Source organism: Vigna umbellata, chromosome 8 (genome assembly GCF_029865625.1).
Source record: "Vigna umbellata cultivar VRB3 chromosome 8, Vumbellata_1.0, whole genome shotgun sequence".
NCBI lineage: Eukaryota > Viridiplantae > Streptophyta > Magnoliopsida > Fabales > Fabaceae > Vigna > Vigna umbellata.
Genome location: NC_142172.1, coordinates 41,681,803 through 41,753,891, shown reverse-complemented (window position 1 = coordinate 41,753,891; position 72,089 = coordinate 41,681,803). Strand labels below are relative to the sequence as shown.

Genomic DNA, 72,089 nt, shown 5'->3' with positions numbered 1-72,089 from the left:
ATTTTATCAAAAGATTTATGAAAAAATTATCAAAAAATAATTTAAAAATACAATTACAAATGAACTTATTAAAAAAGATTAAAATTTTAATTACTAACCTATTTTTAAAAAAAAATTAATTACCGTACAATTAAAAATTTTTATTACACGTATTTACAAACAAATTTTATCATATAATCAAAATTTAAACAAAGTAACTAAAATATTTTATATTTTAATTTTTTATTTGATAAAACAAATTTTTATCTTAATTCAAACTCAAATTTAGTTTTATATTTGAGTTCAATTTATTTGATTTTTGATGTTTGACTATTTATCTTAACTTGTCAAATTAAATTGATTTTTGACCTTAATTGATTTAGTTTGATTTTCAGTTAAAAGTAACTCAGCGTGACCTTTTGTTGATTGACTCAACGTGATCTTTAGTCAAAACTAATTCAGCTCAACATTCGACCTCGATCTATTTTGCTTGACAATTGGCCTAGATCTAGTCGGCCTGACCTTATACTATGATCGAAGGTGTAATCAAGACAATATGATTTTATAGTTGAACTAGGTTGACTCGGATTTAATATCAAAATAGTTTTACCTGAACCAAAGATAGTTATGAATCGATTTTTTTGGACTTATAGATATTTTTCATACCAATGAAAAATTTCACAACTTTCTAAATTTCTCAATTTTAATGTTTTTTTTCAAAAAATTTCATCCAAACAAATTATTATATTTAAAAAAATTCAAATTCTCTAAATAAATAAATAAATAATTCTCTTGTCTAATTCAAACACAATAGAGAAGAAAAAAATGTTATCGTGCTAATTCTAATGCTTATGATCTAAAAGTGACTGACATAGAAGAAAATGACCATCACATTGGCATGACAACTACAAAGAAAGTACGTAATATAGAATTTAATGTGAAGCACATATAAAGTTTCCATCCGTTTTCCAATGCTATACGAAACTCTTTGTGGTACGTAGCAGACCCTCCTAATGTGCTATAACCGAAGAAACAATTAAAGGGACCTCAATAACGTGCTTTTCCCTCTCCTTTTCGAGTGTGAAGAAAAAGCAATTTCATTTTGCTTAACTTTTCGTTTTGTCCTTTTATCTGAGTCATGCCATAAATTATGGTTTCGCTGAATCATTCTTTCACGTCCTCACACTGTCAATGCTTTTACTTTGTTTGTTTGGATCCTTATATGTACCATTAATTCTACCACTTCTATCATTCAATGATTTAAATTCTAAAATTCAAATGTTGTTGGAGAATAGCTTTTTATCCAATCAACACTCACAAAGACGTCCTCTTCTTTTTCCTGAACAAAGCTAGCCCTGATATTACATTAATTTCGTCAATATATTTTTCTGCCAATTCATTACCTCTCTCTGTCAAATGTACTTTGATTAATTAAGATGTCTCTATTCACTTGGTGTTAATTAAGATACCTCAAAAATAAAAATATACATAGTTAAAAATCTTTGACATAGTTTATAACTGAGTGCAAACTTCATTCTATAAATCGGTTTTGTGGATTGAGTTAGATTTAAAATCTATTGATTTTTTTAAATTTTTTTTTATGTATATCTGAAAAATAGACTCTAAAACCAGTTGACTCCTTTGTAATGCTTTTATATATTTGTTAATGTTGGAAATTCAAATATACTAAAATTCAAATATTTGTTAATGTTTTTATCATATATCTGTTACGAGTCGAATGATTTATTTCTCCACAAGAGTTTTCTTCTACGACTAAGAGATAAGATTGAATTATTAGATAACGAAGAAATTAGTATTAATTCTGATTAATTTATTATAAAGTATAATTTTTACTAATCAAATTATAATTAGGTCTGATAAAAAATACATTTCAAAATTTATAAATATATGTAGTTTATACCTATAACCTTTCAATCTATCAAACTACAACAGAAGAGTTGAAACACGAACAAAAATCTTTATAAAATAAGAAATGTTTGATTGTATAGTATTAGTTAATTATTCTAACAAAATTTATACGCCCCAAATTACAAGTTGAGTTAAAAATCAGATACCATAATTTACTATGACTATTTATGGAGTCATTGTAGAACTATTCATAAGACCATAAAGCCTCAATAATTTGGAGAAAAAAAACACACACTCACAAAGCTTGACTGCACATGCATTTCGTATTTGACCACCCCAGATAAAGTCACACTAACATACTTTTAACAAAATGTCACCATTTGCAGCACACACTTCTCAATCATTCCCATCTTTTTTCCCACATTCTTTAATAAATGAGGGCAAATTAATTAACTTTTTCTTTGAAAAAGACAACTTTAGATTAATTATTTTGTCTAAGAAGCTCGTTAAAATCACAAACTTAAAATTTATAATAATACTTATTGTTAGAATATTTACTTAACATTTTTTTATTTAAATTAATTTTTAGAAAATATTTTAGTTTTGACGTATCTTTTCATTTTAAAATTTAATTATTATTTTGATTTCGGAAATTAAGATTGGTATTATGTAAATATTTGATTTTTTACATTTTGTTCTATATATAAATACTACAAGAAAAATTCATATTACTTCAAAATTCAATTATAATGATTAAGTTAATAAATCAAAATTTATGATGGTCTCCTTACATTTAAAAAATTTGTTGATAAAATGTGTATTGATAGATTAGAAAATTTATTGATAATTATGCGTAACAAAAAAATTTGTCGAAAAATATATGTTAGTAGGTTCTTCTTTCCCATCCTTCCTTCTTTTTCTTTTTATTTTTTCTTTTCTTTTTCTTTCTCCTCTTTTACTCCTTTTTCCTTCTCCAAAGTTGTCGCAACCACATTTGGCTTCTTCAACTCTGTCATTGCCATCGTCAACTACTCCTACTTCTCCTCCTTCACTTAATCTTTCCTTGCATCCTTTGCTACTACCACCACCTTCACGTCACTGTTCTATAGTCGTCGTTCCGTTGCAACATAACATCTAGCTCCTCTCTTTTTCTCCTCCTTCTACACTTTCTTTTATTTCTCTCACATCTTTTATTAATTTATAAACATATTTACCTAGGTTAGACAAAAGATTTGGCGCCCAATTTTCTAACGAATTTGTCAATGGATATTTTTTTTATCTATAATCAAAAGTCTATTTTATCGATGGACTTTACCAATGTATTTTAATGAATTTAATTACTAACAAGTTTACCTATGAATTTTATTACTAAATGGTCAAAGCTCAAAGTGAAAAATGTAGTATCATTTTATCTACAAATTTTATTGATAAAAAAATTTGCTAGTGATAACAATTATAGATTATCTTTAAATTTTACCAAATAAATTTTATTGACGGATATTTATTGATAAATAATTTTGTCAAAAATTTAAATTCTAACTTACCGATAGATTTTACGGATAAATATTGTTTTATCGACAAATTTATTTATGTTGGTAAGATTCTCTTAGTAATTAAAAAACTTCTTATAATGAGAGTAATGGATAAAACAAAATAATAAGTTCATCCATACAATATATATCATTTCTTCAAAATCTTTAAAAAGTTTCATCCCTTCTCTATATTAATAACATCCTGACACCTACAAATGAGACTTGAAATTATAGTATTTGATATATATGAGTTGAGGCTTTGTGAATGGTAAGAAAAATAAGTGTAAATTTAAATTTCACATTAGTTAAAAAAAAGTTAAAAAGAAAAGTTAAATAATATATAAGGATAAAGACCATGAATTCATTGGATTAAAGTTTTGAATTAAATAGGTGAAAATACCTTATGTATGGAATCGACTTTTATCTATTGATTCTGTGTTTCTCCTATGACCTTCCTTAAAAAAAAAAAAAGAATATCATTGATATCAAGAGTTGCCATGATTAACTAAGGATCGCGGTTAACTTGAGGGGGAAATATGAATATCAAGTGAGTCATATAAGGATAGAATGGTATTAATTCGTTGTATGTATTGTATTCATATCTCGTGATAATATATCATGTCTTCTCAATAAAACCCATAATCAACTAGACAATTAACTGAATTTACTATAAACATACACATATCCCTATGCATTTGGGGAATATATAAAATTTATCTTTTGATTAGTGGGGTTGCCCCACCGTTGCCACCAAGATAGACAATTTCCATCGATAAATACCGTTCTTTGTTAGCGTGTGTCCTCCACATCCACCATTACTTATCTCTTCCTCAAGCCAAAGTTCACCCTTTTCCATGGCATCTGATCACTCATCCCATAACCAGGCAAAATTCGTACTCGCAAACAATGACCTTGAGCAACAAGAAACTATGGAGGGTGAAACCAAGGACTTCGATTACTCAAAGCGATCTCAGTGGCTGCGTGCTGCTGTCCTAGGAGCCAATGACGGATTGGTCTCAACAGCATCTCTAATGATGGGTGTGGGAGCAGTGAAGCAAGACATAAAAGTTATGATCCTAACAGGGTTTGCAGGGCTAGTGGCCGGTGCATGCAGCATGGCCATAGGGGAGTTTGTGTCTGTGTACTCGCAGTTGGACATAGAAGTTGCTCAGATGAAAAGGGACAGTGAAAGGGAGAATGGCAGAGACAGAGATGAAGAGGAAGATGAGAAGGAGAAAGAGAGTTTACCAAACCCTATACATGCTGCAGCAGCCTCAGCTTTAGCATTTTCTGTTGGTGCAATTGTTCCTCTTCTTGCAGCCTCTTTCATAAGGGAGTATAAGGTGAGGATTGGTGTGGTTTTGGGAGCAGTGAGCTTCGCTCTTGTGGTGTTTGGTTGGCTTGGGGCAGTGTTGGGTAAGGCTCCAACATTGAGGTCTTGTGTGAGAGTGTTGGTTGGGGGTTGGCTAGCCATGGCCGTAACTTTTGGACTAACCAAGTTGATTGGGTCAAGTGGTCTTTAGTTATCAATATATGTCTCTTCTTCTGAAATGAGTTTTACTAACCAAATGCATCTCCTTTTATCAACTCTCCTTCAGAGTCCCTTCATTTTTGCTTTTCATATATAAAGCATGAGGCGAGACGACGTGAATGGAAGAAAGTTCGCATGGCAATAAACTAGCATGAAAAAAAAGGGTCTATCGATCAGAACCTTGTATACATATATCTACTGTTGTTTATGTATCAAAAATTCTAAAGGTTAATTCCTCTCCTTTGACTGGAATGCAGCATTGCATATTATTCTAAATCCTTATTCAAACTCGAAATTATATATCTAAGAGAGTTAAGAGTTTTGTCTATACTTCAAAGGATTTCAATTTTTTTTTCACAAAATTTGAAGGAATGCTTATATTAAAGAGAATTAGTATTTTACTATATATTATATTTTTCCATTCAATATTTAGAAAATTAATGGATTTTGTCGTTGATGGAGGTTGAAAAGTTGTAGATTCTCCGCTTAATATTTCTTCCAATCCAACCCTTTTAAATCTGGAAGGTTGTGTACCCTTCGAGGTGGTATTATATAGGAGTTAAATTGGAGCATATTCAAAATGATAACAATCCCATTTAGAGATACAATATACTCAAGGTGCCTGAGACCCTATTGAAAGTTTAAAAAAAAAAAAAGGAATTGTTTTTTTCTTTACAAGCTATTTTATCCTTGTATTCCATTTGCGTGTTGGATATGACTGACGTTTTACACCTTGAGTATTTTTACACTCTAAAGGGGCAAACAAATTGTGTTGGTTGTTTCAGTTCGGCCAATCTCATTAAAGCTTAGGGTGTTACTTTCTGCACCTTATCAATTTTCTTCTTGCACATATCAAAGTTTTTGGAAATTTTTTCCAGAATAGCAGTTGGTGAGTGTGTTCCGAAAAAGTGAGCAAAGTGCCTTTCAGAAAAAATCTTTCTGGAAGTGATTTAATACATTTCGGAAAATAAAATTCGGAATAATGGGTGCAGAACGAAAGTTTATCGGATGCAGAAAGTAATAGCTTAAAAAACTTATGGTAATTTAAGGGCAGACTCTTTTTTTACTTATATTTACAACTTCAGTCCTGACAGTATTGAACACAAGTAAGCAAAATTTATACATTCCAGTGGTTGCTTGCACATCTTAATTTAATTTAATTATATATATATATATATATATATATATATAATTGCAAAATAGTATCTTCAAGCCTAAAATGTTATTATACTAATTAGCTCATTATTAAATATAAAATGTTGCCGAACCTATAGAATGGATGGTAAAGGAACAAGAAGAATAACACACAAGTATTATCAGATAAAACTCATAACAAATAATTGATCCTCACGTGTATTTATTATTTACAGATAACAAATATTTTAATATTTAATTATATAATAAAAATGCATATACTTACAGGTATTTATAGAAGATAACAAACGTTTTAATATAAACAAATTAAATACAAGTATCTATATGTGAAACTCGTTATCTAAAAAAAATTAAGATTAAAATTTAATTTATATTTTATTAAAATAAAATTTAGTTAAAAATTAAAATTTAATTTATGTTTTATTAAAATTAATTAATTAAAAATTAAAATGTAATTTATATTTAATTTAATTTATATTATATTTTACTTTTTTGATTTTATTTAAATTTTTATTTTAAAAATTATAAAATACTTTTTTACTATCCATAGATATTTATATATCTATGAATTTTAAAAAGCTCATAATTATTTTTTAAATAAATATCTAATAGTAACGAAACAAATAATGAGTTAGATTTTTTTATTATAAAAATCATATCGCGAATAAACATATGTCTTACATAATTCGTTGTCATTCCTACGAGTAAGAAAAGAAGTTACACAGCTTTCAGATAGATGTAAATTTTAAAATTCCGTAATTTTACTTTTTCTGATAGTTAAGTTGTGATTTATGAAAGCTCTGTATATCGAGCTAATAACAGCACACATTTCTCCCTTTTTTTTTTCATATTTAAACAATTTAATAACACAAGTGCAAAAGGTTGCTTCAATACGTTATGTCCCGGTTATGTTCAAGCATCAGATAGCACTCGATAAGATCATTGGCAAAATCTCTTTACCTAATAAGTGTATAACTTTCATCTGGGTCTTTAACAGAAACTAATGGTAAATGTTGTTTTTCAATCTTGGTGATACTGATTAATTTTTCTGGTGTTTGTATTCGCCGTACAAGAATTTAACTCAGAATGAACACTGGTGGTTAATTTACGAAGGAAGAAAATATCTGGTTTGAAGCCAGGTGCCACCAGCTTAAAAGGTAGTGGAGAGGTTTCACGTTGATAGCTTGTGTGTCAAGAAAACTAAAACAGGAGTGAAGAACACCGATGGAATTAGGAACGGAAAAAATAACCGTATTCAGCAAAGAACTGACAGAAAATAACCCAAAAATGCAGGAATGAGGTTGCCAATTCCTATGGGGTAACAAGTGGTATGTACATCCTTAAACTAAATGTTACCTTGTCAATGAACAGTTTTTAATTATAATTAAGATATTATGAATAGTTCTTATATCCGAGATATTTTTTCCTCTAAAAAGACTCCTTTAGAGTTCTATTCTTAAAAGACATCTAAAAAATTAAAGAATTATCATTTATTTCGACTTTTCCTATATGAAACTATGAAACTATTGAGTATATAAAAACAAACTCAATCGAAGATTAAGAAAACAAGGATTTTTCTTTGAAACTTCGTTTTTATTCCCACATCATTGTTCTAACAAATATATTAAGATAACATAGTTAGAATCTCATTCCAATTAAGAGTCAGATAATATAAATACACCTTCCATACATAACTCTCTAAAACACCTTCTAAACCCAAAATTCCAAACTCAAAAATAGGAAATACTTTAGTAATTAATTCTAACAATTTATCTCAAGAGAATTAAAGTTAACAACTACCTTATTTTCTATTTCATGTTTCATTTTTTGTTTTCTTATTTCCTATGCCGCTACCAGCAATATCATCTTCTCCAAGCGAACGAGCGTTGCATGCCGACGTCGTTAACATCGGCAAGCAAGAGTGAGCAGATTATGAGAACGTTTATCTCCTCTCCATCACTGTTCTCTATTTCCATGATACGAATGGCAATTACATTGCCACCTGAAGCGACGACAACAACACACCATTCTACCCTTACTCCCCCTCTCCCTCTCCATGATACTTCAAGTCTTGAACAAAATGGGTAGTAAATTGGGAAAACCAGAGAAAGAGAACAAAAACAAAGACAAATTCTATATCATTGATTTGAAAATAAGTAAATCTAACGGTTCTAATATACTTTCCCTGGGTGGGAGATATGGCTGGCTATCTCATGCTATCCTTCACCCGTGTCAATATGTCTAAAAACAAATTTCAGGCTCCACGTGGCTTAGTTAATCTTTTCCCTTAATACCAATTTCCACAACCAAATGCTTGGTATATGGAACACCAAAAGGATATATAACTCACGAAAAATAAAGTGCCTATTGCTACAAATGTTAAAAATTTGTACACAACTACACTCGTAAACCAAAAGTTATCAATTTTAGTCAAATCAATGATTACTCCCGAAAAATTTTCCTTTTCCTCACTGAACTGCATTTAGAAACCTTATTTGGTTCCATGTATACCACATATATGTATATAAATATGATAGTAATTCACAAAATTTGGACCTTGCCAGTTACCCTTTCCGCACCCTTTTTATCTGAGCTTCCCACCTGACAAAGCATTGGAGTCTCGTCTGTTACATTTAGCCTCTCCATGACAGCGCCATCCACCTGAATCTTCGTATCATCTACTGGTTTTCATGGGGAATCCCACCGCATCCTCAACAATCCCTTCAAAGCTATGCATAAAGCCAAACATTCGCCAAAACCTTGCTTTTCTGAAATGAATACTTGAGTGCCCACGCATTAAGTCTACTCATTGTATCTTGAAAAGATTCTTCAATTTCACAACCAACCTCCATTCCTCCATGGATAGATCATCCTATATCAATCAACAGATGTAACTTAAAGACATGTTCAACTAAATCCATAAACAGATAAATAATTTGCTCATGATGCTTGTTATTGCAGACTTACCCGATAATTAGTTTTGAGAATGTCAATAGATCTCCGTGAAATATGGCTTACAAGTTCATCGTCGATCTCAAAATGTCTCCCAAACATTTTTTGTTGCTCTTCAGGATTGCTGCCAACAATCTGTAAAACAAAGTGGAGACTCACAGTAAGGTTGCCACAAAGAATACCCAAGGCAAATCATTCCATTTCTCTCTATCATCCACCTCTTAACTTATCTCTCACCATTTCCTCAACAGCCATAGTATCTAATTATTGATCAGACTAAATCATGTAAATGGAATATGAAATTTGTCAACGTAATAAAACTAATATGATCTTCTACTTTTAACACGGTACAACTTACAGGTAGAAGCTTCTTGGTTCTTGTTACAGGCTTTCTAATCAATATTTCGAATTCCATTTTCATTGGTAATAAATTTGGGAGTTTGGTGAGGTTCATTATAAAGCCTTTAATTTCAGTCCAAGAACATACCTTAATGGCTACTTTCTGCCCCTTCTTGGCATATTCAACAGGTTTGTGGTTATTTTCAATGGAGGCAATGCGACCAATATCAATGAACTCTCTGGAAGGAATGCAAATTGGAGTCCCAATCTGTCAAATAAACAAATATTAGATGCAATTAAGGAATGAAAACAATTATCTTTGTGCATTGCACATAACAGGCTTCACAAAATTAAACTAAATGTTGCTTGTAAAGGTCAAAAGTCACATTAAGCACATTTCCATGCTTCAAAGTGGAAAATTTGTAGGTGGAGAATAAATAAGTTCATTCCATTTTCACTTTTCCAATACTTTTGTTGTACCAACTACCGAGAATGTGTGCAACAAATTTAAAGCATAAGTTTCCATCTCACCACATTATAATTACTCAAACCACAGCTTAGATTATACATGGGACAAAGAAATACAATTAATTCCTCTGTCAAAAATAGATTTAAAACGAGAACTAAAACTGCTGGATGCACTCCAGCAAAAAAGGACCTCGTCCTTGCGTAAAGAAAACAGTTATTCGCCATATAATAGCAACCATATAAAAAAAATGCCTCAATAAAAAGTAACAATACCTTTGCAATGCCTTCAAGAATATCAACTCCCAAAACAATTGGGTCCTTCTTGTTGAAAATGCAATTTGGTAAGATTTTAAAAACGCATGGGAAGACTGCCTCATCAGCAGCTTCTTTCTTTTTCTCCTCTTTAATGTTGTCAATATACGCTTTAAATTGATCAAACAGATGATAAATGATATCAGCAATAAATATCTTCACACCCAATTCATCTGCCAGTTCCCTAGCCTCAGGTGTAACTTTGACATCAAATGCCAATATAGCTGCATACTCTCGCTTTTTTTCAAGCATTACGCTGGCCTTCATTACATCTTTTTTGTGAACAGGACCAATGCTTATACCACTAACAGGGATACTAACTTCTGGAGTTTTCAAAAACTCCAGTAATGCTTCTAAGGAACCAAGGGTAGATGCCTGTACACAAACACCTTCACCGGTCCTGTCAATCCTGCTCATAACTGATCGCATATCTTCCATTGCTGCTTCTTTGATATCTTCCAAATCATCATCAGGCTTCACCACATATAACCCAGTGCCAGCAATGGCATGCTCAAGGCCCTGAATGAAACACAGTAAAACCAAAGCTTAAGCATTCATGAGCACAAGAAAATAGAATAAAAATAGAAAAAGAACAACCAATATCACCAGGAAATACCTGGGCAGTGATTTTTATACCCATTGCAGCTTTGATTTCTTTGTGATGAAGATATGTTCCCTGAAATTATACCATTATTACTGCGTTGTAAAGTGTAAGAGATAGTAAACAATACAATCTCTGCCAGTAGATAGAATTTGCCAATATAAAACACATTACTCAAAACAAATTGCTGATGCTGACATGAAACATGAAAGGATGAGATATTGACTTGCTCAAATAGTTTTCTTGTCTAAATTAATTATCTAAGACCCATCCCTCTGGTTTTTTTGACTCGCTCCACCATGGTAAGCATAATGATTAGGATATCTTCCAACACTTTTTAAGATTATTGGAACTCGATGAAATTTTACCGCAACATTTTTCCCTCCAAAACCATACTTGCTATGAATTTAATAATTCAAGATCACATAATCTCTTGTTTACAATCGTAGTAGATGGCAATTAAATAAAGAAACAAAAAATTGTGACTATACCTTGACACGAAGTTCCTTCATTGGATGAGGAGTCAATAAAGCTCGAATTGTGGTAACAATTGGGCCCTATAATAAAATTCCATTAGCCTTAACCAGTGATCGGTTGCTAAAAGATGTAGTGAGAATTTAAGACACTTACCTGCATTCCGCAGACAACTATTTGTTCTCCTTCATGAAGAACACCATTAACTAAAACAACATCAATAGTAGTTCCATGGCCTTCAACAACCTTAACCTCTAAAACAGTACACTGGTGACCACAATAAACAACCAATTAGGTCCCTACAGTTAAACCATCGCAATGCATTCGACTAACTTTAACATTAGGTGACAGTAAAGCTAACCTGCACTTCTTCACTGTATGTAAGTTTCTCAACCATTGTTTTTTGGGTCCATTGAACCAAAAGTAATAACAAATCGGGAATTCCTTCGCCACTGAAATATGAAAAAGCAAAAATAGTGTCAATACGACAACCACATGACAAGCAATAAGTAGATTGTGTAACAATTTTAGGCAACACTAATTAAAAAGACTGTCGGTCCCAAGACAAAGTTCAGGCATATTTTACACGTGTTAGTGCCCAAAGATAAATGGAAATCTGTCCCCACTTTTCATATACCACCCTCACTTCTCCCACAAAATCACCACTTTTTAGATAATTTCAGTCAGACCTCAGACAGTTTGAAACCAATTTGAAACATTACAAAGAAGTTAAGATGTTCTGGAACACACTGAAATACTAGAATTTAGAAGCAATAGATGATACTTCCTAATAGTGGCAAAAATGTTAAAAAAGCAAATGGACTGAAATTGCTTAAAACCAACAATATGTTTGATTTAGAAATTCTGTTCTTCTAAACACTAACACATGTAGTAACATTGCAATATATTGACATCAGTATTAGTAAAATCTAGTGTATATAATGCAATACTTATCAGATATAAACTCTCACACCCACAACCCCATAAACTAAATGTTTCAAAAAAATAATACTTCAGACATCTGTTTCTCTTAGTATTATCCCATTAGGAAAGTTAGGCGTGTGCAGGAACAAAAACAGTACATCAGTCTCAAAATCAAAACCCATCCATTGTCCTTGTTCTTAATCACAAAGGAGACATCTATATTCATCAGACCAGAGAATTTGATTCAATGGAAATATTCAACGCATAAAATAGATGGTGCAACCCTAACTATTTCTACCAAACAATTCATTGTTTTAATTACAACGCCAAACTGATTTTATTTCAGACGAAGGTGAGGAGGCAGAATGTTATAATTACAAGGCTACTGCAATTACCTTATTGCACTTGTAGGCACAATACTGAATGTTTCTCCCATTTCTTTGTTTTTATAGTACAACTCGGTATTCATCCCTTGTTCTTTGAATTGAGTAACAATCTAGCAATAAAACAGAAGAAAATTAGGGTTACAAACAATAACAACTAACACAGAAATAAAATCTTGTGCCACCTGAGTGAGCCTCATATTGAACTCATTTTGAACATCCTTAGTCTGCTGCTTCAGTGCTTTGACAATTGGGGAATTGCGACATGTTTTCCATCCATAAAGCCTGTCAACCTGCAAAGTGTCAAAGAAAAGTGCAACAAGCATAAGCATCACCTATTAAAAATATTCAAGAAAGTGTTAAGGCAGAAATACTCACCTTATTTAAGGCAACAATGAATTCTGTATTCCTCATTTTTAATAGATTGAGTGACTCTATTGTTTGTTGCTCTAACCCATGCATAATGTCAACAACCAAAATTGCAATATCACATAGGCCTGAACCCCGAGACCTCAAGTTAGTAAACGACTCGTGCCCAGGGGTGTCAATAACCAGTAGACCAGGAACTTTCAACTTGGCATCAGCTTTCAGTTCCTTTGTTCTTTCACGTATGTTCTCAGCAGGAAAGTATGTTGCACCAATCTGTTGTGTGATACCTCCAGCCTCACCCTCCTGAACATTAGTACCTCGAATACAATCCAACAGCTTGGTCTTCCCAGTATCCACGTGCCCCATGATACAGCAAATTGGGGAGCGGAGGTTTTCATCATTAGGCTGAGGAGGGGCAGCAGATTTTTTTGACCTATTCAAGTCAGAATCATGCTTCTTATTTCTGTCTGTAACCACAGCATTAGCTTGCTTTCCATTTTCAGTTTCATCAGTCAAAGGCCCAGAAACAGTTGCACTAGCAGCCCCTGTTGCATAGGAGAAAAACAGATTATTTTTATATTAGAAGGAAGTAGTAATAAATAAAGAATAAAAAGGTTATACTTTATTAGGGAAATAAAAGTGTAAGTAAATATCGATTCACACAACCCCTTGCTATACCGGGGGACACACAACAGTAACAACTAACAACCAAACACATAGAACCCAGAAATCTATTAGCGTCAATCAAACACCGTGTGTTCTTGTTAAAGCAGAGCTGGATATAAAAGTACTAATTGTTATCATATACCAGAAAAACATGCATCGCAATGTAGGTTTCCAGTTTAACAACAACTCCTGTAGCAAATATAATATCTCAACAACGTATTACTTCATGAAAGCAGTGATGTTAATTTAACAAAGAAGTCACTTGAATTGGGAAGAAAAAATCCAAACCTAAGTTTTTGGTCAAAATTTTATAGAACCATAGTTTTTAATTCTTTATACCAAAACAAGTTCAAAGATGCGTTTACACTATGGCTACTATATAAGGGTACAACAATAGAGACCCGAACGCTATGTCTCCAAACTTGTAGTTTACAATCATCAAAGAGGTTTTTGGCAGTATAACAACAAGCAAAAATGCCAATAAAAATATGCAAATCTCACCGGCATTCTGAGTTGGCATGGCATTTTTAATCTCCTTTTTGATAACAGGTTTAGGTTCGGAGTCAGCCTCTTCGTCTGCAAATGCACCTTTGGCATTCAGATTAACATCATCCCAGCTTTTTGCATCCCATTCATCATCTTCATCATCTTCCACCACATCATCTTCAGCAGTGACAGGAAGTTCAACTTTGTCATCCACCTGAATCGACTCCACTTCTTCAATATTTACTGGTTCCTCAGAAACTACATCAGTAGCAGTCTCCTTCGCTTCGACAATTTCAGCTGCCTGAGCAGCAGCACCATTCTGATTTCTATTATTTGGTTTTGCCTTCTTTGTCTGGTATATGGGTTTTTTAGCTGGAGCACCAGAGTCCCCAGAAGGGAGAGTCAGACCCCCAGTGCTATTGAGAATCTGCCTCCTCATTGCCTCCAAACGACGTGCTTCTTCTTTCTGCTTACCAGTTAATAATTTACCTTCTTGCTTCTTTTTCAGGAGTTTTTCCTTTTCTCTTTCCTTCTTTCTGCGTTTAGCTTCTTCTGCCTGTCTCTCAAGTTCCTCTTGCCTCCGTCGCTCCTCTTCTTCCTTCTTTAACCTCTCTTCCTCTTCTCGTTTCTTCTTTTCTTCAGCCTCTTTTCTTCGAGCTAGTGCCTCTTGCATCTCTCTAACATGCTTTGGCACTTTCTTATCAGCTGCCTTAGCCTTTGAATCATTCTTCTTTGGTTCAATTGCCTCAGCTTTAACTTCGGCTAATTCTTTTTCTGGTGCACTTCCTGCTGCTGCTGCGGCAGCGGCAGCTGCCTTCTTCTCCTTTTCCTTTTCCTTTTTCTTCTTCTTCTTCTTTGCAGCAGCTGATTCTACCACCTCCTCTTCACCCTCCTTTTCCCCAGAAGCATCAGCAACAGCAGGACCTACTTCAGGAGTAGGCTGAACTTTATCATCCTGTGGTGCAGAAGCAGTTGGTTTTGGTACAGGAGCCTCACCGAGCTCTGCAAGAAGCTTATCCAAATCTTCCTCCTCTTGAGCAGTTCTTCCACTCTTTTTCTTATTCTTCTTCTTATTTTTGGAAGTTTCAGCAACTCCTTCACTCTTATTTACATTGCTGTTGCTAGCATCAACACTACCAATAGTGGGTGCCTCAGGCTCAACTACATCCACATTTTCCTCACTCCCTTTGGCAGCAGTGCTACTGCCCTTCTTTTTAGAGGACTTCTTTTTACCTGAAAACGAAACTAAAGAAACATCATCCTCATCCGTGTCATCACCATCCTTACCAGACTCGGGTACAGAAACATCATCCTCAACAGAAACAGCTTTGCCACCGGAACTTGCAGCTTTCTTGGAAGACTTCTTCTTCTTGCCAGAGAAAGTAATTGGTCCAATGTCATCGTCATCATCACCGCCACCATCCTCCTTCTCCTCTTCATCGTCGATTTCAGTGAGAACAGAGGCAGAAAACACAGCACCACCCTTTTTACTGCCTTTCGAAGACTTCTTCTTCCCCGTGAAAGCAATAACAGGTTCATCGTCATCAAAATCATTATTCTTATCATCTGCCACCTCACCATCCCCACCATCATCAATGGCATCAAAAGCCGAGGCAGCGAACGAACTACCACCGCTTTTCTTCGAAACCTTCGAGGACTTTTTCTTTCCAATAAAACTAACCACCGGCTCATCCTCCTCCTCCTCCTCCTCACCACCAGCATCATCGTCGATAGCATCAAAAGCTGATGCATTGAACAAACTACCGCCTCCTTTGTTCGATGCCTTCTTACTCGAAAAACTAACCGCAGGTCCATCCTCTTCAGACTTATCTTCTTCGTCACCTTCCTCATCACCAAGCAAACTAAAGCCAGATGCAGTAAACGCACTGCTCCCACCGCCTTTCTTGTTTTTCCCCTTCTTCTTCCCAGCAAACACAACTTCAGGCACATCTTCGTCATCATCAACATCATCATCGTTACTCTTACTTTTAGCATTGCCTTTCTTACTTTTCTTCTTCCCCGCCGCAGCGGGTTTCTCTTCCAGCGCCGGCTCCTCAGAGAGCTCTGTTCCAATGGAATACTCATCGTCGTCGATGACCACGGCCTTCTTCTTAGATTTCCCGCCACCGCCTTGCTGCGACGCGTTCTCCTCGTCTCTCGCAGTCGGCTTCTTCCTCCCCATGTCCGATTAGGGTTTTCTCTTCTCCCGCAAGTATGAGTGGAAACGGCGCCGCGTTAGAATCACAGAACTGCGAAATGGAAAGGAAAATCGCCTCGATGGAATAAGAATAAGATCTATTCGCAAAAACTCTACGCCAGAGAATAAATTAAAGGAAAGGAACGCACCTTCCCTAAGTGAATCTGACGGCAACGCAGAGAATCTGACGGCAACGCAGAGAATCTGCGACGCAAGGGAAAGGAAAACGCCGATTGCGATTGGGTTAAGAGTGACGAGAAAAAGTGTGATTGTTCGGAAACGATAGAGCGGCGGTGAAGGAATGGGAACAAATATTTGAGCCCTTGAAGGAACGTGAACATGAAAACAAATATTAAGGTAAATTGATGGTATTATTTATTACGATAATATATTTTTTTTACAACATTTTTTTTAAGATATTTTAATATTATTCATGTTTTATTTTATAATTAATTCAAAATTAGTTCATAATTAATAATAATAATTACAAATATAAACATAAATCAATCACATAATACATGTTAAAATATTTTCAAAGTATCATTATCTATTTATTAACCTAACTCCATCCAACTTTACAAACTTTTACTTTGGTTTTGGACAGACAAATAAATAAAAATACAAAATAAATGCATGAAAAGAAATAGATAAAAATAAAATCAAGAAAAATATTTTGAGTTGTTGATTTGTGTCACATAAATATAAATTTATTTAATTTTATCATTTTATTTGATTTAAGGTTTTAGTTTCTATATTTGAAGAGGCATTACATATTATCATATATTATCATATATTATGAAATATTATAAGATATTATTAGATATTAATAAGTTATAATTATTATTTTTAACAAAAAATATTTAAAGAGATATAATGGTTTTTTATTATTTATTTTATTTAAAAGATTTTTTTTTAATGATCAAAGAGATGTAGGGAATATACTTGTTGTGGAAATGGTTATTATACAAAATATTTGGTACTTAAAAGAAATGTTATTTATAAGATAAGACAAATAATGACATAAAATACAAATATTTGTTACAAGAATAATTTTTAAAAGATTATAAAGTGCATGGGAATTATATTTTAAGGTAAATTTTTCTTATTTTATCTCAAGGATAATACGAAAATTATCTTCAAGGTCTAGTATTTTATTTAAAATATTTAATAAGATTCTTTTCCAATAAACATAACTAGAAAGTAAAAACCATATATTTGATATTTGATATTTTATGGTTATTAAAATGATTATTTAAAAAATATTGAGAGTATCTAAGTGTGAAATTAAAGTTTATAAATTTACACATTCATTTGTATAAAAAGTAAAAATAAGATTTAACTATAGTGAAAACTTTTACTTACTCAGTCCAAATTATGAAAATAAATACTTTATATGATTGTTATATGAGTATTAATATGTATTATTATATTTTGGGTTGATAAATTTTTGATATGTTACATGTCTATCTTTATGAATGTTATAAGACTATAAGATTGAGTATGAGTATGAGTATGTGTCAATGAGTAATCATAAACACCAGAGTATGATTAGACAAGTGTGAGTTATTTCAACGAGTACTCTTATATGTTTAAGTATGATTAAATAAGTGTGAATATGTTTTTACGAATGTTATAGATATTGATTATGATTAGACGAGTATGAACATGTCTTCTTAAGTGCTTCAAGTTTTAGATTATGTTTTGAGATGAATAAAATCGATATTAAAGTATCATAATCTATGGGATGATTGAAAATGTGTTATAATGTATGTAATATTGATAATTATTTAATTACAATCTTTATTATATTAACTCATCGTTATCATGTATGTTGAAAAAAAACAAATGATGAAAAAGTTTACACGAAAAGTTGAATGTGGATTAGAAATGTTGATATTTTTATATGTTTTTCACATATTATTTTTTATTTGTTTAAGAACAGAGATGTAAGCGTTTTAAATGTTGAATATTTTTCTTTAAACAAATTTAAATATTAATTAATTTTATTTAACTTTCAATCTTTTAATTGAAATGTCTTACTTTTTCTATAGGTAAAATAATATACATTATAGAAGAATACCATTAGGAATTGTATTCCAATTATTAGACAAGACTAGTTTTTGAAAAGTTTTTCAAACAAAATTTCTTTAGTCTTTCTTTAACAACTTGTTTTGTTAAATAATGTAGTTTTGAAATATGAAAAACTAGGGATGTTACACCTTTAATGGGTAATATAAAAACAACTCTTTTTCTTTATTGTCTTTCTTCTTTAATTTTGATTTTTTTTTTGAAAAACTTTTCTCTTTAAAATAATTTTCATTATTTGAATTTGTTGTTCTCATTTGTTTTGTTGTAGTAATTTATTGTTGGAAATATGGTTCGTCTTTTGCCTTTTCATTTTAACATATTTTGCAACATGTTATTGGAATAAGAAATTACAAGAACATAAATGCGATTTATATGAACTTTCCACAAAAGCACATACTATCTTCTGAAATAGTTTTTTAAGGAAAACAAAACCATAATAACATGATGTATTCATTCATCTTTAACCAGTATCTCTATTTTTATTTTTATTTTGTATTTTCTAACACTAATGATATTTTCACCAGAAATCTTTCATTCGTCATCATCTAAAGTATTATGCAGAGATTAGATGCAACACTATATGCCACAAGAGATAAATTAATTATTAAATGTAATATTTTCAATTCAAGATAGTATTGCAATCTAAACATTATTATTCAGTTATGATTTAATTGATTTGTCCTACAATAAAAATTGATGCAGCCTAAATCACGTTCAACATAAAAGATAATATCTTAATATATGGATGCATATATTCTTTACGTTGGGTGACCAATCGGTTTGAGGGATTGATCTGCAGAAGAAATTTTGACCTTTGAGTCATAATTTTTATTTGAAAATTTAAAGTAATTCAATTATGAAAAAATATATCTTATTTCGAAATTAAATTCCTATTTATAGAGTTTATAAAAATCTGACTAATTAATTTACTCTGTTTAACTGCTGTCGTGACCGAACGGCTGTGAAGTCTTTTTTCGTATCCCAGCCTTTCGGTCTATTCTACTCAACACACAGTCATATCCGATCGGTAAGGTCTAACCGTACAGTAACACTTTATATAAAATATTTTCTTAATAACGAGAAAATAAGATAAAAAATCTTGTTAATAATAGAGTGTGTTTACACAGTTATACCTGAAAATGAAGATTATAATGTTGAACCTAATATGATAATAGTTAAAAAAAATTAACATTTTGAGATGATTATGATTTTTATTTCACTTGTGTTTGATCCAAGGCTTATGACTTATCAACGATGTTATAAGCAATGTAGCTCCAAGTAAGTTTTGATGTTTTGGGCAAACAAGTTTGAGATAACTCTTTTGAAGATACATTGAGATATTTAATACTGTTAGTTACTATAACTTTTTTCAAAAAACAAAATGTTATTTTAAACTATTCATTTTTTACCCTGTGGGAATTTCTTGAATTTTTAAAGAACCATACTACTCACAAGAGAAAGATAACACTTTGGCACCATCCTTAACTGGATAAGGATGCATGTATGTCCTATCCTTATTCGATATACATATATCAAATGCTCTCTTTTATTTGATATACATATATCGTGTGCTTATGAATATTTATAGGCTTTTCTTTTTAATTTTTAAATTTAAGCATCATGTTATTAATTTGAAATATTCACAATAAAAAATTTTAATTATTTTTTCTTAAATCACATTGTTTTTCTACATAAAATTCAAAAGCATGACTTTACTCAAGGCGTTTAGAAATATTTCTACTTATCAGCATGACTTTACTCAAGCATAGAAAATTTTTAATTTTATTTATATTTTAAGAATCTTAAGTTATACTTTAATTCACTGTCAGTTATTTATTTATTCTTATATAAACTCTAAAATTTATAAATATTTAATTTATCATTTTCTCATTTTGTTTTCTTAAAGCTATTCAAAATGACGATAAAAATGCTAGTTAATAAAACATACATTTATTCAACAAATTTTAGCAATTTAAAGGTTATCAAACTCGAGAGTTTACGTAAACTCGTGAGAGTCGAGTAAACTCGACTCATAAACTCAACTCATAAGCTTGTAAGAGTTTATTTCAGATAAAAAAATTATATAAATAATATCTTAATTCAAATAAGTCTACAAAATTATATAACTTTATATAACTTTAAATAAATAAAATTTATAGATATATTGTTCATAAAAATAAATATTATAAAACATAAATACTTGGATTACTATCATTAATTTTGATTTATTTCATTAAGGAGGTGAGGCGAGGACATGACCACGGAGAGAGATAGAGCGCGAGAAATAGTGACAATCAAGTCTTGAAACCCTAAACCCCAAATGACCTCGTTTTTAAAATTTTTCCTCCTCGCATAATCGCTCCAAACTCGCGATTCTACACGATTCTACCAATTTTACAGTCAATTTTACCGAGTTTATGCAGAAAAGAGTTTATTTCCGAGTTAACTCGGAAGCCATGTCGGGAAACGTAACAAGTTTACGAGTTAACTCGAGAGTTTGATACCCATAACTTATTTCATATGTATAGTTTCCTAACTTTCCAAATGTTGTGCAGACAAACTACTGAATCTCAGTTAAGGATTCAACAACACCCTCTCGATGTCCTTTCAGAGACATACAACGATACTTTGACAGCAATAACTATCATTTAACAATTTATTATAGGATAAAATAATTCTAATAAAAGTGAAAGAATAGTAAAGAATACTGTCAAATCGGTGTAAAAAATTTGAGTTTCAAAATATCATTGTCCTATAAATTACTCCTTTAATCAAATACATTATGGACAAGCATTCCCAAGAGAACTTTACAATTTCCTGCACAACAATCGTCAAAAGGGAGAAAAGGAGAAGAAGGATAATCTTAAAATATAAGAAACAAATACAAAGAAAACTGCATTTTTCAAATTAACAGTAAGAATAATGAGAGGAAGCAGATGAGAAGGTAGTCCACCGTCAGTTTAAACCAAGTCATAGAAGAAAACAAAACCGTGTATGCAATAACAGCATCAATTTGTAATGCGACTATAACAACTTAGAAACCAATGCAAATTCACAAGTATTTTTTCCTTACGATAGCTAATCATTGTTGGAAGTGACAGACTAACCATGCAATAGTTAATTCCCCCTCCACAAGAAAAAAGTAGTTCAAAGTTTAACATACTTGAAACATAAGCTATATTGCAGTTCACAGCTTTAAGAAAAGACAGCCTTCCTTCTAAAATCATCTAATTATTTTGGAACAGACGGATATACAAATTCTAGATCTAGATTGCTGTCAATTCATTTCTCAAGCTCAAGCCAAAGAAGCACAAAACAATTGTGAGATTAGTAAACAAACTGACTTTCCTTTCTAAATGTAAAGACATGAAACTTCAATCACAAGGGGAAAAGCTAGAAATGTACATAATAACAATGTCAAGGCTGATAGCACAACTCATTCCAACTGTATAGGCACACAAAATCGACATTGGAACTTTCCCATTCACACACAGAACAATACCTTCATTGTCCCCTCTGTTTTTAAATAGATGTCAAGACATACACACTGTTTTATATTACACAAACCTAGGTTACAAAAAGTAATGCAAGACAACGGAGAACCAAAACATAAAGAAAAAAATGAACCTACTGAGAATGAAAGAAGCATTGACAAAATGGGAACTGCAGCTTACCATTCTTTTAATGAGAATCTAGTACAGAAAGAATTCAGGTTAAGACTTGATGTATTCGGTGGATAAGTGTAGTACAGGCCTTTAACGGCTTAAACAGCTTATAACTTACATAGAGTAGGTGTTTGTAGATCATTCTGCCCCCAGTTAATTTTGGAGAATGTGGTATGCAATTATTTACTGGAAAAGAAGGTAGAATATCTAAGAGCATGATTGAATAACCATATAGAACGTACTTTAGGAAAATGTTAGCCTTTAGTATCTTGTATTCTGAATCTACTATTGGAAGGATGCAACTGTTATCCATGCAGTAAACTACGCAAATCAAACGCACAATCTATACACCAAGGTTGAATTTCAAGAAACATCATCATCAAAGAGAACTCTATAAAACCGTTTTCTTTCTTCAGGGTCAAATAACCCTCCCACCTTACTATCTCCACCATTACTATCACCATCATCATCATCAACTTCGTGACTTCTCCTTCTACCCTTTGCACCATCTACACTAATCAATGGAACCCCTAACTTCCTCCTCTTTTCCACATTGAGGAGGCGACGCCTCTGATTGTATTCATGAAGCCCCTCCTCCATCAACTCCCCAAACTTCTCCTTCATAACGACCAAAGGATCCTTATCCACAAGCTGAGACCCGACATAGGCCTCCCTAAGAAGCACAGTGTAAATCTTATACTTATTGGAAACGTAGAAAATCCCAGGGTGCTTGAGCAACAGCACATTCAACCTATCGGGCAAAAGGAACTCCCTCCTAAAATGCCCCAACTTCACAATTGAAGCCTTCTTCCAAAGAGTCAAAGACAACAACTCATGCACCAAACCAACATTCCTCTTCTCCATCTCCTTGGACCCCTCCACCAAACCTCGAGGATCCGAATACGGCGAAATGTAAGGAGTTTCGTCAAATTCGCGAAATCTCTCCCAGGATTTCACCCAACTAGACGGCAAGGAACATGAAAAATGTGACGGCGTACCGTGCTTCGCAGCGGAGGATTCGACGGCGGAGACTGCGAGGTCAGGGTCCCAATGCAGCAACTCAATGGCCATGGAGTTCCTCCTGCCGCTCTCGTTGACGATACGGAACAAATTAGGGTAGTTGGGCAGTATCCTGATTACGTAATCATCGGGGAAGCCGAACGCGCGTTTGAATTCGTTGATTTTGAGGACGGTGAGTCTGTTGCGGGGGGTTAGCATGAGAAGTTTGGCCAAGCGGCGAGCGAAGAGGGATTGGAGGGAGTCGATGAGGGAGTGTTCCTGTGCGACGAGGTTCATCATGCGTTTGGTGAGGCGGCAGCGGTTATCGTGGATTTGGAAGCAGCATGGGTACTTAGAGAGCCAGTTGAGGGCTTTTCCCTGAAGATCGAGGGTTTTGAACTTCTTCTGAAGGGTTTCGATGGGGATTTCGTTGTTGGGGTAGCGGAGGATGATGTTCTTTATCTGGTTGTTCACTACCCATCGTCGATTGCGTGAGAGTGCCGATTCTAACTCTGCTTCCTTCTTCATCGACCACAGAGACAATCTTCGGAGGAAAATCCATTGCTCTATCAAAGACACCCTCGCCTCCACATGATTCAACTTTCCTATTCTCAACATTGAATTCACCAACAAGAAATCGAATAGAATAAAACTTATACATTATACAAGAATAGATTAAAACTTGATTCCATGTCATCAGAGAATCAAATTACCATTTCATTCATCTCTCAACATGCCTTCTTTTCCATTTCGTGAATGTTGTTGAAAAGTTAATATGTGAATATCACCTTTTTATTCTATTATAAATGATTCAGGAATGCTCGTTGAAGCTACTGTGTTTATGTTTCCCACAGAAAATAAATGTCATCGATAGAAAAAAATATTCCCGTAAAAACGACTATCCGTGCATAATAAATGCTGGTGCCACAATGTCCAGTCACATGCAATATCAGATTTTTTTTTCCTCGTTCCTTTTAAATTTCCTAATGTCCACCATATTTACACAAATAATACAGTTTTAATTTTAAATTGATCTCCAAACCGAATTTTAAAGTGATTTTGTATTTTTATTTTATTTTGAATTTTATTAAGAAGTTATATATTTTTAATGAAAAATTATGTATTTATATGTTTGAATTTTATTAAATTATACTTTTGAAATATATCTTCTTTTTTATTTTCATTTATTAAAAAATAGGAGACGAAAATACAAATTAAATGATATGTTTAACAATTATTTAATAATTTACTTATATTAATTATTTAATAATTTTTTTAATTATTTAGAATATGATTTTCTCAAATATGTTTATATAAGATGAAATATATATATATATATATATATATATATATATATATATATATATATATATATATAAGTTATTTTAATTTCGTTCATGTTTTATAATTTTTTTAATTAGAGATATTCTAATAATGAAATAAAAAATAATAACTGAATAGAAAATTTATTTATTCAATTTAATTAATTACACATAGACTTGACATATAAAATAAAAAGAATTAAACAAAAAAAAATTATAATAGTGGTAGTTTAAATCTTATACCACCTTTTGAATCAATATAATTCCGTTTTTTCATATATTTTCATTATTCATCAAGTGTTAGTGGATTTATATTTATTATTTGATCCAACAATTCAATATATTTTTAAGTATAGTGATAATACACAAAATGAATCTATACATTGATTTTTTTTACTGATTGATGATTTGTGTAATATCATTATTTAATTTGATTTGAAAGTGTTATGAATAAGATTATTATTAACTGCTATGACAAAAGTAGTCTATTTCAGTTACTATTTTTTGGTCCCATTCAGACATATAAATAAATATTTTCTCATTACAAAAACATATAACTTTTTTATTTTTTCCTTCCCCTTTTATTTTAATGAAATTTTAAATAAAAATAAAAATAAAAAAAACTAATTCAGAATTCAGTTCCCAACAACCAAATTCCGACTAGTATTTTGATCACTATCGGAAATCAAAATTCAACTTCAAATGCTAACATAAAATCAAATGTTAACATAAAATCAAAACCGTGTTATTTGTGTAAATATGATACTAAGTATGCTATATATGAAGTTTTAGAAAGAATCTATGTAAGACAGGAAAAAAAATCTACAATATCAACGTGTTACAGCAATCCAATTATAAGGTTAAATAAATGTAATTTACTATTTACTGTAATCATACTAAAATAAACTAATATAAATGTCACTCTTATGTGAAAATCATCTATGAAAAATAACTTCGTTTTTAGTTTATTACATCTCAATGTCACATATCTAAGTAATTCAAAAATGCAAATGAATATAGTATCCAAGGATATGAATGTTGGACAAAGAATGAGTAATAAGATTCATTAGATCACACGAATCTTATTTAACAAACCCGCATAATTATGAAGATGTTAATATTTCAGACACTTAAATCCTCAATGCCGGGTGCAGAGAATTTGAATGACTGACACATGAAATAATGAAGACACCGTTCATCTCAAGAGAAAGATGTTCCACAACAGAGGAGGCGATGGTATTATTATGACTGTTCATTTTCCCAAATTCCAGAAGCCAAGCATGATACTTTACTATTACAACAATTTCAGAAACAAGAACAGGTTTTCACGTTTATTACTAACCTCCCAAGAACTGTATATAACTCTTCCTAATTGGTGGCAATACATTTTGGATGCTACACGCAGGCTTGACATTAAATATCTCCACCCATCTTTTTTTCTTAGCTTACGAATGACATGATAAAATAGAAGAGAACGTTCAACATACATCAATCCACATTACATAACGGCTATGCACATATTGGAGAAAATTTGGAGATCTGAACCCCCTATTCATGTGCCTCGATATACCACATCAAAATAAAACGTAAAGGCTTTATCTACTCTTGATTGAAATGATCGTGATTTCCCTGTAAAACACCTGTAAGCTCCACATACGACTCCAAATAATGCCTCTCAAACTATACTAGGAGGATCCCCAAACCAGCTGCAGGTAGCACGGGCCCAGCGTGTCCTTATGCAGTCCACCAAAGGCGCATGCTGGGAAGGCTCCGGTTTAGATACTTCATTGTCCTTCCCAGCAGAGTCACTAGCACTAGGAGCAGATGAAACCTTCACATCTGCCATAAATTCCTCAGGCGTCCACCTTGGAGGCACTGAAACTCTCAATTTTGTCAGCCGGGGTCTTTGTAGTGGAGTTTCACCCGCAGAATTTACTTGGCTGCCATTCAGATCTGATTTAGCAATCCCATTAAAATGGTATAGATCAAAGACCTTCTTACCCATCAATCCTGATGAATCCTTCAAACCTCCCAAACTTTTGTCTAGATCCAAAATTACTTGCCAGAATTCACTCCACACAATGAACCCTGCAGAGCAAAGATGTTCCAGCTTCTCTGGTGGAAATTTGATATCTGTTTCTCTGAGGACTTGATGGAAACCTTCCACACTAATGAAACCACCACCTCCACTCTGATCTTGTGCATCAAAAGCTTTGCGTATCTGTGTTTCCCTTCCTTCCAGTTCATTCTCACTTTGAACGCTGGGGTCTAGAGCAAACAGCACAGTGTAATGGGATTCACTCCCCACAACCCATATAGGCCATTTTGGAGATTTCAGATGCTGACCAACCTTGCAAAAATTCAGGGATTCTAAAAGTGTGAGAAATCCAACTTCCACATCTCGAGATATACCTTTCAGAAACATCCCTCCCCCTAAATCCATCCTTCCATCAAACACATTAGGGACAGCCTCCCCACAGAGCAGTAGGTTCACAATTTCCTGCAGCACAAGATTCAAAGAAAAAGACAAACTCATATTCTAGTTGTACAACATTATTTATCAGTATTACTTAAAGATGGCAACTCTTTCCAATTATATGTAGCACGTATCATACCTGAGAGGCATGCCCAAAAGGTGCTGTAACCAGTGGTAGGCTGGGATCATCCCTGTCGCTTTGAACCAAGTCCTAAAGGAGTGAAAAATATTAAATGCATTGACTAAGAATTTTTCAAGTCATAATAACAACTGATGCAAATTCACTTATCCAGTGGAATTTATCATATCTAACTTACCATTTTATTCATCACATTAAAGGATGGGAAAAAATAATAGATTCAAAATTTTCTAAAAACCATGTAAACAGAAATAGTTTTCTTTAAAAGGATGCAGTAACAATTATCCCACTGCTTTACACAGCTTTCAACCCATATAAGCTCAAAATTTACAGATTAAGATGATCTTTGGATGTTAAAATCCTGGATCTAACTCGATATTGATCCCTGAGTACGCAACCTAATTCACTAATATGAAAGATATTGTCATCCACATTACTTCAATCCAGATTCCACAATATTTCAGTATCAACAATACTAATCAGAGGCTGTGATTGGACACCACACTTTTTAAAGACTCTAATATTTTTTTAAGCCAATTCAAGTCACAGCAACACATTAATTAGCTAGGTTGTCATTGGCCTCCTGCATATTTCCAAGCATTTTAAAGACTCACACTCATATCTCAAATACATGCATTTTTACATCCAACTACCGGGACAACCAAAACACAATAAATAATTCTATCACCTTGTCATTGGTTTAAACTTTTTGGGCTGTTTGTCATTAAAACAGACATACGCTACTATTTTCCACTACATGAATTATAGGAGCAAACAATTAGAAGTACAAACTCAATCAAGCTAATAATACAGTTAACAAGTCACCCAGCAGAATTCTTCTAATTATGCAAAAAGAGTTTGTATATTCAGTCACAAGTAGTTGATTCTTAGTAGGAAGAAAAGAAAATGGTAGGGGAAAATAGTCCAATATCTCTTGCTTTAAAAGACAGTGAATTCAGGGACTGTAAAATGCAATGTGAAGTAGAAGAGATGGAAGCAGGCAAACATACCAGTCCTCGAGAAAGTAAAGCAGAGATTAGGAAAAGCAATGCTCCCATTCGACTTTGGAAGAAGGGAAGATTAGCTTCAAGCCGTTGCAATGCAGTTGTTTGTGATGCGCATGTTTCGACTCTAAGAACTTTCTGCAGATCCACGGCAGATTCAATAGAAAGACCTTGAAGTGATTTTGCAATAACCTGTTAATTAGACAAGACTTCATTCATCTGATAAGGTTATCATGGGAGAGTTACAGTAGAAGACAACAACAATAAGATAGGGAATTCAATTCAAAATATTGCCAACAAAATGCCATGCAGAAAACCAATATCAGTGTACAATAACCAATGTACCTCATCCTCTGAAATCCCTTCGAAACGCGGAATGTCATTCTCTGGAAAGCTCAAAGTTGCAATCACAGCCCTTCTATTACTTCCACATGAAAATAAAATTTCAGCCATACTTCTTACGAGGGCCCTGCCACAAAAATCCCACAACAGAAATATATCATTAAGCACTGTATATAAAACCATGAAAGAACACGCTGACCACTTTTAAAGACCAGTGGAACTCAGAAGGACATCAGATAGGAACCAAGATTTATAACCATACGAATATGATTCAACAAGAATAGATTTGGTTAATAAGGATGTCATAGTAGAATCACAATAGAAGACACTGATAACAAAAGGAAATTTAATTCAGTCTTATTGCCAACAAGATGTACATAAATAACCAATATCAGTACAATAACCAAGGTACCTCATCCTCTGAAATCCCTTCAAAAGGCTGGACATAGGAGAATCTGAAATAAGCACATTTAAATATATGGACATATACTAATAAGCAAATGAAGTCCACAACCAGAAAACCTGAAATCTTCACCATTCAATAAGAAAAATGAGAAATAAAGATTAAACTATTATGAACCCACAGAAAACCCAAGAACTTGCACTTGTACTAAATACCAGATTCAAATAAATAAAAAAGAAGTGAATACTGCAGACATAATTTGAGAGCTAGGACCAAGTATTTCTCCCCAATGCTTGGTCACCATAGTCAGTTGATGAAACAGTGGGAAAGAAAAGTTATTTATACACACCAAATCTTGAATATGCTTAATAAGCCAGTATAAGACTAAGACCAAGGTAAAGGTATATCGAGCTCAAAACTAACACTTGGTGAAATCCTAATATAGAATTGTATATGTTCTGAATGTATTGTATGTCTAAAGCAGACCACACAGTATGTATTTATACTATTTTACAAAATCAATTATAATAAAAACACCTAATAATTAGGAATCAATCATCCTAATTTCTTAGATTATGTAATGGTTAATTTTCTACAAATCTGTAACAATTGATTATATTCTAACACCTAAAATTAATGGAAAATTACTTGTGGCATCATATTGCTTTCTCACCCTAGCCATGACCCTTCATACATATATCCTAGATTGCATGAATAAGAAGTACAAACTCCTTTCTTCTATAGATCACTCCATGACACCTCTCCTAACCATGTGCCTTTTTCTAAATTAGAGAAGAATCACACACAAGCCTTTTTATTCTTCTGACAATGCTCCACCAAAAATCAAAAGTATATTGTTTTTTGGAGAACCTACTCAGCATTAACCAATACTTTGAATTGGGTAGTCAAACTTCCCGTAGATATGAAATCAAAGGCAAGCAAAGTTTTCTATATAATTTCCTTAAAAATAACTTCATGCCACCTTCCTTTTGTAGGTTTGTAGGATGCTCTTCCCCTTTCATAAAACAAGTTTCAGCCATTTTAAAGTCAAACTAATGAAAAATCTAGAGGATATAATGGCAGATTTACCCTCTCCGTTTGCTTCTCCTAGGCCATGATTTACATGTGAATCCTAGTACCTCTGGATGTTCTCCCCACATAAACATACACTTCCCTTCTGAAGAAATCTTTTCTCCTAATAGTATTAGCTGGATTATAGCTTCTAAGAGTTGCCAAAATTTTATTTTTGTACAAGCTTTAAAACCTACCTGAAATACTAATAATCGAAATAAAGTATTCCCATTTTCCATCACAGACACAGCTATGAACCTATCTGCTAGGCTGTTACATTTATAACATCATTCTTTCAAAAGTTAGCTACAATTATACCCATCTTATTTCTTGATTTAAGCTTGCCAATAAACCACAACTTAAAACTCCAAAGTATTAAATTCCTTTACCTTTTCTCCTACCCACTTAGTTTCATTTTTTTTCTCTCCTTACATGTATGTAAAATTGATACACCTAATCATGGTGTATACTATTTCCATTGATTGACCTGTAGCTATATGTATGCCTGAAGTTCTGTTCCTAAACAAATAATTATCCAGCAAATCAACTTTTTTGCCCACAACAATTCGTGGAAATGTGGGCACCCTTGCATTTTTGTCCATATCAAGGCAGACAGTAACTAGGAGAACCCTTCCCTAAAAGGTAGTTGCTAATTGGAGCGAACCCAAAACTACTACATGGAGCATCTCATAAACTCAATGTGGGACTTAAACATCTGAGGTTATCCAAGCCCTTATAAAAGACTGCTCCAAAGAGTCAAGGTCTGAGCAGTTGATTGACACTCTACAATGCTTCCCTTAACCCCTCCATCAGTAGCCTTTTCCGGAAGAATCATAACCTGCTCAAATACCAATTGATCCAAAGCCAAGCATTTGAGAAACCTCCCTTGCAAAGTTGGGGTGGGGGATGAGGGTGAACTAAACACTTATTCCAAATAACATCCTATAATACTCAATGTGGGATTTAGATGCCTCGTGGTATCCAAGTTCCTAAAAAAGACTTTATATTAAATTCTGACTCAATTTTGTTGATTGAACAAATACTATTGCTGTCTACTAATCATGAAGTAGAATAAGTTAACAATGAACTGGATCAAAATTCAAAATTATTAAAAGCAAAAATATAGAACAATATTAAAAAGGATAGTTAATTGAATCAAAAACAGTATTCATGTTGACAATACACCAGGAAACAGGGCACTATAGACCAAAGAAATTGCAGAATGAAGATATGAAGTACAGAATACAACAAATGAATATAATTTAATTATAATGAATTTTACCAAGCTAAGCACAAATGACTGGTAAGGAGAAAGTTAATCACCTTACTTTTACACCTTCAGTGAGTGAAGAAAAATTATAAGATGGAACAGACAGACTTTTAAATGATGCACCCAGACCCTTCTGTGGCAGGCATGGTACATCTTTCAACTCATCACTGAAGAAAATGATGTGTTTAAGCACAAATGCCTGAAAAGTTAAAGAAAAACATGAGCAAAACCAACACAGGACAAAAACACGCTTTTGGGAATTTACATTATGCCAATTCTTTATAGTTGTTGGAGATAGCACATTGATATATTACCAAATTATAATATATAAGTGGATGAAAATCTTATATTACACGTCATTTTTTTGATATTGAATTAAGTTTAAGGTCCACCTTTTACAATTGTGTTAGAGTCTATCCTAACAAGATCCGTTGGGTCTATCATGTCTTCATTATCAAGATCACACACAAATATTTAGTCTAACACTCAAGATGTCTAGCCCTCAGTATGAGGTGTGTTGGAGATGTCATGTCAACCAAAGATATATGGTCAAATTATATAATATATAAGTGGAAACTCTATTTTACAAATTAGTTTTTTGAGATTGAATTAGATCCAAAAATTTCTTTCTAAGAATAAACAGATGAAATAAAAATAACAAATGAATATTTAATTATATGCTCACAAGCGAACTAAGTTGTTACAACAATATATTTATTCATTGAACCAACAAAAGTCAACACTACTATATAGTGGAAACGTTAAAATGAACAAGCAAAGGAATTTCCACTGGGTGTGGGTGGAGATGATATAACCTGCCCCTATTTACTTCTTAAAGTTATTATTACATCTTTTTTTATGAGATAAAATTTATTTTTTCTTAATTGTAATGAATTTTAATGAATAAACACATGCACACAATAATTATGTATACAGATCACTATAAAGTATATAAATGAACTTGATATGTTTTTTGCAATACTATTTAATTTAATAAAAAATAAAATTAATAAATAAAGTTATAATATGCTTTTTCTCAAGATGTTTAAATTCTTAATATTTGTGGATATCAAGACTTGCAGTCATCTTCCCCATTCCCATCCTTACATGTGCGTAACAAGACATCATTAAATTTCTTTTACTTGAAACATATACATGGGAAATCATATAAAGAAAACACCGAATAGATTTATCATACAGCCATTTGCTAATATTTTCTGCCTATAAAATACTTGTTTACTGCCTATAGTTAATACGCGTGCCACACAGTCAGTGTCTAACATTCTAAATGTTAAAGCACTCATTTAGTGCTTATTGTTCCACTCTTCGATACAATTTAGTCCTCACAGCCCAAAACCATTGTAAAAAAGTCCCAACAGTTTAAGAACAGTTTGTATATTAGCTGGGTTTGTTATACTGAAGGTCCCTATTTGGAGTGGAATTATCACAACCAGATCAGTACCACTTTCATTGTTTGAAAAAGGGACTTCTTAAACAGATCTGAAAAATGGACAATATAGAAAAAAATGTAGCAATTACTTGTATAGCTGCCAAAACGCCACAGGGACCACCTTCATGCTGCACTAGGCCCATTGATGTTACAGGATCAGAGCTAAACCTATGGTGCAGTTTTTCAAAGTATTAGCAATAAAAGCAAGTACACAATCGTCCGAATTTAAAAGTATTGAAACCAAATTTAAGAGAAAAGAAACTTTGAATTGATTATACTGAGTTTTATAGAAGTGATGAGCTTCTGTTTACAGCAGTTACACATAGACTGCGGATGCGTGTCTAACTGACTGGATCAGTTGTAAGAACCTAACTATGACAGCTGTAACAATCTACTCAATACAACAGATAACACGGTGGTATCTAACTGGCAAATTGATAAAAGGTATTATACACTCACAAAAGGTATACAAAAAGTAATTCAAAAGTCAAAACATCAATATGTTAAAAAATATAACATGCAAATGAAGAGTTGAAAACACACATTCATGATTTCCTTTATAATGATTTCAGTTAAATTCATTCATTCATAAATTATGTTTCACAAATACAAAATGTGCAGCATAGCAATAGTTTCACAGCAGAAAGGTTCAACTGGACATGATAAGCAAGTTTCAAAATAAGAAATATTGGCCCTTTATTAAAGGACAAGATACAAACATGTCATGCCAATATTTAGTTATTATATTTAACATACCTCCATAGAAGCTCAAAAATGAAAATAGCTCCAAGTAACAAACAAATACTATCAAGGAATGACAACACATGTTCACGATTTCATTTATAATGATGTTTTTTCAGTGAAATTAATCCATTCATAAATTATGCTTAACAAATAGAAAATGAGCAGCATAGCAATAGTTTCACAGCAGAAAGGTTCAACGGCCCTTGATGTGCAGAAGCAAGTTTCGAAATAATAAATATTGGTCATTGATTCAAGGATAAGATACAAACATCTTGTGCAAATATTTAGTTATTACATTAAACATACCTCAATAGAAGATAATAAAATGAAAATATTCTCCAAGTAACAAACAGATGATATCAAGGAACCACAGCACCAGGCATGGCTTTGCTATCTAATTAAGAAGGAATGTAGCATCAAGTGAACAACATACTATGTATGACAAATAATTTTGCCCATCTACAACATACAAAAAGGATGATGTTCAATAGGAATGTTGCATTCTCCTGTGGTTTTCTTTTTGTTAGTTTTTTTCAAGTCGTTTCAACAGGAACTTTTTCATTCTTTATCAAGCAAGGAGAACCAACCAATTATTTCATAAACTGTTTCCATCAAGCAATCAATGAAGAATCGTACACAAGAAATTTGTCTAACACCAGTACTACATAAGAACTTCAACCCTAGCAGTCCCTCATTTACTTAGTTCTATACTTCCTCCAAAGGAAATGAGCAAGAAAGGCATATCGACATTATGTTAACTAACACAGTTTTATTTTTACTGCATTCCTATACCTTATCTAAATATTATTGTTTTACTTTTTGAATGATCATTCACCAAGGCTGTAGCAATTAGGTATATTTAAAAAAACCCACAATATGTTTTACTGCTGGGAAAATGCATTATTTTGAAGATAAAATAGTTCCAATCTCCCCCTTTTCTTGTAATATATATATTGTATTTTCCAATGCCAGAATATAAAGGTTCGCATTTGATTATTGATTAATAGTGAGAGCATGGCAGTGAAATCATGGGATTTTCAAGACTGTATGAGTAACTGAGCTCACTTCACAATCAGAAATATGATACAAATAGATACACACCCTCTTTCAGAACAAACACATTATATCCAAACCGAAATAACTCCGACTCCAATCACATAAAAACAAGGAACACGTACAGCTGGATAGCATAACAATATTACCGGGGGAAGCAGGAATATGCATCGAAACATTGAATAAGAAAAACAAAGCACAAAAGAGGCATACCAATTACATGATCATCTAGAAAATTAAAGTATACAACAGGGGTTTTAATACAGGAACATGTTAAAGATTTGTGTCTGTTAATCCTACACTTGGTAACATATCCATACACTTCAGATAAATTAATAAGTAATTAGAAATTATAAAATACCGTATTCCCTGGTTGCTCCACTGTGCAAGAATCCCCTTAGAGACTTCATTCCCAAACACCATAGAAAACAATTGATTTGCTTCTTCCGCTGAAAGTTCCTTACTCAAATTCACACTCTTCAAACGCAACTCCTCTCTCCTCCCCAATTCAACACTTTTCTTCCCCGGTGGCAATGATGATGGCAAAACCCTCACCGCTGCCGCTATCCGCTTCTCCGCCGCCGCCGCCATGAGCTCCCTCCGCCGGGTCTTAGACTCTGGCGAATCTTCCGACGATTCCGAAACCGCCCCGGCGGCGGCATCCTGCGGCTTGCTGCGCTTCGTCTCCGGCGTCGCGCGCTGCATGCTCATTCGAATCGCCATTTGCAAATCCTCGTCCTCTCCTCGATCCCCCATTCCCGAACGGATCAAAAACTTCGATACCAAAACCACGCAAAGACAGAGAAACCCTAGAAGAATTATTTTTAGGGCTCCGTTTCTCGGCGATCGAGAATCGAAGCTTCTGGAATGGAGTGTTTTGAAAAATCGAACTTCGATTGGGGCGAATTGGAATTCGAAACGCAATGGAGGGGCAAAAGTGGAAATGAATTTGTGATAGGGTGGCGACGACAATAACGGGTTTTGGCGGGGGGTGAGTCCCCGACGGAAGAGTGGAGTGGGTGAAAACGGTGTCGTGAGAGGATGAATCTTTGTAGTGGTATTATATGCGTAATGACTGCGAGGCCCCTCAGTTAAAGATTCGCGTAGTGGTAGAGTAAGTAATTTCAGTGAAAATTGAGGGTAGTGTAGGGAAAGAAACATTGAAAAATTGATTTTACAGTTTATAAGGGAAGCCACCGGCGATACTTTCCTTTAACGAAGAGGAAACAAAAAGCGCTTCTGCTTTACTTATTGAGAAAAGGAGGAATATTAAGAAAATTTATTAATTATTGCTTCTTGTTTTTAAATGTTATTATACTGTCAAAACTCATTTTTCATTCCCATTTTTTAGTATATACCTCATTGGTATGTTTTAACTAGAAAAGAATATAGTATTTAGAAGTGATTTACGTCATATTAACTATTATAATGTTAGTCAACCACCAATTACCTTATTCATGGCAATTTTGTTGTTGTTGTTGTTTTTTTGCAAAAGTTTATTTAAATAAATTAACTAAGAAAACAGAAACAATAAAGCATTAATTATTATTATTATTAAGAAAAGAACATCCAAGTTAGAATGGTTATTTAATTTTGAAATACTGAGAAGTTAGCGATGTTGATGCCGTTGGCAGCGAAGAAGGAGAGTTTGTTTATACTTGTTTGATATTCAGATAAAATAAACTCTCTTTAATTATTTTTTACACTTAATAACACATTTGATTTAAGAGAAATAAAAACGATAATAGATTATTTTCGGAAACAAAATATTTTTACATTGTATGCACTGAAAATTGACATACATTTTTAAAATAATAACAAAGGTTAATTAACAAAATAATCAGGATAGCTTATTAATTAAATATTCCAATGAATAGCAAAATATATATATATATATATATATATATATATATATATATATATTAAAATAAGATATTATCTAAGAGAAATGAGTTTGAAATTGAGGAGTATGTTGTTAGTATGTAAGGAAATAAATCCAAAAAAATATATAATTAGTAATATTCTCTTTGATTTGATGGTGTTAAAAAAATTTAATATTGAAAATAAATAAAAAAATTATTTAGAAGAAATTGAGATGAATATTATGATAAGTTTTTTTAAGAGTGTATAATTTTATTTATGTTGGATTTATATGGGTAAGTATGTTTGAATAGATAGTTGTTATAGGGTTTTTATCCTGGAATAATTTTACTTTAATTTATCATAGGTTTTTTTTAACCAATGAGTTAATTAGAGTTTTGGATGAAGATGATGTTAGTTATTGTTTTTTTTTAAGTGTGCGTAGTTAAAAAATTTATTATATTTTTTGTGGGAAAAATCATTATGGTAATAGGTTATACTTTTATTCATAAAGAATTGTATAAATGGTTTATTTTTATGAAATATAATTTTTGTCACGTATTTGGTGAAGTTTCCCATGTTTTTTGTATTTTTTTATTTAAATAAATTGGCATATGATATCAAATTATTGGTAATTTTGGTGTGTTTGACTTGTGTTTAACATAACTTAATTTGATACAAGCCTAAAACTTTATATGTATTCAACTTTATTTGGTTTGATGCGAATTCGAATCCAATAAACTAGATATAGGTCTAACACAACTATAACTCAAATGTCAAACTTCATAATGATGCCTAATATGAACTTATTTAGAAATTTATTGGATTAATAAATCTAGATTCAATTTAACTCAATATAAGGTGAGTCCAAGTTGATTTGAGAAGAATTCAAAATGACTCAATTTGATGTGCGTTTTGTTAAATTTATCGATTATGATGTTAATTGGGAAGATACAACACTAATAAGATCTGAACCCAACCAAATAAAGAAGTAACATCACCTCTTAACCAAAAATCTTAAAATAATGAGTTATTGGGTTTTCACATATGGTGTTTCATTTTCTTATTTTTTTTTATTAATGTAGGACTTTGACTCATATTTATATTCCCAACACATTTAACATGACTTAATTTGATTTAAGCCTAAAACTTTCATGGATCCAACTTTATTTGCTTTGATGCAAATCCAAATCTAATAAACTCAATGTAGGTATAATACAATTCTCTTCAATGTCAACTTAATTCAACTCAGTCTAAAACTTAGTTTCCGTCAACACAACTTTAATTTGGTGTGACTTAGTTAAACTTGACTTAACTCAGTTTAGAGTAAGTTCATCTATCACGGGATCAACTTGTTGGGTTTATCGAAGAGGTTCACCCGGGAGACACAAACACTAATGAGATACAAGTCAGACCATACAAAAGATTGACATCACTCTCTACCCAAAACCTCAAGACAATAGATTAATGGGTCTTTCATCTTTATATAGTGCTCTACTTTCTCATTTCTATCCAATGTGAGACTTAGACTCACACTTGGATTCCCAACAATCTCTCCCTCAAGGGTGAGTCTCTTCCACATAGGTATACTCCCCCTCCAGCGGAAGTATTCCCAACCATCCACAACCACGAGTACCCCTTCATACCACCGTTCATCTTAACGGGACACACTTACATGGAACCCTTTGCCAGAAAGACTTTCTATATAGGGACCATTATACTCGTTTGAGCCGGTCACCAAGACAAACCATCAACTCTGATACCACTGTTAGATCTATCGATGAGGAAGTTCATCGAGAAGACACAAACATAAATAAGATATAAGGTCAACCATATAAGGGATTGATACCACTCTCTATCCAAAATCTTAAGGCAATAGGTTAATGAGTCTTTCATCTTTATATAATATTCTACTTTCTCATTTCTATCTAATGTGAGACTTAGAATCACGCTTCCATCCTAACACAACTTTGTTCTAATAAATTTTTATCAACATTATAGTTCTATGAGCTTGATTTTAATTTTTTAAGCTTTGTAAACTATTTTTAATTCCCTCTGGGCTATAGCGTTGTGCCAAATTCACATATGTATCCACTCATGTAATAAAATTATACTGTTTTAATCTTATCGGTTGATCATTGGCTTGGTGCTGCAATATTTTAAGGCATGCACACGCATTCACATATAACACAAACTAAAGTATTCAACTTGGTATGTGATAGTGCAACATTAACGTTTAATTTTGTTTATCAACCAAAATGTTTTTAATGTAAAAGTATAATAAATAAGTTATTATATTAGTATTGTCCAAACAGATTAAGTCAATTTTGTAAGTTAAACCCACAACGTTAAATAATAATTTATTTTGTATTTTCTAATTGTATTCTTTTAAATTGGATTAAATATGAAATTTAACATCATTTTAAATTATATTTAAATTAAAGTTTTTTAAAATTTCAATTAGAAAAGAATTATTACTTTTTAGAATTAAAGAAAATGTAATTAAATAAATTAGTGAACTAATGTATTTAGTTCATCACTAATGGTCCAGACGGGAGTTAAATTACTTATTTTTGGACAACACGAATTAATATAATACCTATATCTTTAAATAATGAAACATGTACCAGATGACTTGTTTGCAAAATAACTGCTTTGTTTATTTTGTTTCTATCACCAATCTACTATAAAATTATATTTAGACTGTATTAATGAAAAAAAAGTAACAACAATTTTCAATAATTTTTATGTCTAATAACTTGTTAGAGATATACAATATCTAATATCTTATATTTTTTTTTATAAATATCATATTTGAAATCATAAATGAATTACTCGGAAGAATAACCCCCTATATTCTAAAAGTATAAAATTTTATTCTAACTTATAACTTTTACTAAAATCCTATATTTAAATGATGTAAATAACATATTCCTATGTTTTACATATAGAATACATTCCTTCATGTTCTATAACAAAAAGTTTAAATAAGAATAAATTAAAAATTGAACCTTGATATATTTAGGGTTTAAAATTAAACTCTAAACACTCTGACATCCTAGATTATAAGAAACTTAATTATAAATTGTTAGAATAAATTAAACTTTTTTATTAAAGGATCTCGATGGAGGAGAATGATTGATATTGTTGACATAATGCAACGAAGGAAAAGGAGCACAGTCAAGGAAGAAAAGAAAAGTTCACATACCAAATGAAAAGCGAGATGGAACATATTAGTCAACCAATATAGAATTTGTTTCGTCTTTCAACTACATAAATAACCACATTAATTTTGTCTAAATCATATCTAAAAAATAAATATTAGATATTTTGTCTATATAATTTCAATATCCATAAAAGTATTATTATATTAAAAAAAATTAAAAGAGAGATAACATAAATTTTTACCTTTTACGTCGTGATAATGAAAATGCAAATAGATATAACCATAATGTTGTGTTTATTGACATGCATACGAAATTAAATTATATTATATTTTAAAATAATAATAATATTTAATATTAAAATATGTAAATTTATTATTTATTAATATATACAATTATGGGCAATTTAGATTAAACTAGATTATAGAAATTTATAAATTATTATCATTATAAATGTTCATAATGTATAATTTAGTTCAATTTAATAAATTTATATAATTTTATAAATAAATATACATATTATAATAAATAAATTTACATATGATATTATAGGAAAATCGAAAGTGCAATCACGGTCTATGTAATACAGGTTTTGCATCATAAACCACAAATTTAGTGTTCTAGATTGCCTCTTATATTGCATAATTTAAACAATTAACAGAATAATTAATACACATAATTTTAATAAAAAAAGACGGTATTATACAACCCTTTCATTTATGTAATGAAACATGTTGCATAATTAGTTGGTTATCTGTGTCATGTAACTTGGTTTATTTTTTCTTAATATAGATTATGGAATGAAACAAGTGATGTAAAATGTTCATTTCTTATAGTTGCTAGTATATATTAGAAAATTCAAAAGAAAAATATTTCCTCCATTCCACACATTGTTGTCAGAAGTGATTTTTGTTGACAGTCTGTGATTCGTGATATCTTCCATGTTTTCTAGCATTTTATGCTGCAAATTAAAGTGTTGCCACAATTTTTTGTCATTTGAATAAGTGTTAATACTAACTATTATCTATATGAGCTACTAGCTTTGTTAAACTCTGTTACATTATCTTTTGCGCAAAGTCTATTATTAATTACTTTGAAGATTCTTCAATTTATGATCATTGAAAGTTTGTTGATATAAGAGAATTTAAAGAAACAAAATATGTAAAATAAAGAGGGGAAAGTGTTAATGAAAGAAGGGAAATGAAATAATATATACAGGGGAAAGGAAGAGAAGAGAGAAGAGAGAGGGAAATAACGAAAACGAAAAAGGAGAAATAGTTGTGTGAGACTAATATGATATTTTTACGTGCTACAACACTTGTTAAAATTTTATAACCATGAGCACTAAAATAAAATTAAAAGGGTTTGATAGGAACTAGCAATTGATGCTTAAGTGTAAAATTGGTGAATAATAGAAACTAAAGCAACTAAAATGCTTTTATGAGATATTGAAATCCAGTTGTTTATCCTTAACATTATCTAATAATTAATAGAAGAAAACAAATATTTTCACACAATTTTTTTTATGATATTTTGATACAGTATATATATATTTTTTATTGATTCATTATTTATTTATTATTTTACCTACTTTAAACTCAATAAAAAAAATGCTAAATATTGTAAAAAAAAAATTGTATTAATATATCATTACCGCCATGAACGAGAAATATATATAACATGGTATATTAAGTTGATATGCTTTTATAAATAAATAATTATTTTAAAATATTAAATAAAAATAAATTAGGTAAAAATAATTGTATGAGGGAACGAAGGATTTTCTTACATACTGTACATAAATTAGGTTAAAAGGCGGAAAATACACGTAATGTGGATAAAACGGAGCATTTTTTGTAAGGTTTAGAATGGTTGCTGGAAACTAGAGAGAAGATGTATCTTTCAAAACAAAAAAATAAAAATAAAGAACAAAAGAAGAGAAGGTGCATCCACACATAATCATATAATATAAGATAAAACGTTGTATCGTACCTGAAATTTGCATGGTGGTATCTTGTCGTGTCGTGCATGACGACGAAAATCGTTATCCGCCGCCATCACTACGAGCTCACCCTCTCCCTACGCCTTCCACGTGTCACCCAAACTTCCTTTCCCCACAGATAATATCATCTCTTTCTCTTTCTCTATATTGAAACCAAAAACTCATCTGATATACAATCATACGCATGTAGTGTAAGTAGATCCTGTTGAAGTCATAACTTTGTGGGTTAGTGAAGAGTGAAAGATGGATCACAGTGCAGATGCTCAACGCACAGACTTGATGACCATAACCCGTTTCGTGCTGAACGAACAGTCGAAGCAACCTGAGGCTCGTGGCGATTTCACAATCTTGCTCAGTCACATTGTTCTTGGCTGCAAGTTCGTTTGTTCTGCTGTTAACAAGGTTCTTCTTTCTTATACCCTCCTACTAATTCATTTCCTGTCATTTCATTACCACTCTTTCATGTTCAATATATGCATGCCACCCTTTCATTGATCGACTTCATATACAATTACCAACCTGCATATATATAGTCATAACAAAACTGCATCATTGCTATCATGAATCAATGATTTTCAGGTGAAAAACCATAAACAAACAATGTGTATATGCGTTTTTGTATATTATTTGACATATATATACTTGTATTTTACTTGATTTTTTATGAATCGGAGATATGAAAATTTTAATTATAAGAGTTGATTACGCAGGCGGGTCTTGCTAAGCTTATTGGGCTTGCTGGAGAGACAAATGTCCAGGCAAGTGGTTGATAAATAAATCTTATAGTTATGCATACTATTCCAGCATGGTAACTTTCTAATGTGTGATTCTTTGATCCTCTTTGATTATTATTATTATTTTTATTTTATTTTTATTGAATTTGTTTCTTAATTATCTGGAATGAAGGGTGAGGAGCAAAAGAAACTGGACGTCCTTTCCAATGATGTCTTTGTCAAGGCTCTGGTCAGCAGTGGACGAACAGTAAGTCATCAATGTTGTCAAGACTCTCTCTATCCACAGACATTTTGTTGATGGGTTCAGATATTTTTTGCAGTGCATCTTGGTGTCTGAAGAAGATGAGGAAGCAACATTTGTGGAGCCTTCTAAGCGTGGAAGGTTGTTAACCTATCTATAATCTAGAGTGTTCTTCCCAAATATTTATTTAGCTTCATTTTCCTCAGTCTAATCATTTAGTACCATTTTTTTTTTATTGTGCAGGTACATAGTTGTTTTTGATCCGCTGGATGGTTCCTCTAACATCGATTGTGGTGTTTCTATTGGCACAGTATGGTCTCTCCTCCGAAATGCAATCCATGTTCTTCTCTTTCCATTATATATATATATATATATATATATATACTCACACTCACTCACACACACACACACACATTATATACCGCATGAATAAGTAATATTCCAGATTAACTATAATATTGCAGTTTTCAATTGAGTGTGTTGTGTTGCATGTAGATTTTTGGGATTTATTTGGTGAAAGAAAACCGTGAACCAACCATAGAAGATGTTTTGCAACCCGGGAAGAACATGTTGGCTGCTGGTTATTGTATGTATGGAAGCTCTTGCACGGTATGGTAAATTTAATCCCAGTTTAAGTTTCTCTTCTTTTTTTCCCTTAGACAGTTTCAATTTCTTCTCTTTTGGGGTCATCTTATTACTCTGTTTACGATAACTTTTTAAGGTGGGTATCCAAGTCAGTGATCAATTTTTACTCTCAATAGATAATAGTACATTGTGTCGGTACAAATTTTTGTATTGACTTGACTATTTTTATATGAAAGGATAAGCTCAGTTTCTTTTGTTTTGTTTGTTTTCCTGTGCGCCTGTGGACTGAGTTGTCGTATGCTTTAATTTTAATTCATTCCAAAATTACAAATTTTTTAATCACTAATTTGGGACATTTTTACAGTTTGTGCTAAGCACCGGAAGTGGCGTGAATGGTTTCACCCTTGATCCATCTCTTGGAGAGTTCATTCTTACTCACCCTGACATCAAGGTATTAATCTACCAGTTCATCAATAACTATTGCACATTGCTATTCTCTCTCGAAATGCTCTTGCTTGGGGACTCAACTCTTTAAAAGGTCACAGAGTGCTTTATATTCAATTTTACACACTAAAATCTCACTCCAAGTTTTTGTTTTATCCTTGAATCTTCCCCGAGGATTGACTTGTACAGTGCTTCAATTTGGGTCCAAGTTTCATCAATCAAGAAGGAGATGTGATGCGCTATATTAGGCCATATGAACTTGCTAAATTTATTTTCATCTTGGTTAAGATGATAATTCATTTATCACCCTGTCTCTTGAGCAAATATTTGATCTATTTATACAAGAAACTACTTAGTTAATGGACAGGATATATCTCCTCGAAAAATCTCTATTTAGGAAGTCGTAAACATCTATTTGTTGAAAGGAAATACCTGTTTAAACCCTTTGAAGTTAAGAATAAGACTCCATCTATCTATCTTTCAATGAGAACATAATGAATGAGTTGTCATACAGAGTTTTAAGATTAAGACTGATCTTTATTGAAGCCATCTGTGACATGCTTGAATCATGTTAATTGCCTGATGTATGGTTCACCATTCAGGTCCCGAAGAAAGGAAAAATATATTCAGTGAACGAAGGAAATGCTAAAAATTGGGATGGTCCTACTAGCAAGTATGTATAAATCCAATCCAATAGTGTTAAAATGTCTCAGACACTGCAAGGAAACTTATGAGTTGTGACACTTTCCTTTCTTGCATCTGTTCAGGTATGTGGAAAACTGCAAGTTTCCAAAAGACGGTTCATCACCAAAGTCCTTAAGATATGTTGGAAGGGACTATAATGGATTCTCAGTCCTTCAAGGAGTTTCATTGCTAGAGTATAGCATGTTTTTGATTTACAGTGTGATAAAAAACCTTCAAAATCACGGGGGCTACTTCAAAACCATGTTAAAAGCATAATTTTTCCAATGCAACAATGTGTTGCTTCACATTCACCAACACGCTGTTAGTCCTCGTATAGTTGCCCTGCAACCAAGATGTGGCTACTGAATGACTAACTCATATGTATCACTTGATGACATTGCTTTGTCTGTATTTGTATGATTAACAGCATGGTAGCTGATGTTCACCGCACATTTCTTTATGGAGGTATCTTTCTGTACCCGGCTGATAAAAAGAGTCCAAATGGGAAACTTCGGTATGCCATTTTCAATCAGTATCTAATTTCTTGAGTAGCATATGCAATATTCCTACACTGTTTATGGTTTAACAGAAGAAATTAGTGCAAAAATTATCTTTGATTGGTGCAGTGTTCTCTACGAAGTCTTCCCAATGTCATTCTTGATGGAGCAGGCAGGAGGGCAGGCTTTCACTGGCAAGCAAAGGGTAATTTTACCAAAAACAGTTTTTAAGTTCTGTCATATGGCTTTCTTCCTGTTTTGGTTTAAGGAGTTAGCACTCACTGCCACTGCATTAGCACACTGATAACCCCTGCATAATTAGTAACGATGAAGTTGTGCACCAGAAATTTGTGTCTTGTTTTCTGTTCTCTGATATAGATGTATATGTATATGTATGTGAACAGGCACTTGATTTGGTTCCAACAAAGTTGCACGAGAGATCTCCCATATTCCTTGGTAGCTATGAGGATGTAGAGGAAATCAAAGCCCTTTATGCTGCTGATCAAAAATTGGAATGAAAGAAACCATAATTCTTTGTCTTTTTCAACTTACAATCAAGTCTCATCTAATTGTTGCACAGATACATGGTCATGTATATGCCAAGAAGGCTTGTTAATGTTTTTGTGATTTACAAAAAGTATTATATTACGTCATATCTAAATACATTTTAATCTAATATTTTCAATATATAGCAATATTTTAATTTTTTTAGATAGTTTTTTTTACGATTTCTTAATTATTATAATGTTAAAATTGCATTTTTGTCTAAATTTGTAATATTTTATATTTGACATTTTTTAGTTTCTCATCGTTGAAATGTTCTTACTAGATTTTTTTTATATGTTGATATTTGTTTATAAAGTGATATGGTATGTTAGTGTTTGTTTCTTATAAATGTATGATTTTGTGACAATTTATGACGAGTGGATTTTGTCAATAGACGTAAAACCCTTAACATAGTTTAATTGATTTTAATTATATTTATTGAACATATTTCTATAATGTTTTTTAAAGGAAGTCTACTAATAGAATTTTTTCTTCCTATAGTTTCATTTTAATAATTAACCATTGGATGGAACAATATGTCATGGGATAATAAGATTAAGAGGTAGTGTTACTTTTTCTTTTTTCTTAATGAACAGGTAAACTAACATTCAATCGTCATTATTGATAATAAATTTATTAACCTCTACACGCTAACTTATTACATTTGATTATTGTGTTTTACTTAATTAATAAATAAATAAATAAATTATTCACAAAGGTCAAATTTTAACATTTATTAATTAATTAAAATTACATAAATAAATATGCCATGACTTACGCCAAGCAATAAAAACAAGAAAATATTTATAATATGTTCGACATAGTTGACCAACTTAGTTAAAACTAGTGAATAGTTGAAATTTGGTAAATTAGAAGGGAATTTATTTTAAAATAAGTACGTTTCCATGCAAAATTAGAATTAATTTTATTAAAAATTAATATATTGATCCAAAATTTTAAAAACAAATAAATATTTTTAAAAATTTAATTACATTAAATTTATTTAACATATCAAATGTTTTTTTCACTGATATTAAAACCATAACATATCAAATATCATAAATAATTTAAATATTAATATTAAACATGTTTTACACATAAAAAATAATATTAAAATAAATATATTTATTTGTTTTTAAAATTTAGATACTAAAATATATTAAAATTTCATATATAAAAAAATTGTGTTTGACATATAAAAGAATAATATTAAAATAATTATTTATTTACTTTCAAAATTTAGAAACTAATTTTATGGACAAAATTTAATTTTGTGTCAAAATTCAAAATTTAAAAACATATTTAATTCTAAAAATAAAGATTTAAAAGGGAATAAATAGAAAATTGATTTTATTTTTTTTAAATCGGACGAGGTCTTTCTTTGAACTAAAAGATTGAATATTTGAGGAACTTGTTTGATTTCAATGAAAAGTTTAAATAACGTTTATTTATCTTCAATTTTATTTATTTTATCTCAAAAAAGAAAATATGTAGAAATATGAAGAAGAAAAAGAGAAGCATGAAATCTTGTATTTATGTATTTTCGCATAATAACTCCATCCAGAAATCTAATAACTCGATTAAATTAGTTTTTTTACATTCAATTTTTTTTTGTAAGACTAACAATAAAACTATACTAGAGACCTATATATACATAGATCTTAAACTATGCAATATCTTTTATGACACAATTTTATCGTAAGAATCACTGTAAACACTTGAGTCAATAACATACAAGAATTTGGTAAAATAAAACAAGATCATTTAAAATACTTTTTGAAAGAAATGAAAAAGAAAGACAAATAGATGATGATTCTCTAACCAATAATCTTCAAACTTTTGATATTGTGAAGAGACTCAAAAATATATATTTTAGATATGTAAAGTTCTTTTTACGTATTTAATATATTCTAAAATTTTCTCATTTATACATAATGATATGATTAATATGCTAAAACAAAATTGAATCCATTTTGATGTTCTTTGGATAGACAAAAACATTTTAGTGAACTAATTTGAATTTTTAATCCATTGAAATTATTAAAAATATCTAAAAAACTTTAATCAATTAAATGTGAGAGCTTACAACAAGTTCGCTAGTGGAATTAATCAACTAGATGTTAATTTTAAATAATTAAAGTTATATTTTTTATGAGCTACTTGAAGATTTTTATTATTAATTTATTTTTAATTCATTAAAAACCTTCTAACCTTTAAGAAAGCAATTCAAATTGGTTCCTGTAGATACTCTTATTAATAGAGGGGAATATAATTATTTAAAGATATACATAAAGATTATAAGATGAAACTAACACCAAACATCCAAATTAAGATAAACAAAGCCTTTCATTTTTTCTAATTATCTTGTTGTCTTTTTTTTCTTTAATTTCTCTCTTCATCCTCTCAAATAATATGAATAATTTTCTTATCTTTTTTCTTAATATAGACTCTATTATTAAATAATATGAATAATTTTCTTATCTTTTTTCTTAATACAGACTCTATTATTTAGAGTTATTAACATGACTCGTGACCATAAATCAGTTTTAATTTATTTTAAAATAAGACTTTTTTAAGAGACTCTTCAGTTTTAATTGTGTCTTTCCTTCACCTCAACACTTCAAATCTGCAACCCATCTTTCTCTTCAAGTCCAAAAGGAAACTACCATGGATGGAGGAAGAAACCCAAGGAGGAGAGAGAGAGCTTCCCAACACTTCAAACAACCTTCAAGATCTTTTCCCAAGCATCCTAGGTGATTTTATTCGTCTAAAAATGATGGATGATCAAAACCCTCGCGAAAACGTGATTAAATATCCTCTCTCACGTATCATGGCCGACAAAATTGTTCGTATTATTCTTTTTATGCTTAATTCTTGTGAGATCTAAAGGTTTATTGACTGCTTGGTTTATGACTGACCGGACAGTCATACTATACACATATACTTTTCCATTTAATTGTTCGTAATATTGTTTTCATGCTTAAATCTTATTGTGGCTTGATCACCATGACTTATAATTGGTTCTTTAGGTGTTGAAAAATATCTTTTATAACCTATAAATTAAACAAAGTATCTAATGGAGTTTGTATTTAGGAATAAAGTATGATTTATTAGTAATTTTATACTACTGATCTTAACACATGTTGGTTTGTTAAGGATTTAAAGGATTGAAACTTAATAAAGAAACATAGACTCAAGTTGTTAAAGATTAAGATTTGAGTAAATTTTTGAGTTAATTTTAACATGAAATTATAATTAAATTGATTGCGTATGCTTGAGAGTGAGAATGAAATTGGTGAAATATAATCCTAATAATATACTTATCTATAATTTCTATGCTTGAGAGTGAGAATGAAATTTGTGAAATATAATCCTAATAATATACTTATCTATAATTTCTATTTTAGTATGTATGTCAAGTGTTTGATAAAAATACACATTTCTTTTTATAATTTATTATTATTATTAAATATAAGAAATATTTATTATTTGCTATATTAGAACATATATACTTTGTCACTTAAAACTAAATACACTAACTATATATATATATATATATATATATATATATATATATATATATATATATATATATATATATATATATATATATATATATATATAGGGGTTTGCTAACGCGCGTACGCCTGTTTTTCAGTTGGTACATTTTAGCAATGTGTACCGGGTTTTAGTAGACAAAAATATCCTTATATATCATGGATTTTAAGTTTTAAGGTTAAGGGTATTTTAATAATTTTCATTCTCAAAACTTAAAAAAAGAAACCCCCAAACCCTTCCTCACCTCTCTCATTCCTCTCAATCCTTTCTCTTTCATCTCTCTCACTCTAACCTTTTCTCTGTCATCCCTGCTGTAGTCCCAATTGAAAAAATCAGAAACACCCTACTGTCTCTGTCATCCTACTGGAGTCTCAATTGAAAAAATCAGAAACACCCTACTGTATCCCCAATTGAAAAAATCAGAAACAATTGCCGTTAAACAATCTTACAAAAAAATGATTTTATAATGAGTTTTGATCTTATAATTTTTGTCTCATCTAATTTTATCCAATTTTCACAAGCATAAAGGAATTGGTAATTGACCTGGAAAAAATCAGAAATACTTGTTAAACAATTTCTTACAAAAAATGATTTTATAATGAGTTTTTATTTTATAATTTTTGTCTTATCTAATTTTATCTAATTTTCACAAGCATAATGACATTAGAGGAATTGGTAATTGGCCTAGAAAAAATCAGAAACGCTCGTTGTTAAACAATTTCTTACAAAAAATGACTTTATAATGAGTTTTCATTTTATAATTTTTGTCGTATATAATTTTATCTAATTTTCACAAGCATAATTGACATCTGAAAGAATTGGTAATTGGCCTGGAGGGTTTTTTTTAGAGATGATGATTCAACATATGGAGATGATGAAATTAGAGAAATTAGTGAAGATGGTGAAATTGAAGAGATCTTGAATGAACCTTTGCCTGAAGGTGAATATGTCAATGACTCAACTCTTTACAAAGGCAAATTGTTTAAAGGCAAGTGTTTCTGATATGTTCAATTGGGACTATAGTAGGGATGACAGAGAAAAGGTTGGAGTGAGAGAGATGAAAGAGAAAGGATTGAGAGGAATGAGAGAGGCGAGCAAGGGTTTGGGGGTTTCTTTTTTTTTTTTTTTAAGTTTTGAGAATGAAAATTATTAAAATACCCTTAACCTTAAAACTTAAAATCCATGATATATAAGAATATTTTTGTCTACTAAAACCCGGTACACATTGCTAAAATGTACCAACTGAAAAACAGGCGTACGTGCGTTAACAAACCCCATATATATATATATATATATATATATATATATATATATATATATATATATATATATATATATAAACATGTATGTATACATGTACGTGTATTTATTATATTGAGATATGAAACATGTAATAATCTATAATCCATTAATATACGAAAAAGTTTCTAAAATTGACTATATCTTTAAATTAAAAATTAAAATATATCTAATGAGAAGATGGATAATAGTTTTATTAGTTATTTTGTTATTTAAAAACACACCATAAAAATATTTATGGATAACATTAATTAATTTTCAAGTTTTACTTTTAATAATAAATAACTTAATGCATTTTTATTTATTAAATTATAAATTATAAACATTTATAACTAGAAACTCCACTAATATTTCTTTATAACATTTTTGAAATTATTCTCTCCTAATCAAAATTATCACTTCTCTTTCACTTAGAATATTATCATATAGTTAATCTATTTATGTTATAAAATTTAAATTTTCCTACAATATGTACATACTTGTACATTTTATACAGAATACACGTTGAAAACATTGGAATACAACTTTTTAATTATGATAATTCCATTTCTTAAGAAAAAGTTTATTGTCTCCTCTGTAAACCTAACTTAAAAAAATTCATTTTCTTAATTTTATTCATCACTATTGTTTCCTAGAAATAATCTATGTATATTATTTTTTTCAAAATTTTAAATTTTGCAATTTGTTGACTCTATCAAACAAATTAAAATTATATTATTTAGTATAACAGAATATAACGTGGAGACACATTCCCTTTCGCTTTACATTTCTCGATGCAGTTGAAAACTATTTCTAATCATGTAAAGCTATTGGACGAGTGTGTAGAACACACGCACCCGTTCCAATACTATTTGAGACGATGCATTTTCAAATGTTACTAAAAAATTCTCCATTTTTGTCGCGTTCTAAAAAGGAGCGTTGTAAATTTATTTATCAGAACTCTGATTCCTTACACTTTCCTCCAATAACAATATACTACTATCAGATTAATAATATATAAAATATAACCCCTTCAAATTATATGGGAGAATGAATAAATTAACTGAAAAGAAGAGAAGAGATACATGAACATGAGATTGTTTGATGCCTAGACTATACTTGTTTTCGAGATTATATTAGATTTAGATATCTTGGACAGTCAAGTTGCAACAAAAAGAGGTCCAACATCATTTTATTCCGATTATAATATATGTTTGGCGCGTTATCTTCAATTATTCTAATAAATTCTCCATGGTATAGTGGAATATAAAATATGTACTGTTCCGAATGCGACACCAACTTGTCTTGGGAGGACCCACTAAATCTCCCAATACATTGAACTGGTTAAGGTTCTTGTTTTTTCATAGTGTGACATCATATGTATAACAACTATTAAACTAAAACTAATTTGACGTATGACACATGCTTCTAGTATAATATATTTATTGTATGATTTTTTAGTTAAAATTATAATTTTAGTTTATTAACTTATCTATTATTGAAAAGAATGAAGGAAATTGTTGCCAATGATACACACTTCTAGTATAACCTGTTTGCCGTCTGATTTTTAAAGTAGGGTTATTAACTTATCCATCATTGAAAGTGAAAACAATTGTTGTAAAAAATGATAATTTTAAGTAAAATTAATGCTACACATACATAAAAAAAAAAGTTTCTAATTTTTCTCTTTTTCATTTAGAGAAAAAAAGAAGAAGTAAGGATATTGCTGGCGTTAGTGTTTATTACATCATTTCTATGCCAGTGTTGAATAAATTAGTGTCTCAATTAATTGATTGATCATTTCTGAAATGTTTCATTAAATGACAAAAGGTGATTCACAGATTAGATGACAGCCTTTTTCTCATCTCATCCTGTATGTTTTTCATTTGGTTTTCCTTATATTCTTCCTTTGTGATGGGGTTCTTTTCAGTTTTCACATCCTTCAACTCTTACTCTGCTTCACAGGAGATGTATCTGTGATCTTCGGTTCTGGATTCTGGGATTGGTTGCATGAAGGTCTTTTTGGGTTTCTGGGAGTGCTGTTCTTTGCATGTTTCGAACAGATAAGTACTTGGCTTCCTTGATGAGCCTTGAAGGTTTCTGATGCTGTTTTTCTGCACTTTTTGAACCCTATTCCTTTGTTTTGCATTTGGGTATTGTTTTGGAGTTGTCCCCTCAGTTGGCGTGTTAGTTTTTGTTTTTATGTGTGTGGATTTGAGATTTGGTCTCTGTGAAATGATGTTTGTGAGACAGATTTATTCCTGTTAAATTGGTGGCTATTTTTAATTGAAAATCAAGAGGGTAATAAACGAAAATGAAGAAGCTGTTGGATGATGGAGCGTGAATGAGTTTGCATGCTTTCAATATATGTTGATAGTGTGAAAAGGGTTGAAGGAAATTGGATTGGAGCTAAGATTTGAGGTCTAATGGGTTCATTGGTCTGATTTGGGTTGTGGTTTGTGCGAAGCAATGGAAGGGAATTTGCCCCAGGGAGGTATAATTCAAGGTGGGACGTCTTTCGGTGGCTTTGATTTGCCGGGATCAATTCGGGTTCAGCATCAAGCACAACATCCACATGCCATGCACCAACATCAAACTCATCCGCGTCAAGGATCTTCTGTACATTCCACAGTTCATGATGTTTTCCCTCTTACAATGGGAACCCTGCAGAACTGTGACCAAACTATTTCAATGACAGAGTTTAGTAAAGAAAACAGAAGTAAAAACTCAGCGAGTGAGGAAGACGAGCCGAGCTTTACCGAGGATGGTGTTGATTGTCACCATGAAGCTAGTAGAGGGAAGAAAGGATCACCTTGGCAGCGGGTTAAGTGGACTGATAAGATGGTAAGACTTCTGATAACAGCTGTTTCTTATATTGGCGAGGATGTGACTGTTGATGGCGGTGGCAGTGGAAGAAGGAAGTTTGCAGTATTACAGAAGAAGGGTAAGTGGAAATCTGTTTCCAAGGTCATGGCTGAGAGGGGTTATCACGTTTCACCTCAGCAATGCGAGGATAAATTCAATGATCTCAATAAAAGATACAAAAAGCTTAACGATATGCTTGGGAGAGGCACTTCTTGTCAGGTTGTTGAAAATCCCGCTCTGTTGGATGTGATAGATTTTCTTTCTGATAAAGAAAAGGACGATGTTCGAAAAATATTAAGCTCAAAACACCTGTTCTATGAGGAGATGTGTTCTTACCATAATGGTAACAGGTTGCATTTACCCCATGATCCTGCATTGCAACGTTCACTCCAGTTAGCGCTGCGAAATAGGGATGATCATGACAACGATGATATGAGAAGGTCCCATCATGACGATCACGGCGAAGATGATCCAGATGTGGAAATTGATGATCATGATGATTTTGAAGAGAATTGTGCTTCTCATGGTGATAGTAGAGGAATATATGCACCATTAGGTGGACCTGTGAAGAAACTGAAACAAGGCCAAGGCCAAGAAGATGGTAATACTTTTGGCAATTCTCTAAATTGTCAGGACTACAACAGAAGTTCGTATCCCCATGGACAGATGGTCCAATCTGATGTGAATCAAGGTTTACCTGAAAGCATGAGAGCAGCTTGGTTACAGAAGCAATGGGTTGAATCTCGCTCACTTCAGTTAGAGGAACAAAAGATACAAATTCAGGTTGAGATGCTGGAACTAGAGAAACAGAGATTCAAGTGGCAGAGGTTTAGTAAGAAAAAGGATCGGGAGTTGGAGAAGCTAAGTCTAGAAAATGAAAGAATGAAGCTTGAAAATGAACGTATTGCTTTAGAACTTAAGCGAAAGGAAATGAGCACTGGCTTTAAATAGGTCAGGACCCTCGCAAGCTTTGTAGCAATTGCATTACATGCATGGTGCTCCATTTTCCTTTCTTTTGCTCTCTTTGTTCAGTTGTTTTTTTAGTTCAAAGTATGGGTTTTTTATTTGGGAACTTTGCAAATCTAACTTTCCCTCTTGCTTGTACGTTTAAGTTTGTCAATAGTAGTGCATAAGGGTTAGACTCTACTGAAGTTTTGTTGCCTATGTTCAAAGACTGTGTAGCTGAAAACCTTTAATCTTTTTAATTTGTAATTTTAAATTTCTGGTATTATTAATTGTCTCTCCTTCCAGTTATCTTACAGCCTGTATTTCTTCTTCTGGTTATTTCTTTGTTTTCTTCGTTCTTTGAAATCATTCATGTCCCTAATATAATGAGAATAAGTTTTTTTTTTTTTTTTATTGTTGAAATCATGTCTACTGCTCATAAACTTGGGTCACTTGCATCTTTTAAAATTCTGATAGAGTATCAGTGCTCTCTCTTGGAGAGAGCAGTGATTCTGCGGTAAAAGCAGAGAAAGAGGTAGAAGTGAAGTTGTGGTAACAGAAGATCTGTTGACGCATGTAACAACAATAGATTGGAGGAAGTTACTGAAGATTCTTGCAAAGAAGAAACACCAGTGGAGGAAGATTTCATTCACTTGTGCAAGGACGCAACAGAAGCGGTTGCACAATGGAATGGAATTGAGCAACAATGAAGGAGCAAAGGATCTCGTCTTCAAAAAGATTTGCTCCACTGCCACAATTCATTCTGTCTTCCATGTGCAAGATTCACTTAATCTTGGTTTGCACTTGAGAAGTATGAATCAGTGACAACAACCTTGTAATGTCATCTATCAACCAGAACCTTTGTTCTTTTTTCCTTTTTTGTAGTTGCCAGTGACATCTTCATCTTCTTTACCAATGGCGCCCCCTCCTCCCCCATTGACTTTTCCTGTGTTTTACTTCTCCATTGAACTCTAGTCTTTCTTGGGTGCCATTGGCAACACCCTAGAAATGCTCCTCAAAATCGCAGCGTAGAATAGAAGAGTTCAAATTGGGAAAATTCATTAGGAATTGTGAGAAATTGGAGGAGCTTTCTAGGAATTGCATTAGCAACATCTATGGAATTTCCAGAGTCAGACCATTTTATGCAAATAATACATTGCAATGAAATGCCATATGTTCTGATGTATGTGACTTGTTTCTAATGCAGAAAAGTTGTAGATTTCTTTTACATTGTCCTAAAGTCAGTAACATTTGAAACAGTAATCTTGGTTGTGTTCTTCTTTTGAATCTTTTAGGTCTTCTGTGCTTGTAGGAGTTTGTCCATTTTGTTTAAAGGGTTGGACAATGGTAGGTGGAAAGAGTTTTATGGTATTGTGTCATTGTAAGCTCTGTGTCTTTGGCTGTAGTGAAGTACTCAGGTTTTGGGGGGAATTTTCTTAGTCAAGGAAATCATAAGTATATAAGGTGGTTTAAGAGGAAAGAGGGTGAATTTTTTTGTTCCTTTTATGAAATATATGCCATCTTTGCTTGTGATGAAATTGTGCTCGCTGTTAAATTGCTTAAGCTACAAAGTTCATGCATGGTGTCATCAATTTATCTCATTCAATTACATAAACATAAACCACATGTAGATAATGCAGAGTTCCATCCTATTTAGTCGTTACCACAGTGCATGTATATAGTTTTGTTGCTTTATTATTTGATTTTTTAACCTTAGGAAGGTATAAAACATTGGTTACTACGATCAAACTCCTGGTCATCAAGTCAATGATTAGGTAGACTTGGAAATACTTTTAAAGGATGAACAAATCACTGACCTAACTTGTGCTGAAAGTTACTTATGAAAATAGTTGTGTCCTAGGATCAAACTATTGACTACTTGGCCTAAAAGCTTTGATGGTATGTCGAGATTCATATGTTGGTAAAAGCTTACAGCTTAGAGCCTTAGACTATTGGGTTAGTGACCTAAAATTCTTTTGTTCAATTGTTTACATAATTTCTATTTACTGGTTTAGTTATAATTTGAATTCTAATTGTCTTTATTTTAATTTTTTATTAAAAATATGTTTCTTTTTTCTGATAATTTATAATCCAGCTCTCTTTATTGAGGATTTTTTAAAAACTTTCTTTGAATTTGATGCTATGTATAAGAGTGTGATCTCTTTAGCAAGGAGAACAACGACCATTTATGTTTGTACTTTATAGTCTATTATTAACTGATGAAATGGGAATATTTTCCAATAAAGTTATACCTTAATCCATAATTGGAGAAGATAAACATGTTTCGGAAATTGATTGTGGATTTAATGTGTCTGTGTGAATCCATTTGTGTGTGTAGAATGATCTTGTGAATTAATTTATCATGGAGACATTTATTCTGTCGGCGTATGTGATGTAAAGTGTATTTAATATTTCATAAATGGTGTATTGATGATGCTTGGCGTCTCTTAGGGTAAAATATCCTGTGTTCAAGTTACTGTGATATTAAGCTCAACTCCATAAGGGGATGGAATATGTGATTTTTTTCCCCTTTTCATGTATACTGTGAGTGTAAACCATGATATGAGTGTAACTACGTGATAAAATAATTATTTACTAAAATGAAGATAAAATGTGAATGTACGGTTGTTGGTCACCCATTTATCCAATTCACTATTTACCCTACTCATGATGAAGTTAGATACTTGGGGTCTGTTTGGACTAATCTATAAGGACTTCAAACAAATTTTAATTTAGAGAAGTTTATTTAATTTTTTTCTTCTTAGTTTTCTCTCCTATAAGTCCTTATCAGAAAATGTGTCAATTAATTCCTTTAGTAGAATTTTTGAAATTCAAGACATGATATGTTTCGGATGCGTGAACAAAAGTTTGTGAAATATATTGTATAGATGTATCATATTGGTAAAGAGAGATACATTTATAATTTCTCATTAATGAACCCAATTCATAAAAAAATGATATTTGTGATCACAAAAAGAATATTGTAATTTAAGTTTATATCATACTCAGTCTTGGTTAACTGTATCAATAAATGCATCTTTGGAGAAACTCAACAAGCATTGATTTTTTACAGTAGTTGAAGCATTGCAACTCAATTATAGTTTAATGTTTAGTATTTCGTTTTTCTCTCTTTTGTTACCATCATAGACTAACTTCTAAGTTTGATTTATTAAGGAGATAACTCTATCAATCCAAGAAGTTAAACACCATCATCAGGTGAATCATGCATATCTCTACGAATGTCTGTCTTATCTCCCCTTTATTATGCAATTATTCCCTTCATTTTTTCTAAACAAAAGTCAAAGGTTGGGGATACATATAAATTGATCCTTTTTGGATTTATTTTGTTTTTCTTCTAAGAATGAATAAAGTAGAATGTATTTCAATTGCTCTCTTGATATGAGGAGAACATAGTGCATAAAAGGTTTTAAGATTAGTTTTGCAGATATTTCTCCAAAAGTATCTAGGCCATATCCTAGGAAGCATTCGAAGCTGAAAATTAATGTAACGTGTTTTCAAGTAATTGAATCATTCAATTCAATTCTCCTTAATCAGTGTCTTCAGATATAGAACTCCTTTTATGGGTATGTGTTGTTACTGTGGATGAGTGTGGAAATGTTTTGCTATGTGAATTTTGTGTATGAAGGTTGAATCCAACCCAAACCTGACCTATGTACTTTGATATTTGAGTGAAACTAACTGTAAATGTCAGTAAAATAACTCCAAAGAAAAATCCCTTTTGGTAGGGAGTGAGTGAATGAGAAACAAGAAAGTCAAGAGAAAGTTTGTTTAGTTTCGGTGGTGGTATTGAATAGTTTTGTGAGAGATTCTCTTCGTATCAGTGTAGGTAAATATAGATATAAATATCCTACTTTTAGTGGCTTACTGTTTTATTTGGAGCTAGTTAATAAATAGTGCTTTATTTTATAATATAAAATAGTTTCCATCAGTACTTCAGCACTATGTTGGGTTCAATGAATGCAAGGGAAAAATGTTTATTAGTGTAGTAATTGACAAAATTATGATTTTCAGTTTCTACAAATGTTATTCATGATATGTCTTTTGTCTGTTATATGCAGATGGCTTTTAACTGATAAGAACATAATTTTACACATTAAATATAGCAGATCATTTCTAGGATTCATAAGTCTGCTTATATGCTTGACGCCAATTTCATAATCTCTTGCTTTTCTATCACATTCTTTAAGGCACAAATTTTTGGCTTACTCCTTTTGCTATGATTGTCCCTGTTTGAGTAACGAACATAAATACTTCATCCGAATAGATTTGTTTTTGCCCTTATGTATAGAAACTGGCACAAGCCTATGATCATTACAACCTCGTAAGGAGTTTTCTGTTTTGTTTATCTTCGGCTGCAACAAATGATGTTCTGAATTTGTGAGATTATTTTGTCCATCAAAATTGTAATCATGAGAACACTTGTCCTTGCCCATTACTGGTCTATTATCTGATGCTCAAGAAATCCAAACTTGTAGGTTATTGCATACTTACTAATACTAAAATAGAGTTGTTGGAGTTTGCCATATGGGAATTTGGGTTCAAGCCACCCCAACTTGCCAATTTATCAAGGAGAAGGATCTCTTGAAAATTTGACTGACTTATTCAGCTTAAAATTGTGTGGTTAACCCGATACCATATTGTTAGAAATTTAAGATCTATTGAATGTTTCATATTGATTAAAAAATAAAAAAGATGAACAATATACAAGTAAAATCTTACATGGGTTTGTTCAAAACTCATTGGTGCCTTGGTCTATTGTATGAGTTTGTTTACAACTCATTAGTATCAAATCTCTCCTACACATTTGGAAAAAAAAATGTTAGTAATTCAAGGTGAAATGAAAAACAATTGTTAGGAATTCAAGGTGACCGAATAGTTTCACGTTAGACAAAAGTGAGTAAAATAAACAATGTACAAGTAAAATAACCCATAAATTCCTTACTTTATCTCATTATCTAAAGATTTTAGATCAAAAGTGGTGTCCAATTATTTTATATGGACTTATTTTCGTCTCATTAATGGTGAATCTATTTTGTGTCCACAAAACTAATTTATTAAAATGTTAAAAAATATTCAAGGATCAAAGATCTTCCGACATGTTTTTTTCACATCAGAGTCTTAACAGGATCAAACGCATGATCACATACTGATGTTTGTCGGTCTGAAATTTAAACAGGAGACCGCTTAGCAAACTTATTCCTCCCCTTGAGCGTCTTCTTAAGGAAAAAAAATGATTGTTGTTCTGAAAATGGATTTGGGGAGCTTTATTACAATTCCTTGTTAGGTATGATTTCTGAAGGTTTTACGGATAGGTTGAGTTTGAAAATGCAAAAAAGTGACAAGTGAATAAAGAGTGTAAAGGTTAAATTTGAGGCAATAAAAAGAAATGGTATTTTGTGGTCCTTTAGGGGGTATAGTTTGGTATGAGAAAGTGATTTTTACCAAATTGAAGAAATTGCATCCTTATGAATTGTTTGGTTTTTATTATGAATGCGAAAGTGAGAATCCCACTAGTTCATTCTCATATCTTAGTCCACAGAATGAATGCACGTGATTTAAGTTAGTGGAGTGTGGGGAATGAGAGTAATTTATACACAATTTTGACACACCGAGAAAGACAGCTCGAAAAAAGTGACAAGTGTGAAATAAGATGAATGGTCCTAAAAGTTTGAGTCAAGATTGGTTTCATCATTAAAAAGCGTTAAAGTAAATATTTATAGATCATCCATCAAACTTTAAATATTATTTTTATCATTACTGTTCAAATGGTTAAGATTAATTATCATATTTAAGGTATAAATCATTTTGAAATTTTCAGGGAGAGCTAATGCTTGTTGGGTAGTTTGACACTGTTTCACACCCAAAAAGAAGCGAGTTATGTCTGAATAAAATTTGGAGATGGAAGTCTTCTTTCGTTTCTCGTTCGTGAAGAAAGACTAAACTCATGAGCTTATTATCCTAGGTCGGAACAAGTTGATAGGAGCTCCTTTTTTCACCCACATCCATGTCGCCCCCGTGTGGCGACATGGATGGGGTGAAAAAAGGAAAGATAGGGATGGGGTTTCTCTTGCTTTTGGCATAGCGGGCCCCGACGGGAGGCCCGCACGACGGGCTATTAGCTCAGTGGTAGAGCGCGCCCCTGATAATTGCGTCGTTGTGCCTGGACTGTGAGGGCTCTCAGCCACATGGATAGTTTAATGTGCTCATCGGCGCCTAACCCTGAGATGTGGATCATCCAAGGCACATTAGCATGGCGTACTTCTCCTGTTTGAACCGGGGTTTGAAACCAAACTTATCCTCAGGAGGATAGATGTATGTGCAAATCCAAATCGGGCAGATCTTTACTCAGAGTAGAAAAGAAACCTAAAAGAATTGAAAAAGTCCATTCAGAAACAAGAAAATTACATTGTGATTCGGCTTCGATCTCGATGAAAGCAATACATCAATGAGAAGATAGTTCACTAAATTAAGTATATTCTTCTTTTTTTTTAGTTCGAAGAAATCCATTAGAAAAAGAGAAAGATTCAAATCGACACATTGATTCCTTTTTTGCTTATATAATTTTTGATGAATTTTCTCTTTAATATATATAAGAGCAGAAATAAAGAAATTTATCATTGATAAGAAGTATGTATTACAAGAGAGAAATTATTACTCTTATGTCTCATTGTGACACCATCGTTATCATGTGACACTAATACCACGTCACACGTTATGAATATGACACATAGATAAGAAAAATATAAATTGACACGTGACATATATTTAATATTATTGGTACTATACTAGTGAAAATGACTTAATTAGATCAAATTTAAAAAAATTTGAACTTGATTGAAACAAAAATAGAACTCACGCTGGACTTTTCAACTAAAATTACGGAGTAGTAATTAAACCTAATAAAAAAATATAATTTTAACAAATATTAAAAGCAAAGTAGAAATAGTATCACTCATTAATGTAGTATGCAAAAAATCATGATTTTTATCAAGATTAAATATATTTTTAGTTTTTAAACTTAAAATTATAATTCGTTATTGCTTCAAACTTTTGATATAATTTAGTTATAAAAAACTTTAGAAAATGAATAAATGTTGTCTTTATAATCCAATAACACTATAAATATTATTTTAATTTGTTATATGAATTATTTACACGTTTTAACACACGTTACAATTCAAAAGTTAGTTTAAAATATCATTTAACACATTTTTTTATGTCGTTGAGTTAAGAAAATTATATTAATTCATTTTCAAAATTTAGAAACTAAAACATATCAAAATTTAAAATATAAAAAAAATAATTTTTTCATTCAAATTTAGAAACTATAAAAATATTTAATCTTTGAATTTATTATAAGAAAAACACAGTACACATTTGTTTTAAAATTTAAGGCCCAGTTTGTTTTAAAAAAATAACACATTTTGGAAGCCCAGATTATAAATGCATATTGTTTCTCGTGTTTTTAGTCCAGACCATTATTCATCTCTTTACATTTCATTGCATAGTAGTTTTTATTTAAAAGTTAAAGAAAGAAACAAAAAACTATGCGCACCCATTCATCTGACTGTCATAATGCTCGTTTTCCCCCAAATAAAAGAAAGGATAATGATCTCAACAGAAGCAATTGTGTTTTTTACAATTTCTAAATTTTGAAGATTACTTTTTAGTTGACTTTTATCTTTAATAATGGATATATCCAAAGGCGATTCACCAAAATACACACACACATATTAAATTTGGAGAAAAATAAGATAATAAATTTTTATTAATAAAATCAAGATTCTGATAAACAAAAAAACAAGTATTTAGTTTTTAGTTACGGATGAGATTGAATCTATATTTTATATAAAACTCGTGTTATTCAATAACTTTTAATTCGATAATTGGACTAAAAATCGTTCATTGAATCGAAATTTTGTCTCACATATATAAATACGTTATTTATATATTTTGTATATTAATTTATCATATAAAGATAACATAGTATATAATTTGTTATCATATGTGAGTATCAATTACTAAATTACTTTTTATTATTATTTAATTTTAAAAAATGGCACAAGCAATTAAAACAGTATATATACAGTGAAGTAATTGTTAGCCTTACAAGTAATTAGATAATGAAAAAGGATATTTAAGACGATTGATTAAACTGTTTGTGAGATAATTTTACATATAGATAGTGATTAAATGGCAATAGAAAAAGATATATATGAATTATAATTTATATTTATTGTAAAATGAAAGCTACAGAAAATTGATTGTTGCGAGAGAAAAGGGTGCAGTATGGGCACCACGGCCGCGGGGTGGAGCGTGCCATATTGACATGACTTTCTCACTACTTTTATTTTCTTTTTCTTTTCTTTTCACTTTCGTTTTCAAAGTATGAACCCTTCTTTCTTTTTGTTGACGATCTTGCTTAGCATTTTCTTTCAAAACTATAATTTGTCTTTTCATCAATCGTTGTTCTATATGCTTGTCTCTACCAATAATTATAACTTATAAAATGCTAAAATACTTTTCCCATATTTTTAAAATAAAAATAAAAGTATATGATCATGCTCTCATCCTTCCAAATTATTTAAACGCACCCATTCACCATTATTGGACAAAAATATCATTTAAGTTATTTTTGTTGAAGTCTAAAGCGACAAAGTTGGGCCGTTTTGACTCAACTATTAACAAAGATTATAATAAAAATAATAATTACATGTTAATATAGTTTGTTAATAATTTGAATGGACACATAATGACACTATAACGGATATTGACTTTAGATGGAAGAAGGTTTTGCTTTTCAACCAAGAGACCAATTTCAAAGAAGGGACTATTTTTGTGTTGCCCTGTTGAGTTCCTTTTGTTTTTTGAAATTTCAAAATAAGAATCACTGTAGAATGTTGGTTCTATAAATATCAATGAACCTTTCCACTTCGTGATACATGTGTTGGGGTGTGTGATTTAAGGTTGTTTCGAAGATCAAATCCCTATGTTTTTGCATTTATTATCACTAAAGGTTGTGACTGTATTATAATCTAGAACTTTTTTAGTTAAAGTATGTTGGTGATCATCAAATATTATGTGACGATGTTTGATAAAAGGGCTTATAAAATAATAACAGTAGATGGTGATTTTAAAGGAATGTTGTGAGAAAGATCCATGACAGTGAGTACTTGCATCGAAGGAATTGTAAATGTATCAAAACCTTTGAAGACTTCTTTAATAATACAAATACGATACATGAAATTTCAGATGACGACAAAACCAATAGTTAGAACAATCTCAAAAGAAAGCTAAAAGACTGAAGACCCAAACTAAAGACTTGTATATTGTGTAAATTCTTCTTATATTGACCAAGTCAAGTCATAAAATCATTCCAAAACCTTAAAACTAATAAGACAAAATAGATCCAATTTAAGTAAACATGACAAGGTAGGTAGTTAAAGAAAAAACGAAAGTCTCCATTGGTCTGATTTTTAACCGTTGCATGGTAATTCTGTAATATAAGATTTTTTTTTCAAAATCTTATTTAATCATGTAATCCCTACACTTAATTCAAAATGATATTACATGCTTTTATGTAATAATAATACCATATCCACTTCCCTATAGTTATATTATTCACAAACCCTTTTTCTGTTGTTTTGTTTTACGTCCATGTCCACATTCCCATTAAAACTTTTGAGCACAAGCCAATGCAAAAGTCAAAGGCAGTAGCCAGTAGTCAAATAATAATATAAATTATTCCAAAACTAAAACTCAGGTGGTCTCCTTTGCCCAGTCGTTGACCAGACTTTCTTGTATGAAATAATCAAGCCATAAGTCTAATGCACATAGCAATTTTTTAGATCAAGTAGCTCCATGTTGTCCAAAAATGAAATCCAATTCTCTGTGATGTTAATTTCATGCCAGAGGCCACATAACTGGAATTAATGAATCCCCATAAGAAGACAATTCCACTCATTTAAAATGCACCCCCTTTTCGTTATCAAAATGTGTGTTAAACAGCGACGACAAAAAAATTTAAAAAGACACTACCAATGGCGGCACTAAAGTTAGACGTGGTTCAAAAACAGTGTCACCTTTTTGCATCTTTTTTTTTTGCTTCAACTTTATTTTTATTGTGTTTTGTTTGTATCCCCTATGACCTGATAAAGACCATGAAAGAATATATATATATAGAGAGAGAGAGAAAGAGAGAGAGAGTCTGGTTATCTATATCCTTGTTTGGCAGTGGGAGTGATGGTTGATGTTAAATATTGGGTGGGAAATATATATCTGTATGTATTAGTCTGATAAATATTATTGGAGTGCGTGGCGTTTTGGGTTTGTGGTCCGTTGGGATGATAACGAAGAAAGAGTTGCGAAACACACTCATATAAAGTCCGTTGCCACATGCTTATCCATTATCCATTTCAGACTTACATCACAGAAGTGGAGAAGGAAGAAAAAATAAAGCTAAAACAAAAAAACTCAACCCATTAATTCTCATAAACTAAAGAAATTTAAAAGCCATGAAGTGGACGTGAAAGGATGTGTTTATTTGTTACGTAGTACTCTCCCTTTCTTCTCCCCTCTTGTAAATTGTTCTTTGTGGGGACATGGGCCCTCCCACCCTTCATTGCTCAATATGGGCTTTTTGAGTGCCCTCTTTCTTCGGGCCCACCCGGGGCCCATTTACAGCGACCTTCTTCTCATAACTATGCTTCTTAATTAGGGTTAGCAGCGTTTACCAACGCCACAGAGAGGTTAATTGTTGTTATTATATATCAAGAAAGCTGTGCTAACGAGTCTTTAAATAGGTGACTATGATATCACAGATGAAAAGGTTTAATATAAAGCTATCAGAAACACACTTCCATTATGATTTGTAATAGCAAAACAATCTTGTTTGTTAAAGCATTCATTAGCTGATCCACAGTTTATTAAATACTACTCCCAGAAATGGTAATAGTAATAATAATAAGTAACATTGGGATCGCAGAGGATTATGTTTATGACCCTACGTGCAATATGCACATGGTTCCACGTTCCGATGAATCTACGGTACAAGACCTGGAGGAATAATTTTACTGTAGCTTGTAAGTAAGGGCTGTAATAAATAAATAAAATTATTGTGAAGGACCAAATCCTTTGCACATGGTTATCATTGCTTGCAATTTACTCTTCACCACCATCTTTTTTCTCCGTTCACTTCTTTACTCTATATTCCAAACTTCATACGCCAAATCAAGCAATCTTTAATGCATAATATGCAATTTACAAGAAAGAAAAATCAAATCATAATTATCTAATTGATCTGCCGTAAAAAGGTAGTTTTGTTTTTACTTTATATAACAGTGCTACCTGTATGAATAATTTGCAGGTTGTTGTTGACAGAAATAGGAAGAGACATGTGTGAGAAATTTGAGAAAAGCTAAAGGATAATGGTAACATTGTTTTAACCCATTCAGGCCTGCTCCAAAACGAAACAATAATTTCATGGTAAAGAACATATGGAAGTAAAAGGGGTTAGAAGATGAGTAATAATAACCCTTCGATGCATTGAGCCCTACTTTACCATTTTGTTAAATATAGTGTTAAATATAGTGGAGCATGCGTGTGATTTGGAAGATTTAAAATTAATATGGAGAAGATTATGAGGGAAGGAAGGGGAGAGAGAGAAGAAGGAAGAGGGGGGCAAGAAAAAAAAATGCATCAGATTGGTGGATTGCTTAGCTGGTGACAGATAAATCTAAGGGTTAATCCACATGGTAGACAGAAGATGTAAGTGTACATTCACATCACATGCACCCCCCATGTGAAGTAAACCTTTTGTCTACATGTAAAACTTTTCTCATATGGGTCCTGTAAATATAAAGTCATCCAGATCCATAAATTGTTACGTATTTAATGAGTGCATATGTTATGGTTTTTATTTTATTTATTTTCCTGCTGTCTCAGCAACTGCAAAAGTGACAATGGATCCCAATTTTCCACTATTTTCAGTAATTTCCTTGTCTGCAGGGTCGGTATGCAGTTTCTTTCTTTTTTTCTTTTTAATTGTTCTTTTAAGGCAAATTAATTGCTAGAAAACAAAAAATGAGGTGGGGTTTTATCCTTACCATCAAAGCGGTAATGATTTTTTACCACAGCGTTTGACCGAACCATGTTTCTCTTATGTAAAACATAAACTGACACACACCAAGAAATCCATGAAATCTTACTACATAGAATCAAGTTTCACTCTCCCAGTTCGCGTTAATGTTTCCTATGCAAGAATAACTGCCATATACAAGTTACAGTCCATATCTGTAGTTTTCAACTCCATATATTAGTGACAGTTACTTTGCTGCAGACAACGGTGAGTGCTTATACATGGCCCCTAGTTGTAAAGTAAATCGTTCCCAAACTTTCTGTTTACATGTTGGCTACTTCTAAACTAAAGTTATTAATCATACACACATAAATTAATGCATTAATTAAATACTTTTTAATAGTTACAGAACTTTAACTTTAATCTAACCATTATTTTATTCACACCAATCTGAACTCGGTGGAAAACCTTCTGAACTTGAAAATACTGTGCATGAATAAACCCTAATTTAAGATAGCTTATGTGGGAACTTGTAAGTGTAAATTATTGAGTGGGAAACTTGTAAATAGTTTAGGTAAAGGAAATCTCGTACCGAGAACAAAAAAAGGTGAGTTTTTCTTATTATATATGCTTGAAATTGTGTGAATTCCAATGATTCGAATTGAAATTTATGGCATATAATGACTAATAGGAAAAAAAAAATGATTAGTGGTTGAAAGATGTGATGTGGTTGTTTCCTCCATCTAGTTTCAATGATTATAAGGTCATTATTTTTGGAAGACATATATAGCACTAGCGTCTGCATCGGTTAGAGTTAGATTATTGGGTTTTTGAGTTAGATTATGAAGAAAGTTTAGCATTGATTGAATGTTGTTAGTCTTTTCTTTTCAGTATATATCTCTTTCGATCTTCTGGTATGCACATATTGTTAAGTACTGGCATGATTCGCTTTTCAATATAATGGCATATATGAATATGCGTTAACTCACACATAACATAGTCAACATGTTCCATCACAACTTTGGTGAAAATAAATTTCTGGTAGAAGCTGCCAATGTCATTGCATTATGTGATTGCATCCAATTATATTATTCCCCACTGCAGGGTGCTGTTGTCGATCATGCATACCCTCCAACTATATTACATATAATATAATATTACACGTATATATAATAATACAAACACAAAATACACTCACGGTATATATGCGTTAGGGTGTTAATAAAATACAAAAATGTTTTCTAGGGCATCTTCTCTCTCTAGCTAGCTTAGATTTTTGAAGTGAGAATAAGTATTATTTGAAAAATATTAAACTTTTATAATTTTGATGTTTTGTAAGTGAAGCAATGTGGTTATGGTGGAAGTGTGATGAGAGAGATGAAGATTAAAAAAAGGTGAAGGGAGAAAAAGTATTGAAAAAAGGAGTATGGCAAATGTTATGATGAGATGCCTACTTTTGTACACGACTTCCTATCCTTTATTCACACTTAATATTAACCAATCAGATATTCCATCTCACATGTTCATTGAACAAAAGAGAGACATATTCATGTGTGCTTCTGTCTTAATTTTATTTTATTTTTCTTTGGGGAATACAAAAATGCCTTCTGGAATTTACTTTATTCAATTTAAAACTCCCCATCTGTCTAGACAACTTATTTTTACAATTTCGATTTTCATTTTCTATCTCCAACTTATCGCAATGTTGCAAATAATCAACGTAACTTTTTCCTTTCGTAAAATTGAACTCCTTTTTATGAATATTTTTAGCCAGTCATTGCATAAGTTAAAACAGTAGGTATTTCTATATTCTATTTAATAATTAAGATCAATATATGTTAAATCATTCTAAAAAAGGCAATTCTTGCTGTTTCGACGGTCTTCTATAATATCCCCAGAATGAATATATAGAAAAAAAAATTGCATCCACAATAATTTATATGGGCAAACACAGAAATACATATATATATATTACCAAACTTGTGGTCCTAACTCCTTACATTATTACTTATAAATATCTACTGTGTGATATCCATATGCTCTTTTTTTCGTAATATTTTTCTTCCAAAAAAAATATATTTTTCGATTCTCGTAAGTATTGCTTTGTCGAATAATTTATTATTCGAGTGTAAACAGAAAATTCGAATGTAATATAAAACAGTTGATTAAATGAAAGCTATTGCACATCTTATTTATTTATTTTTATCTATTTCGAAACACACATTATATGTAGTTGGCCTGGTTTGCATATATTTATTTTAGCACATGTTAGAAGTAAAATTAACGATGAAGACATCAATCTAAGTTAGTGACATGATTTCGCTCAACTTAAGTTCATAAATAATTTGTCGTAATTTTATTCGACACAACCATTTTATATTTGGTATCATCTTTGTTTGGTTTTAATTGAAACCGAGTGCATACATGAAAGCTTTTTCAAATCAAAGGTCGAGTTCGATAAACAGACTTAATTAAAAATTAAAAAATTTAGTTTTTGGAAAAAAAAATTCAAATGTTCTTAAAAAAAACTGTAATTCTTCTCAGGATTTAATGATTTTTTTATTTTCTGAAAACCTAATGTTTTAAGTCTGTAATAATAATCTAGAAACTACAGAAAATGTGAATCAGTGTTTCAGCTTAATAATTATTTATAAGAAAACATATTTAAAAAAATAAAACTATGATCCACCAATTCTACTATATGCCCCACCATTACCCATTGCCTTGGTATTGTGTTGTTTGACTAAAATACCCTCTGAACATGATTAGCATGGCAGGTGTTTTGTAAATTAGATTTGTACAACTAAATACATCTCAAAACATAAAGCTAATCCTTGATCATTATATGCATTAAATGGTATATTGATTAAGTGGGTCCCACCTCTTTGCATTATATTTCTGCTTCCTTCCATTTCCTTTGTTTTGTTTTAGACTCAATTATTGACTTATTGAATTGATGGCACAAAATAAAAGACTAAAAATATATTTTCCAAATTCTCTTATACTTCAATTCCATTTCTTTTATCACTACTGCCAAAACCATATAACGCTTTTAAGGTGTTTGTATTATTTAGAAATAATATTATTTCTTTGATTCTTTATATGTGCATTAAAAAGAAAAGATGGAAGTAACGTAAAAAAGAGGAAATATAAAATATAATTTCATTAAATTACCGAAAGTGTAAGTGTAAGTGAAATTTGTCTTGAGTGAATGATGCCATTTATATGATGGAGTCCTTTAACCGTGGGGGTTTCATCTGACCAAAATATATTTTTCAGAAACATTTATTGGCGTTGAATGTTAACATAATGAGTAATTCATTTCTTCCCAGAACGAAAGAGGATTTTGTAAACATTCATTATGGTTGCTAATTCTAAGGATAGTAGTGTCTTTCAATAGAAAATTTATTTTTGTCTCTTGCAATATACACTAAATGCAGAAGAATACAAAATGAATTGCATAACAGGGAAATGGAGATATTAAAAAAAAATCAATATTCAACAATCTTATCTCAACATAAAAGTCATTTTCAAGTGCAAGTGCAATGATCAGACGGGTTTAGAATTTTAAATTGGAAAGAGAAACGCAACGTTCACATAGCATACCTCAGCGGTGGTTCCATAATTGTATATGATAGGACTCGATTTTTTTATACATACAAATAGGAAATAATCCAATAAACCACACCATCACCAATTATTATTTTCTGCTCTTTTAAAAAATAAATCTCAATTCATTAAATAACATAAATGAGACAATTACTCTTATATATTAAGTTAGCTACTAGAAGGTTATTTTTTATAAGGAAAGAAATGCATTCATGTCCTAATTTTTAAAATACTCGGTTAATATTTCAGTAAATTCTAAATGCTAAAATTCTAGTTTATTCAAAAAGTTGAAATAGTACATTCAAATTCTTGGACCACCTCTCTTTTTTTCTTCTCACCGAAAGATATCGTTAAATCATTTCAAATTTATGTTTGCAATATAAATTTAAATAAAAAAATCACGTCAAAACCAAATTTAACCTTATAAATATAAATCTAAAAATCAAGCTTTATACCATCATTCAATTATTATTGCTTTATATACGTGAATATAATTAAATTGATTATATATATTAAAAATACTTGGTTTGTAAAATGAGAATATCGGTGTACACATTTTTTTTTACCTTATCTCTTACTCTCGTACTTCTCATAAAAGAAGAATTAATTGTTGTTGATTCTTTTTTATATATTTATTTCCATTAAATATAAGATCTATAATACGTACCAAATATTTAATAACATGTCAAGAGATGTTCACAAAAAATCTGAAATCTTCCTAGATAATAAATTTATTTTAACAGGAGTCATACATAAATGTATTTTTTTTATTATTTCCAATTATTTATAATTCAAAATTATTCCTTCTTTTAAAAGCTAACTGTATTCCACTATTTTAGCTGCATAGTTTTGGTCACCTCTGTATAAAATACTTTTAGTCAATTGACAGTCATCGTTTAATAAAAATGTCTGTATTTTAATGTTTTAATAACAGCAAAATATACTGCGAAATTAATGTTTCTATTAAACAATCAATGTAAAATTAAATAACGATATAAAATAGTAAAAAAAATATAATCAACAAAACATATATTAAATTATCAAACTAGAATTCGTCGGAGGAGGATATGTAATTAATTTGAAAATTAATAGATAAGTCAAGTTTACGATTATTGTGAATTTATAGTTTATACTTAGTTCTTAAGTAATTAAAGCGGCACACAATTTTTTGTAAATAAAAAGAATTAAAAATAAATATTCTTAAGAAATTAGAAAAATATGGTATAATTTTTGTTTGGGAGATTATCGATTAGATTTGAATCCATTGATATTAGAAAATAAATATTTATAATAGCTATGTGATGAAAGTAAGTTTGTGCGACTTCAAAGGTATAGAGATTTAAAAAGGAGTTTTGACGATTTTAATTATTAGGTGATGTAGGAAAAGAAATAGAGGGTTTAGTTTAGAGAAAGTGTGAATTACCAAAATTGACCTTGGAGTAATTAGTTTTGTTAAAATGTAGAAGAGCAATAATTGTAGTTAGAATGAGGCACGATGCATCGAAACTTTGACGCCATTTATTACGGTAGGTCACAAACCCAACAGAACTGCCCACCATTTACTTCTGTTCATAAATAGCTTCGCCTAATAATACCACCTCCTTCAAACTACTTCTACTCAACAGTGCTTCCCACTTAAATTCACTCATCACTCTTATAAATTCAATTACACTATTTCCACCTTTCTTTCTTAATCAAAAACACATCTTTTTATTTAAACCTCTTTTTTTTTTTCTCAATTTTCTTTTATCTTCTATATATGTGAACCAAATTGCAATTGTCACTGTCACTGTAGGTCCCCAAACCCCACATGTAGAGTACCACAGTTCTAGGCAACAACTTCAAGATTAAAATCGACACCCCCAATGTTTTTCCCCACTAAACATTTTTTTCTCAAAAGGGCATTTTCGGGATCTATATGGTAAAAAATAAAAAAAAGTTGTCGAAGCTGTGAAATGGAGGGACAAACCCAGATCACAAACAAGCTGATGTAAATAAAATATAGCATAGATTAGCTTCAATGATTAAAGGTCAATGCAGGAACCACATTAGGGCTTGTTTGGTCTTTTCCCAATGAGTGCGCCTAACCGCTACTGAAATCCAAAAAACACATCCCAAAAGAAAAAGCAACATGCTTCATCTTCATCTTCATCGCAGGAAAGAAATTAATAACAAGGCGAATTTAAGAGAAAAAGGGTTAAAATATTATTTAATGAAATAAAAAAGGAAAAGAAAAAAGGTGACCTACAGGAGCCGGCCTTTAACTAAATATAGCTGGACAGACAAAAACCAACTATTATCTCTATCGTCCCTGTGCGCAGCTGTTCAAAAATCTATGCATCAATTTATTATTTCGAAAATAATAAATAAATAATTGAATAAATACTACCACATACCTGCATCTACTTTTCCGTGCCACTTTTCTTATTACCATATCAAAAGAGCAGAGTCAGGTGAATTTACCGGATGGGAACAAATAAACAATACAAAAAAATTAAAATAAAAAGATTCCGCAGCAGAAAAAGAGAAGAAAAGGAAAGACGTAAAAAGTTAATTAATTACTGAAAACAGAGAAAAGGGAAATATTTATTATTCTCATTACAATTAATTATTCCTCGTGTTATTATAGAGATGGTAGAATAGAAAATGAAAATAAATAAATAAATAAACAAATTCACCCGGAAAGAAAGGGAAAGAGAGAGATAGCGGTTTGGTAT

General features: G+C 31.5%; 5 protein-coding genes and 1 pseudogene across 7 annotated transcripts; 3 read left to right on the top strand and 3 right to left on the bottom strand.

Moving 5' to 3' along the window:
• The first annotated feature begins 4,168 nt into the window (after positions 1–4,168).
• LOC124832531 (vacuolar iron transporter homolog 1 pseudogene) lies at positions 4,169–5,241 on the top strand (annotated as a pseudogene).
• Positions 5,242–8,406: 3,165 nt separating this feature from the next.
• Positions 8,407–16,568, bottom strand: LOC124832535 (eukaryotic translation initiation factor 2 (eIF-2) family protein). The gene is made up of 13 exons (XM_047306758.2): positions 16,387–16,568; positions 14,056–16,289; positions 12,898–13,433; positions 12,705–12,812; positions 12,532–12,632; positions 11,574–11,664; positions 11,369–11,479; positions 11,230–11,295; positions 10,754–10,813; positions 10,099–10,656; positions 9,506–9,625; positions 9,034–9,153; positions 8,407–8,938 (listed from the first exon to the last, which is right to left on the bottom strand). The coding sequence occupies exons 2-13, from the start codon at positions 16,220–16,222 to the stop codon at positions 8,873–8,875; spliced, it is 4,104 nt and encodes a 1,367-aa protein (XP_047162714.1). The 5' UTR covers positions 16,223–16,289; positions 16,387–16,568; the 3' UTR covers positions 8,407–8,872.
• Positions 16,569–21,775: 5,207 nt separating this feature from the next.
• Positions 21,776–23,845, bottom strand: LOC124832536 (Ubiquitin carboxyl-terminal hydrolase family protein). Of its 2 annotated transcripts, XM_088095959.1 has the most exons (2): positions 23,703–23,845; positions 21,776–23,594 (listed from the first exon to the last, which is right to left on the bottom strand). In XM_088095959.1, exon 2 carries the CDS (start codon positions 23,515–23,517, stop codon positions 22,354–22,356), a length of 1,164 nt encoding a protein of 387 aa, XP_087952085.1. In that variant the 5' UTR covers positions 23,518–23,594; positions 23,703–23,845; the 3' UTR covers positions 21,776–22,353. The 2 variants fall into 2 exon arrangements, with proteins under 2 accessions (XP_087952085.1, XP_047162716.1); XM_047306760.2 differs by having other exon boundaries at positions 21,776–23,845.
• Positions 23,846–25,511: 1,666 nt separating this feature from the next.
• Positions 25,512–35,449, bottom strand: LOC124832534 (ubiquitin interaction motif-containing protein). The gene is made up of 7 exons (XM_047306756.2): positions 34,625–35,449; positions 32,556–32,634; positions 31,070–31,215; positions 28,276–28,399; positions 27,937–28,122; positions 26,927–26,998; positions 25,512–26,811 (listed from the first exon to the last, which is right to left on the bottom strand). The coding sequence occupies exons 1-7, from the start codon at positions 35,422–35,424 to the stop codon at positions 25,987–25,989; spliced, it is 2,232 nt and encodes a 743-aa protein (XP_047162712.1). The 5' UTR covers positions 35,425–35,449; the 3' UTR covers positions 25,512–25,986.
• A 5,984-nt stretch (positions 35,450–41,433) lies between these two features.
• Positions 41,434–45,185, top strand: LOC124832537 (fructose-1,6-bisphosphatase, cytosolic). Of its 2 annotated transcripts, XM_047306761.2 has the most exons (12): positions 41,434–41,691; positions 42,000–42,047; positions 42,196–42,270; positions 42,344–42,405; positions 42,508–42,574; positions 42,760–42,873; positions 43,214–43,300; positions 43,896–43,966; positions 44,061–44,126; positions 44,405–44,491; positions 44,604–44,679; positions 44,879–45,185. In XM_047306761.2, the coding sequence occupies exons 1-12, from the start codon at positions 41,533–41,535 to the stop codon at positions 44,990–44,992; spliced, it is 1,026 nt and encodes a 341-aa protein (XP_047162717.1). In that variant the 5' UTR covers positions 41,434–41,532; the 3' UTR covers positions 44,993–45,185. The 2 variants fall into 2 exon arrangements, with proteins under 2 accessions (XP_047162717.1, XP_087952804.1); XM_088096678.1 differs by lacking the exon at positions 41,434–41,691 and having other exon boundaries at positions 42,003–42,097.
• Positions 45,186–51,611: 6,426 nt separating this feature from the next.
• LOC124832533 (uncharacterized) lies at positions 51,612–53,952 on the top strand. Its single transcript, XM_047306754.2, has 2 exons — positions 51,612–51,729; positions 51,822–53,952. The coding sequence occupies exon 2, from the start codon at positions 52,326–52,328 to the stop codon at positions 53,670–53,672; it is 1,347 nt and encodes a 448-aa protein (XP_047162710.1). The 5' UTR covers positions 51,612–51,729; positions 51,822–52,325; the 3' UTR covers positions 53,673–53,952.
• The last annotated feature ends 18,137 nt before the right edge of the window (positions 53,953–72,089 follow it).

Excerpts from the sequence above, each read along its gene's own strand:
- LOC124832535 (XM_047306758.2), bottom strand. The coding sequence starts at position 16,222 with ATGGGGAGGAAGAAGCCGACTGCGAGAGACGAGGAGAACGCGTCGCAG. Across the intron at positions 12,633-12,704 it reads TCAATATGAGGCTCACTCAG|ATTGTTACTCAATTCAAAGA; the intron begins GTGGCACAAGAT and ends TTTTATTGCTAG. Across the intron at positions 11,665-12,531 it reads GTGCCTACAAGTGCAATAAG|TGGCGAAGGAATTCCCGATT; the intron begins GTAATTGCAGTA and ends TTCATATTTCAG.
- LOC124832533 (XM_047306754.2), top strand. The coding sequence starts at position 52,326 with ATGGAAGGGAATTTGCCCCAGGGAGGTATAATTCAAGGTGGGACGTCT.
- LOC124832536 (XM_047306760.2), bottom strand. The coding sequence starts at position 23,607 with ATGTTGAGAATAGGAAAGTTGAATCATGTGGAGGCGAGGGTGTCTTTG.
- LOC124832537 (XM_047306761.2), top strand. The coding sequence starts at position 41,533 with ATGGATCACAGTGCAGATGCTCAACGCACAGACTTGATGACCATAACC. Across the intron at positions 42,575-42,759 it reads GTGGTGTTTCTATTGGCACA|ATTTTTGGGATTTATTTGGT; the intron begins GTATGGTCTCTC and ends TGTTGCATGTAG. Across the intron at positions 44,127-44,404 it reads TCCTTAAGATATGTTGGAAG|CATGGTAGCTGATGTTCACC; the intron begins GGACTATAATGG and ends TATGATTAACAG.
- LOC124832534 (XM_047306756.2), bottom strand. The coding sequence starts at position 35,424 with ATGTTTCTTTCCCTACACTACCCTCAATTTTCACTGAAATTACTTACT. Across the intron at positions 32,635-34,624 it reads TGGAGCAACCAGGGAATACG|GTTTAGCTCTGATCCTGTAA; the intron begins GTATTTTATAAT and ends ACTGCACCATAG. Across the intron at positions 31,216-32,555 it reads GCGTTTTGGCAGCTATACAA|GCATTTGTGCTTAAACACAT; the intron begins GTAATTGCTACA and ends TTAACTTTTCAG.